General features: G+C 45.2%; 2 protein-coding genes across 3 annotated transcripts; both read left to right on the forward strand.

Moving 5' to 3' along the window:
• Positions 1-13,107: 13,107 nt before the first annotated feature.
• LOC134602095 (variant surface antigen F-like) lies at positions 13,108-13,488 on the forward strand. Its single transcript, XM_063446596.1, has one exon. It carries the CDS (start codon positions 13,108-13,110, stop codon positions 13,486-13,488), a length of 381 nt encoding a protein of 126 aa, XP_063302666.1.
• An 11,961-nt stretch (positions 13,489-25,449) lies between these two features.
• On the forward strand, positions 25,450-56,792 carry LOC134601576 (sodium/potassium-transporting ATPase subunit beta-2-like). Of its 2 annotated transcripts, XM_063446099.1 has the most exons (8): positions 25,450-25,593; positions 29,385-29,513; positions 29,765-29,866; positions 35,197-35,402; positions 35,554-35,625; positions 45,998-46,024; positions 52,777-52,884; positions 56,092-56,792. In XM_063446099.1, the coding sequence occupies exons 1-8, from the start codon at positions 25,482-25,484 to the stop codon at positions 56,251-56,253; spliced, it is 918 nt and encodes a 305-aa protein (XP_063302169.1). In that variant the 5' UTR covers positions 25,450-25,481; the 3' UTR covers positions 56,254-56,792. The 2 variants fall into 2 exon arrangements, with proteins under 2 accessions (XP_063302169.1, XP_063302170.1); XM_063446100.1 differs by lacking the exon at positions 45,998-46,024.
• Positions 56,793-72,089: the final 15,297 nt, after the last annotated feature.

The following is a 72,089-nucleotide window of genomic DNA, read 5'->3' on the forward strand; positions in this document are numbered from 1 at the left end:
AGCAGGCCATGGTGTATGATAATGTGTGTTCCAGTTTGGAGCAGGCCATGGTGTATGATAATTTGTGTTCCAGTTTGGAGCAGGCCATGGTGTATGATAATTTGTGTTCCAGTTTGGAGCAGGCCATGGTGTATGATAATTTGTGTTCCAGTTTGGAGCATGCCATGGTGTATGATAATTTGTGTTCCAGTTTGGAGCAGGCCATGGTGTTTGATAATTTGTGTTCCAGTTTGGAGCAGGCCATGGTGTATGATAATTTGTGTTCCAGTTTGGAGCAGGCCATGGTGTATGATAATTTGTGTTCCAGTTTGGAGCATGCCATGGTGTATGATAATTTGTGTTCCAGTTTGGAGCATGCCATGGTGTATGATAATTTGTGTTCCAGTTTGGAGCAGGCCATGGTGTATGATAATTTTTGTTCCAGTTTGAGGTGTGTGCTTATGCTGATAGGGATGTGAACAAAGTATGGAGTGAGAAATGGGTCTGTACATTGCGTGTGGCCATAGGGTATTGGACAGGAGGAGAGTTCTTCGCTGCTGGCTCTGAACTTTGGATCTGGGGGGTTCACCTGGCCAAGTCAGCATGGGAGTCAGGGTTGGCAACGTGATCCCAGGCCAAAAAAAAAATCCAATTCTTAATTATCGCAGAGCTCACAGAATCTTTGACCGTGAGTCCCTGCCTCCCCAACCCGCTTGGTGTTTTCTTCCATTGAACCACTCACACTCACAGCGACGAGTAGGCACTCCATGACAGCTTTTCTCATTATTTCACATTTACTTCATTTAAAAACAAAATCTATCACCTCTGAAACCTCGGTGAAAGGATTATTCTACTAAAAAAGTTTTTAAGCAAACTTTTTTGACGTTTGATTAACTATTTATTTTCCATAATCGGCTATCAATGAATAAAGCAGCCATTGTAATCCAACCTTTCCTGTGAACGTCAGTGGAGAGCTTGAGGCTTTAAGAGTGAGATTCACGTACATTTTTAGTAGTTTAGCAAGGAATGTCCCGTAGTTAGTCTATATGTCTCAATCTGCTCTCCTGCCACCCATTTACATCAAAGTAAGCGTGAATGTATCGTGTTAGGGTTATAAAAAAGGCTAATGCTATTTGAGGTTTTGCATACTTGTTATTTTTATGCAAAGTCTTCCTTTTGACATAGAATGCTAACTATATGATATGTTAATTTCTTTAATTGAACTATGACTCACATTGAAGAGAACCAGCTGAGCTGGAATCCAGGAATGTTCCAGAAGGCGTACGTTTGTACAGAGTTTGAACCTGTCCCTCCCCCCCTCCCCCACGATGTATATATATATATCACTTCTTGGAACGTTATGCAAACTAACTTTTACATACATTGCTATTACATATCAATTGCATTACACTAACAGGTGTATTAAATGACAATGACAGTTATGTAATGTATTTAGTTATATAATACGTATTTAACAATAAGCGCAATATCCTAGTACATTGCACTCTGCTCTTTACACATTCATTTACAGATACCTATTCATATACAGATACTCATTCATACACAGATATTCATTCATACACATAAACATCATGATTTATAAATAGTTATATACTCATTCATACACATGTAGTTAATGATTTATATATATATATATACAGACAGACACAGATATTGATAAACATACAAACAGTCTCTCACATTTATATGCACACACAGATTCATAGTCACACACTGATTTTTTTTTTTTTTGTTTTTTTACTACTATGAGGTCCAGCTACCATCGGGGGGGGGGGGAGGCAAGCTCGTTTGTGGGGTCCAGCATCTTATTGCTGCATCTCTCTGCTCTCATTAGAATGCAGCTGCTCACATAGTCACATAGCTGAAAAGAAATGTGTCCATCAAGTTCAGCCTTTGTCACGTTTGTTTTTGCTATTGATCTACCCACAAACAGCCATGAGCCATACATATGCCCCTCCCCCGTGTTTGCCTTGACGCGTAGGCCTCAGAATTTCAGCCAAGATGGTGCCCACAGTGAAGAGGTGCCAGAGCAAATGCTTCATGTGTCAAAAGACACAGAACATAATCTACAGCAGATCGTGGAATTAAAAGTCTGTCTGGCGCAAGAATTCACCAAATGCACAAAGGAAATTAAGGAGGAGGTGAGAGCTGTGGGCCATAGAACAGGTGGTTCAGAGTCATAAGCGTGGTTAAATCCTACAACCGTGGTAGACTGCGGTATCATCTGGGAGACTTGGAAGAGGCCTCTGAGGACGTATCAAGGCTGAGAAAGCCGGTGAGGGCCATTTACATGGCCTAGTATTGGAGATCCTCTGCCTGCTGTCCCATGAGGTGCCTGAGAATATCTGGGTTATATACCGCGCCCACAGGGCGGTCATGCAGGGGTGATGGAGAACAGCCCTGGGACATCATCTTAAGGTTGCATTATTATGGCACCAAGGAGGCGATCTTGCAAGGAACCGATCTCTGCAGGTCTTTCAGGATATCTGCCCAGCCACACTACAGAAGCAAAGAGCATTGAGGCCCTTGTAGAAATCTGTTGGGATTCCACTTGGTGAGGTTCGCCTTGGGTTACCCCTTCAAGATTTTAGCCCTCGAGAAGGGCAAGACTGTGGTCATTCAGCCCATGTCTGACCTTCACAGGTTTCTGCGTGCCGTGGATATTGATACGCTGATGGGATTCAGCCTGCCTACTTCTGCCTTCCCCAAGATCCAACACCTACCCTAGGAGTTAATGGCTGTAGAAGAAGCTTCTGGGACACTCCTGGAGAGTTGACTGATAAGTCTTCAAGCAGACTTGGCCCCTGTGTGGGCTGAAAGGGTTTTAGGCTATTGGGATTGCTTTCTCTGGTGATGGAGGGCCTGGTAGTTAGGGTGACCTATGTTTCCTACTAATGTGGTCTAGTTTCAGTGTAGACTGGGGACTAAAGTTCAAACCATAATTCAAGTAAACATAAAAGTTCTAATTATATAGAATAAAAAATGAACAAAACAAACAAAGTGACACTTAGGCAAAACAAAGAGAAAGAGGACAATAGATAAAAAAGCCATAAGAGAGACATATGTTAAGCCGTTCTAATACCTTTTACCTCCCTTTTTTTAGAGAATCACATTTTTGTTATTTATGCTGTGTACATTATGCTGTCTCCACTGTTGTATTTTGACACCATACAATAATGTGCACTCATGGGGTGCTAAAGGGGAGGCAATTTCTTCTCCCCCCAGACTTCTGCCTTCCTTATCTGGAGTGGAAGCTTAATGGTGGAGGGAATTCCTTCCCATTCTGGTCCTGGCAATGGGTGAGTCTAAACTGTTGGTTCAACTGTTGTACATACTTTTTTGTTTCGTTTATGACCCACTACTTGGGACCCACCGCGCAACCAAAAGAGCTACAGATGGCTTGTTTTACTGCATGGCCCTGCTTCTCTTGATGTGGCCTGTTGATTTTGGTCCCATACGCCCTCTGGCTCCTTATCATAGGTTATGCCTTATGGCAAAAGGGCTCAATAGTCCTAGAAAGTGCAGACTTTTGCTCAAAGAGACTGAGAGCAGATCTGGCCTTTGTTCAGGCGACTAATTACCCAAGATCCTCCAATATAAAGTTAACCAACCATATCTATGACAGAGCCTATATCTCTAGTTCCTTCCTAAACAAAATAGGGTGGTGATACTGGTTAAAAAGAGTTGTCCATTAATGATGTGGGAAGTCATGTCCATATTACATGTACCGTATTCAGGTAGGTCTGCCATTTAATAGATATGACTCCCAATTCCTGTATGAGCTGTTACCACTAGTGAAAGCCAGGGTTCACGGTTATCTCCTTTTGGGGGGATTTCAATAAGCGCATGTCCTGTGCAGGATAGGAGAGCCAAACCGGGGACTCTGAGATCTCATAACATGATCAGACAGGATAAACTCCTTTACAGGTTCATTCAGAAATACGGATCAACAGGTGCATGGAGGATCCAGCATCTTGATGTCCTAATAAATTCAAAATAGGATCAGCGCTAAAAATGCCACAACTTTGGGAGTATACAGTAAATAGGCAGCACACCTATACACAGGGGAGTACCCTCTAGACCCCTATAGGTAGTTAGAACAGACAAAAAGCAAAAGGAAAGGGTGTGCCTTTAATACAGAAGGTTATACATAAAATAAATAAAATAAATGCATAAAATAATTACAAATAAAGTCCAGGATAATAGTCCACAGTAAATAGGGGGAAATCCTGTAGAGCAGCAGTAGTTTGTCTCAGATGTATTTGTATTTTCAGTACGTCATATGGGAAGAAGAACAGAAAGAGAGGAGATCCAAAGGTACAGTAGGTATATATGGGTATATATAAAATAAAAAGGTGTGTAAGAATTACTCACAATTTCCAGAGCTAAAATCCAGCTCTTTATTTTATATATACCCTTATATACCTACTGTACCACTGGATCTCCTCTCTTTCTGTTCTTCTTGCCTACATCTGTGACGAACTACTGCTGCTCTACAGGATTTTCCCCTATTTACTGTGGACTATTATCCTGGACTTTATTTGTAATTATTTTATGCATTTATTTTATTTATTTTATGTATAACCTTCTGTATTAAAGGCGCACCCTTTCCTTTTGCTTTTTATCTTGATGTCCTAGATCAGGGATTCCCAACCCAGTCCTCAAGTACCCCCAACTAGTCCCATATTTAGGGATTGCCCTGTTGTGCCTGAAGTATTTTTTTCTTTCTTCTAAAAACACCTTAGACACAACTGGGTAATCCCTAAATATTGGACTGGTACTTGAGGACTTGGTTGGGAGCCACTTTCCTAGATAATACATTTTACTCAGCACCTCATGACACTTATTCACGGATAGACTTTTTGGTAAATTTTCAGGGTAAGTCTTATGTTATGCCTTTCCACATAAATGCCTAGGACGTGGCTCTGCTTAAATCCAAATAGGTGCTTAAAATTCTACATCAGTCATTTCAGTACTTGGGAATTCAACTACTGGCTGATCCCAACAAGTTGGGTCCCTTAAACGACAGCTCTTTAATGTACACAGTGAAGCTTGACTGAGATAGATGGAATTTATGCCTTTCTCATTAACAGGGTGAAGGTTACGTTTTCTTTGGTGTCTGTTCCCTCCCCTATGATACTGAGGCATGGTGGTTAGGGAGTTCGGTGGTTCAGAGAGAGCTAGAGTTCAGAGGTTTAGGAATTTGTTGAGGAGCTCAGAAATGGTGTCTTTCGAAGAACTGAGTCAAGTTCACCCACTTCGCCCAAAATAATTCTTCAGACACCCGCAACTCCGGGACTTTGCTTTAAACAGCAGAGCCCAGTCAGGCGGCTCTTCGAAAACTTATGTGAAGAGGGAATGGGGCAAAAGTGTTTGACCTCCCTAATATATAATACCACGTGTTCATACAATACAATCTGTTGGCCTCACCTATGTAAAACAATGGGAGAGTAATCAAGGGTAGTAGGATGGGGAGGTTTGGAAAGATATCTGGAAGCAAGGTCTGTGTGTGTGTGTAGGATTTCAGGAAAGGGCGGTCAAAACGATGAGATGGTACACCACACTGGTGACACTGAGCAAAATGGGTAAAATTACCATTGACTTGTGTTGGAGACTTTGTTGGGAAACGGGTACCTACAACCACATGTGGTGGGAATGGCAAGGTTGAAGCAGTTCTGGGAAGGTATTGGAGACATGTTGATCAGGGTATTTGGAAGACCATTTGACCGAGATCCCTGGCTAAGCCAGTGGTGGTGCTGCCGGCTCATTCACAGAAATTAGTCAATAAAATAACGTTGGCTGCTTGAAGAGCCCTGGTGGCAAAGTGGCTGTGTAACACAGCACCTAGCCTGACAGAAGTTTAACTCAGGATATGTGAAAACTATTTTATGGATATACATGACAAGTTCATAATGTTATAAGACTATTTGAAAAAGTGTGGGCCCTATGGGAGGAGCTGGGGATGTAGGGAGGGGCTGGGGTCATGACTTTTTGCTCCGGAGAAGCAGGTCCTGGGTCATGCCCAGTGTCCTTGTTATCTGCCAGGCCTACCTAACCTGGGCTGCTTTCATACGTAAGGGCAAATTTTATTTCAAGTTGTAGGGTCATATTGGTTCTTGTATGTTCTTTTTTTCTCTCTTTTGTTTTGGTTTGTTCTCTCATTATTGGTACCATCACGGCGGACGACTGAAAACAACTGCATAGCATGGGGTCCTCTGGTTCATTGTTTGTTTGTTTTTTCCAATCTGTATTTTATTGTGCATTCCATAACTTACAAGTGTTAATAATAATTTCACCAGAAAAATATATGTTAATACTGGAAGATTGTAATAACATAAAATGTTAAGGACATTGCACTTTTTTACTTACATAAGGGTATAAGAGTACAGCAGGAGCACAGTCCTATATGTTCAAACAAACAAAGATAATGCCATCCAATAAAGTAGAACTCTGGTGAATACCACTGGGCAATGCAATGGGCTACTGCAAATGGTCAATTAGGGCATTCTAGCATATAGAAACAATCAGTACATGCGGACATGGAGCTTAGCTTTGCTACAAGCTAGAAACATAGGATTAACCGATGCCCAAAGTTGGTAGACCCCAGCCGCCACCTGAAAAACACTACTCGTTGGACTACTCTTCCATACCTTGGCCCTGGTCATGTGCTCATTGGCACAATGCTTACAATATTCTCTGCACTCTCTGTAAACGCTAATCCAGGATTTGACATCTATCAGCTACTATCTGGAAAAACACACCAATATATGTCTCATGATCACTAAAGCTGTTGCCACCTCATAGCTATACTTACTGATCTGAGAGCTACCTTCCATGTTCTAAGCAGGTATTGGGACTTATCCACACCTACAGCAATGTGTCCATGACACATACCAGCTAGTGATTCCTTTATTCACCTTTCATATCAATACATAAGTGGGCCATGTACAACTCGGCATCAATCTGCAATGCCAAGTAACACGGTCATCATAGATCATCATTCCCACCCGTCACACAACGGGGTCTTCCTTCTTCTCTCCTGATGTACATGGTCAAAATGAAATAACTAGAAAATTAATTATTTGGGAACACAGATAAGAACCATTTGGCCCATCTAGTCTGCCCAATTTTCTAAATACTTTCATTAGTCCCTGGCCTTATCTTATAGTTAGGATAGCCTTATGCCTATCCCACGCATGCTTAAACTCCTTTACTGTGTTAACCTCTACCACTTCAGCTGGAAGGCTATTCCATGCATCCACTACCCTCTCAGTAAAGTAATACTTCCGGATATTATTTTTAAACCTTTGTCCCTCTAATTTAAGACTATGTCCTCTTGTTGTGGTAGTTTTTCTTCTTTTAAATATAGTCTCCTCCTTTACTGTGTTGATTCCCTTTATGTATTTAAATGTTTCTATCATATCCCCCCTGTCTCGTCTTTCCACCAAGCTATACATGTTAAGATCCTTTAACCTTTCCTGGTAAGTTTTATCCTGCAATCCATGAACCAGTTTAGTAGCCCTTCTCTGAACTCTCTCTAAGGTATCAATATCCTTCTGAAGATATGGTCTCCAGTACTGCGTACAGTACTCCAAGTGAGGTCTCACCAGTGTTCTGTAACACATACAAAGTATCACTCAGTAACACAGTGTATTGCACAATAACACAATGTATCACACAGTAACACAATATGCCACACAGCAACACAATGCATCAGATAGTAACACAATGTATCAGACAATAACACAATGTATCAGAAAGTAACACACAATGTATCACACAGTAACACAGTGTATGAGACAGTAACACAATGTATCAGACAGTAACACAATGTATCACACAGTAACACAATGTATCAGATAATAACACAATGTATCAGACAGTAACACAATGTATCACACAGTAACACAATGTATCAGACAGTAACTCAATGTATCAGACAGTAACACAATGTATCAGACAGTAACACAATGTATCAGACAGTAACACACAATGTATCAGACAATAACACAATGTATCAGACAGTAACACAATGTATCAGACAGTAACACAATGTATCAGACAGTAACACACAATGTATCAGACAATAACACAATGTATCAGACAGTAACACATGTTGTATATATTTTGCTCAGTGATAACAATCAGCCTCAGTTAGAAGCCAGAAGCCTTTACAAGAATGTCAAGAAGAAAATCAGATCTATCCAGTCAGTTCCTGATATAGCGGGATATCACAGGTTACACAATCACCGAGTGTCACTGAGCTGCAACTACACCCAAACGAACACTGATTCAAAACCCAAACCAAGCATGGGGTATATCGACAGTATTCCTACACCTAAACCAAGCATGGGGTATATCAACAGTATTCCTACACCTAAACCAAGCATGGGGTATATCAACAGTATTCCTACACCTAAACCAAGCATGGGGTATATTGACAGTATTCCTACACCTAAACCAAGCATGGGGTATATCAACAGTATTCCTACACCTAAACCAAGCATGGGGTATATCGACAGTATTCCTACACCTAAACCAAGCATGGGGTATATCAACAGTATTCCTACACCTAAACCAAGCATGGGGTATATCGACAGTATTCCTACACCTAAACCAAGCATGGGGTATATCAACAGTATTCCTACACCTAAACCAAGCATGGGGTATATCGACAGTATTCCTACACCCAAACCAAGCATGGGGTATATCGACAGTATTCCTACACCTAAACCAAGCATGGGGTAAGCTTGGTCGGTCCTCCTACTTCAAATTTGGGGCACTGCGCGTGCAATCGAATGTGCCACCAGATAGGAGTAGTGTGTTAAGTAGTACTATTCTTATCAGTTTAATCCCTGTCACGTCCCCTATCAGGGGACGTGTATATAAGGCATCGATTTTAGGAAGCGGGAGATGGAAAAAGATGCTTGGTCGGTCTTTCTACTTCAAATTTGGGGCACTGCCCGTGCAATCTAATGTGCCACCAGATAGGAGTAGTGTGTTAAGTAGTACTATTCTTATCAGTTTAATGCCTGTTACGTCCCCTATCAGGGGACGTGTATATAAGGCATCGATTTTAGGAAGCGGGTAATGGAAAAAGATGCTTGGTCGGTCCTCCTACTTCAAATTTGGGGCACTGCACGTGCAATCTAATGTGCCACCAGATAGGAGTGGGGTGTTAAGTAGTCCCCCTCATCAGGCCTTTTTTAGTCGAATGTATCGCCCACTGGCAGTCCCTTCGGGATCCATCCCTCATTCATCTTAATAAAGGTGAGGTAATCTAGACTTTTTTGACCTAGGCGACTTCTCTTCTCAGTGACAATACCTCCTGCTGCACTGAAGGTCCTTTCTGACAGGACACTTGAAGCGGGGCAGGCCAGAAGTTCTATCGCAAATTGGGATAGCTCAGGCCACAGGTCAAGCCTGCACACCCAGTAGTCAAGGGGTTCATCGCTCCTCAGAGTGTCGATATCTGCAGTTAAGGTGAGGTAGTCTGCTACCTGTCGGTCGAGTCATTCTCTGAGGGTGGACCCCGAAGGGCTGTGGCGATGCGTAGGACTTAAAAAGCTCTGCATGTCCTCCATCAACAACACGTCTGTAAAGCATCCTGTCCTTGCCGGCGTGGTCGTGGGAGGAGGAGGATTACTTTCACCTCTTCCCCTGTTAGATTCCCGTTGTGCTGTGACATCACACTTATACGCTGTGTAAAGCATACTTTTTAATTGATTTTGGAACTGCTGCATCCTTTCCGACTTGCAGTAATTCGGTAAAATTTCAGGCACTTTCTGCTTATACCGGGGTCTAGTAGCGTGGACACCCAGTACAGGTCGTTCTTCTTCAGCCTTTTTATACGAGGGTCCCTCAACAGGCACGACAGCATGAAAGACCCCATTTGCACAAGGTTGGATGCCGAGCTACTCATGTCCTGTTCCTCGTCCTCAGTGATCTCTCTGAAGATGTTCTTCCCCCCAGTCACGTACAACACCACGGGTACCAGATAGGTGACAACGAGCACCCTGGGATGCCTGTTGTGGTTGGTCTTCCTCCTCCTCCTCAAAGCCACATTCCTCCTCTGACTCCTCTCCCTCACAATCCTCTTCCAGCGTTGCCGCAGGTCCAGCAAGTGATGCTGATAAGGCTGTTTCTGGTGGTGATGGTGACCACAACTCTTCCTCTTCACGCTCATCTACGGCCTGATCCAGCACTCTTCGCAGGGCACGCTCCAGGAAGAAAACAAATGGTATGATGTCGCTGATGGTACCTTCGGTGCGAATGACTAGGTTTGTCACCTCCTCATGAGCCTACAGGCATTGCGCATGAGCGTCCAGTAACGTGGCAAAATAATTCCCAGCTCCGCAGAGGCTGTCCTAGCTCCCTGGTCATACAAATACTCGTTAGCGGCTTTTTCTTGTTGAAGCAGGCGGTCGAACATTAGGAGTGTTGAATTCCAACGTTTCGGGCTGTCGCAAATCAAGCGCCTCACTGGCATGTTGTTTTACCGCTGTATTTCGAAAAAGTGCGTGTAGGAACGCCTGAAATGGCCACACACCTTCCTGGCCTGCTTAAGGACGTCCTGTAAGCCTGGGTACTTATGCACAAAGCGTTGTACGATCAGATTACACACATGTGCCATGCACGGCACATGTGTCAACTTGCCCAAATGCAATGCCGCCAACAAATTTCTTCCGTTGTCACAAACCACTTTGCCGATCTCCAGTTGGTGTGGAGTCAGCCACTGATCCACCTGTGCGTTCAGGGCGGACAGAAGTGCTGGTCCGGTGTGACTCTCTGCTTTCAGGCAAGTCAACCCCAAGACGGCGTGACACTGCCGTATCCGGGATGTGGGACAGTACCTGGGGAGCTGGGGGGGGTGCCGTTGATGTGGAGCAAGACGCAGCAGCAGAAGAGGACTCAGCCGAGGAGGTTATGGAAGAGGATGGCGTAGGAGGAGTAGAGGAGGTGGCAGCAGGCCTGCCTGCAAGTCGTGGCGGTGTCACCAACTCCTCTGCAGAGCCACGCATTCCATGCTTGGCAGCCGTCTTCAGGTTTACCCAATGCGCAGTGTAGGTGATATACCTGCTCTGACCATGCTTTGCAGACCAGGTATCAGTGGTCAGATGGACCCTTGCCCCAACACTGTGTGGCAGACATGCCATTACTTCCTTTTGCACAATCGAGTACAGGTTGGGGATTGCCATTTGTGCAAAGAAATTTCGGCCGGGTACCTTCCACTGCGGTGTCCCAATAGCTACAAATTTTTGAACGCCTCAGACTCCACCAGCTTGTATGGTAAAAACTGGCGGGCTAAGCGTTCAGTCAAGCCAGCTGTCAGACGCCGGGCAAGGGTGTGACTTTGTGACATTGGCTTTTTACGCTCAAACATGTCCTTGACAGACACCTGACTGTGGGCAGATGAGCAGGAACTGCTCAAGGTGAGAGACGGAGGGGCGGATGGTTGAAAGGGGGCTAGGAGGACAGCAGTGGTTAACGTGGCTGAAGATGCTGGACCAGGAGGAGGATGGCGGCTTTGAGTTTGTGTGCTGCTTGTACTCATGTGTTGATCCCATAGGCGTTTGTGATGTGCGATCATGTGCCTTTGCAAAGCAGTTGTACCTAGGTGGGTGTTGGACTTCCCACGACTCAGTTTCTTTTGGCACAGGTTGCAAATGGCATCGCTGTTGTCAGAGGCAGACACACAAAAAAAATGGCACACTGCTGAGCTCTGCAATGACGGCATTCTGGTGGTGGCAACAGCATGCGTTGATTGGCGTGCTGTCTGGCTGACCCCGGGTGCCGATGCATGCTGTCTGACTGTGCCACTAGCTCCTTGCGACGACCTCCCCCTGATTCCAACTCGTCTCCTCCTCCTCCTCTCTGTCTCCCCATCTGAACTTTCCCCCTGTTCTTCTTCTCTTCTAGCGGGCACCCACGTGACATCCACGGACGCATCGTCATCATCAACCGCTTCGCTTGTATCTGACAACTCAGCAAAGGAAGCAGCAGCGGGTACAACATCATCATCATCACACCGTATGTGTGTAATGCTGCCTGACTGAGACATATCCCTGTTATCTACATCCTCTGGCAATAATGGTTGCGCATCACTCATTTCTTCCAACTGATGTGTAAATAACTCATTTAACAAAAGTGAAGCGGCTGTGGTGCTAGTGTTGGTAGTGGTGGCAGGCGGGCGAGTGGTAACTTGAGAGGTGCCCGAAGCTAAGCTGGAGGAGGATGGTGCGTCAAGGTTCCGAGCGGAGGTACATGGCCTCCAGAGGTACATGGCCTCTGAACACTGGGCATTATTCTAGGGCCAAAGGGAATCACAGCACCACGACCACGACGGCCCCTGCGGGGTGGCCTGCCTCTGCCTGTCATTTTTTTTTCGATTAGTGGTACTATGCGTGCAGGCTACTGTGACAACAGATATGAGTGGCACTGGTATGACACTGTGCCCTGGCAGGCCCTGAAACGCACACTCGTGAAGGAAACTGACTGCTACTATATTACAGTCCAAAAAGTTTAGTTTTTTTTAAATGCAAGCTATTGGGACACCAGATATGAGTGAGTGGTGGCACTGGGCAGGCCCTGAAATGCACACTCGTGAAGGAAACTGACTGCTATTATATTACAGTCCAAAAAGTTTAGTTTTTTTTTTAATGCAAGCTATTGGGACACCAGATATGAGTGAGTGGTGGCACTGGGCAGGCCCTGAAACGCACACTTGTGAAGGAAACTGACTGCTACTATATTACAGTCCAAAAAGTTTAGTTTTTTTTAAATGCAAGCTATTGGGACACCAGATATGAGTGAGTGGTGGCACTGGGCAGGCCCTGAAACGCACACTAGTGAAGGAAACTCACTGCTATTATATTACAGTCAAAAAAGTTGTTGTTTTTTTAAATGCAAGCTATTGTGACACCAGTGAGTGAGTGGTGGCACTGGGCAAGTGGGCACAGTATATGCTGTGAGCCTGACACACAGGCTGGCAGGCAGGCAACTGCAATTACATTACACAGAAAAACAAAAAGCAGACTGATGTTCTAGCCCTAAAAAGGGCTTTTTGTGGTGGGGTATATCAACAGTATTCCTACACCCAACCCAAGCATGTGGTATTCTGACAGTACTCCTACACCCAAACCAAGCATGGGGTATATCAACAGTATTCCTACACCCAAACCAAGCATGGGGTATTCTGACAGTACTCCTACACCCAAACCAAGCATAGGGTATATCAACAGTATTCCTACACGCAAACCAAGCATAGGGTATTCTGACAGTAATCATACACCCAAACCAAGCATGGGGTATTCTGACAGTACTCCTACACCCAAACCAAGCATGGGGTATATCAACAGTATTCCTACACCCAAACCAAGCATGGGGTATATCAACAGTATTCCTACACCCATACCAAGCATGGGGTATTCTGACAGTACTCCTACACCCAAACCAAGCATGGGGTATATCAACAGTGTGAAGAAATGACTATATTATTCGATATTTTGTTGCATAGTTCTTGTTTTTTTTGTGTACTTTTCATTCGGCAGATGGGACTGCCGAACCGAGACCACCCCTGGCTCACTTAACTTCAAAGCCGGCATCACTTTCACCCTCTATGTGTGCGGTCAGCGTTCGTACTGTCGAACGCCACGTGGCAGAGAAAACCGCGGCCATCTTTTTTTTCGCCAAACAAAGGCAGCGGGACTTGGTCGTCGAGTGTCTGGAACTAAAATCGGACACTCGACTTCCCAAACACCGGTCTCCATCATGCGAACGCTGGAACTAGTGATACCGATTAGCTAGGAGAGCGCTATTCGGTACAAATATGCACACGAATGAGGGGAACAATCGCTGCTAGGAGCCAGGGGAATTCATTCGGTACTTTTATGCATTTCTTCCCTTTTTCTGAAGTGACCGGCAAAACCACACGAACCTCTGGAACTATTTTGGGCAGTCCGCCCCCAGTGGACCGGTCACAAAGGACTTCCATACTTTTTGCGAACCCCTGAACCGATCCGGGTGAAATTTGGATATGTTGGTCACCCGGATCGGGGCTATCAGGGGATATAGTATTTGTGGGGATACCCCAGGTATAAAGGGGTGTTCCAGAAGTTGGGGAAAATGGTGAATTTTCAGCCTGGAGATAATTAGGTTGGCACTATATCAGACCTGATTATCTCCAGGACTAGGGGAGGGAACTGCCTGTTTGTATTAGGTGTGTTTTATATTTTTACTGTCCAGGATTGGATAAATATTACTCCTCCCTGTGGGATGTCCCCTTGCATGGGGACCTGCATAAAAAGCCATGTGTGTGAATAAACGTTAGTTCTGCTTGTATCCTGAATCTGGACTCTGACTGTTATTTTGGAATTCGTATGCTGTAACAAGGGAATTATCTTATGCAGCTGTTATATTCCGTAGGGATTTCGTTCCTGTGACTACCGAACCGGACTCTCGCTACCTTAGGCTCTGACCGTCCGGGAGGAAACTACCGAACTCGGTTTGGTTAAACTTGGTTTCCTTACAACTGGTGGCAAGCGGAGGGATTCGAATCCCGAATGGACATTGCAAACCAAGCAAGGGAATGAATGGCTCAGCAGTACCAGCTACTTAAAAGAACCACACTAAAGGATTTACTGGAAGCTCGAGGCAGAGTGGCAAGTAACAAGACAAAAGCCACGTTAATTGCAGAATTAATACAGAGCGATAATACCAGCAACACAGAAATGGATCAAGAGGAAGAAAATGCGATGCAAAAGGACATCCGATGGATGCTCAGTCTGTTGGGACCCAACCCAGCTACAGAGGCGGTTCTGCAGGTCATGGCACAAGCCAGACAAGCGCAAAAAGAGCGAGAGGACCGGGAGAGACCGTCACAGGGGGATTTACTACACTCCCCGGGAAGTACTGGGGAAATCCCAAAGAAGGTAAACTATGCAGCCTTTAAATCTTTCAATGACAATGAGATGGAAATTGACAGTTACTTGCAAGACTTTGAACGCCAATGTGCACTGGAGGGATTAGACTCCACGAAATGGGCTGCAGTCATTAGCAGTAAATTGTCAGGTAGAGCAGCCGAGGCGCTGCGAGCAGTACCTGAGGGGGACATACATAATTATGAAAAAATAAAAGACATTTTGTTGGCCAGATATGCTGTAACTCCGGAGGCATACCGGAAAAAGTTTAGAGATCTGAGAAAGACTGGGAGAGATTCCCATACGGAATGGGCGTTTCGGCTACAACGGGCGGCCCGCAATTGGATGAAGGGCTGCCAAGCAACCACCCTGGAGGATGCTTTGCAACTTATGTTACTGGAGCAATTTTTTAATCACGCTGCAGAGGACATAAAAGACTGGGTTAAAGATAGAAAACCAAAAACTGTGGAGGAAGCCGCCAGGTTAGCGGATGAGTATCAGGATAATAGGAGGAAGGAGCAAGGGGTGAGCAGACCACCTTTTAAGCCTAACTACCAGGCTCCAACAACCCCTACCCCTCCTAGACCCGCCATGAGTAACCCTTCACCGAACCCAGCAAACACACCACGTCCCCCTGCAGTGTGTCATTATTGCAAACAACCAGGGCATTACAAGAATCAGTGCCCTCGCTTAAACCGGGGAAGCTGGGAAAGGCAACCCCCACAACAACCCAGGGCAGCTGCTCATTGTGTGCAACAGGAAGGCACAACCGGTGTTCCTAACCAAGAAGAACAGTGGAGTGTATTGCACGAGGTCAACCCAGTTCAAGCTGGGGGTGACAACCGGGACCACCACCGCCAATGGATTACCGTAGATGGCGTGGGGGCCCGGGCTCTGAGAGACTCTGGGGCTACTTTGACTGTGGTGCAACCTCACACGATCAGAGCGCAAGCTCGCACCGGACGCACAGTCGCTGTGAGGGTGGCTGGGGGCGCTATTCACAAACTGCCCACCGCTAATATCCTTGTTGATTGGGGTTCCGGGTCCAAACAGCTGGAGGTGGGGATTATGCAAGAACTACCCGCCGAGGTTTTGTTGGGGAATGATGTAGGATGCTTGACCTCCCAACTGGCCCGAGACCCCCCTGCTGAGGCATACCCAGTTACCACCCGAGCTCAAGCCAGACTGGAAGCTCCGCTGCACTCTGAGGAAAACCAGGTAAGAGTCGAAATACCCCCCTTACCCGATCCTACCTTCCCTTTCTGGGATACCCCCCAGGGGTTTGAACAAGAGCAGCGTACCGACCCCACATTAGAGGGTTATAGGAAGGCAGCGGCCGTTACCCCAGCGAACAACCCGCACGAAAAGTTTGAGTGGTATAAGGGGTTACTGTATAGAGTGACCGAGGGGGTGGGACAGGGGGCCACCCAGGTCATCAAAAGACAATTAATTGTACCCCGTAAATTCCGGGCTGAGTTGTTAAAACTCAGTCATGACATTCCCCTAGCAGGACATTTAGGGGTTAAAAAGACAAGAGACAGGTTAACCCAAACCTTCTTCTGGCCCAGGGTCACCCAGGACCTCAAGTATTATTGCAGGACGTGCGACGTCTGCCAAAGGGTGGGAAAAAGGGGAGATCTTCGGAAGGCCAAACTTCACCCATTGCCCATTATAGAACAGCCCTTTCACCGAGTAGCGGTAGATTTAATAGGACCCCTCAGCCGACCCAGCCAGTCGGGCAAAAAGTTCATACTAACCGTGGTCGACTACGCCACTAGGTACCCGGAGGCAGTCGCCCTCACCAATATAGAGGCCGAGACCGTGGCCGAAGCCCTTATTCAGATTTTCACCCGAGTAGGTTTCCCACAAGAGATCCTATCCGATCGGGGAACTCAGTTCACGGCTACCCTGACACAACAATTGTGGCAGAGCTGTGGAGTGAAACCCCTGTTCAGCGCCCCGTACCATCCCCAGACTAACGGGCTCTGTGAACGTTTCAATGGCACTCTAAAACAGATGCTAAAAACCTTTACGGAGTCCCACAAGAACTGGGAAAAATTCCTCCCCCACCTTCTGTTTGCCTACCGTGAGGTGCCCCAGGCCTCCACTGGGTTTTCCCCCTTCGAACTCCTGTATGGGAGAAAAGTTCGGGGCCCACTGGAGCTCGTACGGGAGCACTGGGAGGGCAATACAGACGAGGGGGGAGTCCCTATCGTCCAGTATGTTCTGGAGTTCCGGGACCGTCTGCGGGCGCTCACCGCATTGGTTCGGGAGAACCTGCAGACGGCCCAGGAGGACCAGAGGAAATGGTACGATAGGGGAGCCCAAGACAGAGTACTAGAATTAGGGCAGAAGGTGTTAGCTTTGAGGCCAGTTAAAAAGGATAAGCTACAAGCCGCATGGCAGGGACCATTTAAGGTAGTAGAACGGGTTAGCGAGACCACCTACATCGTGAGCAAATGCTCAGATGAAAGGCTGACCAAAGCCTTCCATGTGAATATGCTCAAACCATACTTTGAGAGAACAGAGGATGTGGGCGCCGTGTGTGCGCCCGCCACAGAAGATAGTGAGGGACTACCCCTTCCCGATTTACTAGACACCGCTCCCTGTACTATTGACCAAGTAAGCTTGGGTCAAAATTTAAACCCCCTGGAGAAAGGTGAGGCCACGCAACTGCTGCAAAGATATCAAGAGATGTTTTCAGCCACCCCAGGCTATACCTCCGCTGCGGTACACCGCGTGGAAACCCAGGGAGAGACGCCACTGCGGCAACAACCATATCGGATCCCGGAAGCAGTGCGTGAGAGTATGCTCACCGAGTTAAGGGATATGTTACAGTTAGGGGTAATAGAACCCTCGCAAAGTCCTTGGGCCTCCCCGGTAGTCCTAGTACCGAAGCGCGACGGTACCACGCGCTTCTGTGTAGACTATCGGAGGCTTAACGATCGTACCATAACAGACGCCTACCCCATGCCCAGAATAGATGAGCTCTTAGACCGTATGGCGGGGGGGAACTACTTGACTACCCTGGACCTGTGCAAAGGTTATTGGCAGATCCCCTTGGAGCCTGCGGCCATCCCCAAGTCGGCATTCGTCACCCCTTTCGGGCTATACCAATTCAAGGTTATGCCCTTTGGGATGAGGAATGCCCCGGCTACCTTTCAGAGGATGGCCGATAGGCTCCTGGAGGGGTTTCAGGACTTCGCATGCGCGTATCTAGACGATATTGCCGTCTACAGCCGCACATGGGGAGACCATCTGGGCCATGTGTCCAGGGTACTCCAACGAATCCACCTCGCCGGGCTCACGTTAAAACCCGACAAATGTCACGTAGGTCTGGCCGAGGTACAGTATCTCGGCCACAGGGTGGGCTCCGGTAGACAGCGTCCAGAGCCAGCGAAGGTAGAGGCCATAGCGAACTGGCCCCAACCTAGGACCAAAACCCAGGTACTAGCTTTCTTAGGGACGGCCGGTTATTATAGAAAGTTTGTCCCAGAGTACAGCGCCCTGGCCAAACCCCTCACCGACCTTACCAAAAAGGCCCTCCCCAAACAGGTTTCCTGGACCCCAGAGTGCACGGACGCTTTCCAGAAGCTTAAAGCGGCATTGAGTGAGGCTCCTGTGTTGGCAGCACCTGACTACACTAAACAATTTCTTGTACACACAGATGCCTCCATGTTCGGACTGGGAGCCGTGCTAAGCCAAGTGGGCACAGACGGCATGGACCACCCGGTGGCATACCTCAGCCGTAAACTGTTACCCCGAGAGGTCAGCTATGCCACCGTAGAAAAAGAATGCTTGGCCCTCGTGTGGGCACTCAAGAAGCTACAGCCCTATTTGTATGGGCGGGCATTTACCCTTATGACGGACCACAACCCCCTGGTATGGCTTAACCGGGTAGCTGGAGACAATCCCAGGCTATTACGGTGGAGCCTAGCCCTTCAACCTTATAATTTTACTATGCAGTACCGGCCCGGAAAACAAAATGGTAATGCGGATGGCCTGTCACGCCAGACCGAACTGGACTCCTAAACCGCTACTTTTCTCGGACATCCCCAAGCCAACCCGACAGGGTCTAGGCGGGTATGCCGACCTATGGACTTATAGGGGAGCAGTGTGAAGAAATGACTATATTATTCGATATTTTGTTGCATAGTTCTTGTTTTTTTTGTGTACTTTTCATTCGGCAGATGGGACTGCCGAACCGAGACCACCCCTGGCTCACTTAACTTCAAAGCCGGCATCACTTTCACCCTCTATGTGTGCGGTCAGCGTTCGTACTGTCGAACGCCACGTGGCAGAGAAAACCGCGGCCATCTTTTTTTTCGCCAAACAAAGGCAGCGGGACTTGGTCGTCGAGTGTCTGGAACTAAAATCGGACACTCGACTTCCCAAACACCGGTCTCCATCATGCGAACGCTGGAACTAGTGATACCGATTAGCTAGGAGAGCGCTATTCGGTACAAATATGCACACGAATGAGGGGAACAATCGCTGCTAGGAGCCAGGGGAATTCATTCGGTACTTTTATGCATTTCTTCCCTTTTTCTGAAGTGACCGGCAAAACCACACGAACCTCTGGAACTATTTTGGGCAGTCCGCCCCCAGTGGACCGGTCACAAAGGACTTCCATACTTTTTGCGAACCCCTGAACCGATCCGGGTGAAATTTGGATATGTTGGTCACCCGGATCGGGGCTATCAGGGGATATAGTATTTGTGGGGATACCCCAGGTATAAAGGGGTGTTCCAGAAGTTGGGGAAAATGGTGAATTTTCAGCCTGGAGATAATTAGGTTGGCACTATATCAGACCTGATTATCTCCAGGACTAGGGGAGGGAACTGCCTGTTTGTATTAGGTGTGTTTTATATTTTTACTGTCCAGGATTGGATAAATATTACTCCTCCCTGTGGGATGTCCCCTTGCATGGGGACCTGCATAAAAAGCCATGTGTGTGAATAAACGTTAGTTCTGCTTGTATCCTGAATCTGGACTCTGACTGTTATTTTGGAATTCGTATGCTGTAACAAGGGAATTATCTTATGCAGCTGTTATATTCCGTAGGGATTTCGTTCCTGTGACTACCGAACCGGACTCTCGCTACCTTAGGCTCTGACCGTCCGGGAGGAAACTACCGAACTCGGTTTGGTTAAACTTGGTTTCCTTACAAACAGTATTCCTACATCCAAACCAAGCATGGGGTATATCAACAGTATTCCTACATCCAAACCAAGCATGGGGTATATCAACAGTATTCCTACACCCATACCAAGCATGGGGTATATCAACAGTATTCCTACACCCATACCAAGCATGGGGTATTCTGACAGTACTCCTACACTCAAACCAAGCATGGGGTATATCAACAGTATTCCTACACCCATACCAAGCATGGGGTATTCTGACAGTACTCCTACACTCAAACCAAGCATGGGGTATATCAACAGTATTCCTACACCCATACCAAGCATGGGGTATTCTGACAGTACTCCTACACTCAAACCAAGCATGGGGTATATCAACAGTATTCCTACACCCAAACCAAGCATGGGGTATATCAACAGTATTCCTACACCCATACCAAGCATGGGGTATATCAACAGTATTCCTACACCCATACCAAGCATGGGGTATTCTGACAGTACTCCTACACTCAAACCAAGCATGGGGTATATCAACAGTATTCCTACACCCATACCAAGCATGGGGTATTCTGACAGTACTCCTACACTCAAACCAAGCATGGGGTATATCAACAGTATTCCTACACCCATACCAAGCATGGGGTATTCTGACAGTACTCCTACACTCAAACCAAGCATTGGGTATATCAACAGTATTCCTACACCCATACCAAGCATGGGGTATTCTGACAGTATTCCTACACTCAAACCAAGCATGGGGTATATCCAGGGCCGGATTTAGATGAAAAGAGGCCCTAGGCTATTCCACTTATGAGGCCCTTTCACCTCCCATTTTTAAGTTTGTAAATTACATGAGAGACAATAAAATACATCATTACTGTGATATATATCAATATGTTAAATGAAACATGTTGTGATTGGAACTAACCTTTATAAAAAATGTGGCACGGATAATAAATAAAAAAAAAGTGGAGATGAGGAGAAGGCAACTGATTGTGAGAGGGAGGGGGTTGATGAGGAGATAGGGGGTGATTGTGAGAGGGGGTGATTGTGAGAGGGAGGGAGTGATGAGGAGAGGGAGGTGATTGTGAGAAGGAGGGGGTGATGAGGTGGGGGGTGATGAGGAGAGTGGGGGTGATTGTGAGAGGGGGGTGATTGTAAGAGGGAGGGGGTGATGAGGAGAGGGGGTGATTGTGAGTGGGGGGGTTGATGAGGAGGGGGGTGATGAGGAGAGGGGGGTGATTGTAAGAGGGAGGGGGCTGATGAGGAGAGGGGGGGGTGATTGTGAGAGGGGGGTGATGAGGAGAGGGGGGTGATTGTGAGAGGGGGTGATTGTAAGAGGGAGGGGGTGATGAGGAGAGGGGGGTGATTGTGAGTGGGGGGGTTGATGAGGAGGGGGGTGATGAGGAGAGGGGGGTGATTGTAAGAGGGAGGGGGGTGATGAGGAGAGGGGGGGTGATTGTGAGAGGGGGTGATGAGGAGAGGGGGGTGATTGTGAGAGGGAGGGGGGTGATGAGGAGAGGGGGGGTGACTAAAAAAATTACCTTAAATCCCTGGTGGTCCAGTGGGGGCTGCATGGTGGTCCGGTGGGGTCCCTGGTGGTCCGTTGGCCCTCATTTCCGATCTGCAGCTCCGCAGAGCTGCAGACCATGGATCTCGCGAGACCCAATCAGAGCGTTGCCGTGGTAACACTCAAACCAAGCATGGGGTATATCAACAGTATTCCTACACTCAAACCAAGCACAGGGTATATCGACAGTAATCCTACACTAAAACCAAGCATGGGGTATATCGACAGTATTCCTACACTCAAACCAAGCATGGGGTATATCAACAGTATTCCTACACCCAAACCAAGCATGGGGTATATCGACAGTAATCCTACACTCATACCAAGCATAGGGTATTTTGACAGTATTCCTACAGACGCATAGCAGGGGAGGAAGAGTCTCATAGCGCCCCCTGTCTGTGCCACCCTGTAGCGGACCCTGTAGGGACTGACTCATAGCGCCCCCTGTTGTATCACCCTGCATAGCATAACAGTCTGTGTCACTGTGTCACCCTGAAGATGGGGAGACAGACGCATAGAGCCCCCATCTGTATCACTGTGTAACGCTGCAGGAGGAGAAATAGGGGGAAGACGCTGTCTGAACCTACAAGAAAATTAGCAACTCATAATGAAAAACCATAAAAAGCATGCATACAGACACACTATCAGAAGCACTCACAGAGTGGAGGCTATCAAAGCGCTTTCAGGGTGCCACCCCTAGTCCATTAGGGGGGTAGAGTGTGGATCCACAGAATTTAGGAACCCGGACACCAGAAGAGAGCAGGAATCAGAGTGTAAAAATAAAAGTGTATTTATTAGTAAAAAAAAGCACTCGTCCAACACGTTCCGTTCAATCTAGTAGAACTTCTTCAGGGACCTCTTTAGTTAAAACATAAAAATACAAATGTGCAGTACAAAAAATTCCAGCTATAGCGCCCCCTGTCTGTGTCACTGTGTCACCCTGCGGGGGAGGGCAGACTCATAGCGCCCCCTGTCTGTGTCCCTGTGTCATCCTGCGGGGGAGGGACAGTCTCATAGCGCCCCCTGTCTGTGTCACCGTGTCACCCTGCGGGGGAGGGCAGACTCATAGCGCCCCCTGTCTGTGTCCCTGTGTCATCCTGCGGGGGAGGGACAGTCTCATAGCGCCCCCTGTCTGTGTCACTGTGTCACCCTGCGGGGGAGGGCAGACTCATAGCGCCCCCTGTCTGTGTCACCGTGTCACCCTGCGGGGGGAGGGACAGACTCATAGCGCCCCCTGTCTGTGTCACCGTGTCACCCTGCAGGGGGAGGGACAGACTCATAGCGCCCCCTGTCTGTGTCACTGTGTCACCCTGCGGGGGAGGGACAGTCTCATAGCGCCCCCTGTCTGTGTCACTGTGTCACCCTGCGGGGGATGGCAGACTCATAGCGCCCCCTGTCTGTGTCACCGTGTCACCCTGCAGGGGGAGGGACAGACTCATAGCGCCCCCTGTCTGTGTCACCGTGTCACCCTGCGGGGGATGGCAGACTCATAGCGCCCCCTGTCTGTGTCACCGTGTCACCCTGCGGGGGAGGGCAGACTCATAGCGCCCCCTGTCTGTGTCCCTGTGTCATCCTGCGGGGGAGGGACAGTCTCATAGCGCCCCCTGTCTGTGTCACTGTGTCACCCTGCGGGGGATGGCAGACTCATAGCGCCCCCTGTCTGTTTCACCGTGTCACCCTGCGGGGGGAGGGACAGACTCATAGCGCCCCCTGTCTGTGTCACCGTGTCACCCTGCGGGGGATGGCAGACTCATAGCGCCCCCTGTCTGTGTCGCTGTGTCACCCTGCGGGGGGAGGGACAAACTCATAGCGCCCCCTGTCTGTGTCCCTGTGTCACCCTGCGGGGGGAGGCACAGTCTCATAGCGCCCCCTGTCTGTGTCCCTGTGTCACCCTGCAGGGGGAGGGACAGATCCATAGTGCCCCATGTCTGTGTCACTGTGTCACCCTGCGGGAGGAGGGACAGTCTCATAGCGCCCCCTGTCTGTGTTACTGTGTCACCCTGAAGGGGGAGGGACTCATAGCGCCCCCTGTCTGTGTCACTGTGTCACCCTGCGGAGGGAGGGACAGTCTCATAGCGCCCCCTGTCTGTGTCACTGTGTCACCCTGCAGGGGGAGGGACAGACTCATAGCGCCCCCTGTCTGTGTCACTGTGTCACCCTGCGTGGGGGGAGGGACAGACTCATAGCGCCCTGTCATTGTGTCACCCTGCACGAGGGACAGACTCAAAGCGCCCCCCTGTCTGTGTCACTGTGTCACCCTGCAGGGGGAGGCACAGACTCATAGCGCCCCCTGTCTGTGTCACTGTGTCATCCTGCGGGGGGAGGGACAGATCCATAGTGCCCCCTGTCTGTGTCACTGTGTCACCCTGCGGGGGGAGGGACAGACTCATAGCACCCCCTGTCTGTGTCCCTGTGTCACCCTGCGGAGGGAGAGATCCATAGTGCCCCCTGTCTGTGTCACTGTGTCACCCTGCGGGGGGAGGGACAGACTCATAGCGCCCCCTGTCTGTGTCACCCTGTGGGGGGAGGGACAGATCCATAGTGTCCCCTGTCTGTGTCACTGTGTCACCCTGCGGGGTAGAGGGACAGTCTCATAGCGCCCCCTGTTTGTGTCACTGTGTCACCCTGTGGGGGGAGGGACAGATCCATAGTGCCCCCTGTCTGTGTCCCTGTGTCACCCTGTGGGGGGAGGGAGAGATCCATAGTGCCCCCTGTCTGTGTCCCTGTGTCACCCTGCGGGGGGAGGCACAGTCTCATAGCGCCCCCTGTCTGTGTCCCTGTGTCACCCTGCGGGGGGAGGGACAGATCCATAGTGCCCCCTGTCTGTGTCACTGTGTCACCCTGCGGGGGGAGGGACAGTCTCATAGCGCCCCCTGTATGTGTCACTGTGTCACCCTGCGGGGGGAGGGACAGTCTCATAGCGCCCCCTGTATGTGTCACTGTGTCACCCTGCGGGGGGAGGCACAGTCTCATAGCGCCCCCTGTCTGTGTCCCTGTGTCACCCTGCGGGGGGAGGGACAGATCCATAGTGCCCCCTGTCTGTGTCACTGTGTCACCCTGCGGGGGGAGGGACAGTCTCATAGCGCCCCCTGTATGTGTCACTGTGTCACCCTGCGGGGGGAGGGACATTCTCATAGCGCCCCCTGTCTGTGTCACTGTGTCATCCTGCGGGGGGAGGGACAGATCCATAGTGCCCCCTGTCTGTGTCACTGTGTCACCCTGCGGGGGGAGGGACAGACTCATAGCGCCCCCTGTCTGTGTCCCTGTGTCACCCTGCGGAGGGAGAGATCCATAGTGCCCCCTGTCTGTGTCCCTGTGTCACCCTGTGGGGGGAGGGACAGATCCATAGTGCCCCCTGTCTGTGTCCCTGTGTCACCCTGTGGGGGGAGGGACAGATCCATAGTGCCCCCTGTCTGTGTCACTGTGTCACCCTGCGGGGGGAGGGAGAGATCCATAGCGCCCCCTGTCTGTGTCCTGTGTCACCGTGTCACCCTGCGGGGGGAGGGAGAGATCCATAGTGCCCCCTGTCTGTGTGATTGCATCTTGCTCCCAGTGCGGTGACTTTCTGGGTGGCATCCCTCTCCTGCATTTATGCTTTATTCTATGAAATAATGCTGGCCCCTAGGTCAGAAGTTGGCTTTGTGTTATAGGGAGGATCCTGTAAGACAAGGTCTGTGTTGGCCTGAGGGTTAATCTTGCCCTGGAAGGGTTAGCTGTTATCTCATTTAGGATGGGTTTAGTGAGGAGGAGGAGGGGCAGGGAGAGCTCTATATATACAGACAGGTGCTGCCTGTTCTGCCAGTCTGTGTGAAGGAGCTCGACTTGGACCAGTAACAGGAAGATACCAGGATGGCAGCAATGAGCCAGAAACGGAGCTGCGGAGATGTAATGGCAGACCTCAAGGAGTTTATATGGAACCCAAGAACCAGGGAATTCATGGGGAGAACGGGGAGCAGCTGGGGTAAGTAATCAATTCAATGATGGGGCAGGAGAGAGAGGGAGCTGGGGTAAAAGAAGGGGATATCCGGCAGGAGAGAGAGGGAGCTGGGGTAAAAGAAGGGGGTATCCGGCAGGAGAGAGAGGGAGCTGGGATAAAAGAAGGGAGATATCCGGCAGGAGAGAGAGGGAGCTGGGATAAAAGAAGGGAGATATCCGGCAGGAGAGAGAGGGAGCTGGGATAAAAGAAGGGAGATATCCGGCAGGAGAGAGAGGGAGCTGGGGTAAAAGAAGGGAGATATCCGGCAGGAGAGAGAGGGAGCTGGGATAAAAGAAGGGAGATATCCGGCAGGAGAGAGAGGGAGCTGGGGTAAAAGAAGGGAGATATCCGGCAGGAGAGAGAGGGAGCTGGGATAAAAGAAGGGGGTATCCGGCAGGAGAGAGAGGGAGCTGGGGTAAAAGAAGGGAGATATCCGGCAGGAGAGAGAGGGAGCTGGGATAAAAGAAGGGAGATATCCGGCAGGAGAGAGAGGGAGCTGGGGTAAAAGAAGGGGGTATCCGGCAGGAGAGAGAGGGAGCTGGGGTAAAAGAAGGGGGTATCCGGCAGGAGAGAGAGGGAGCAGGGGTAAAAGAAGGGAGATATCCGGCAGGAGAGAGAGGGAGCTGGGGTAAAAGAAGGGGGTATCCGGCAGGAGAGAGAGGGAGCAGGGGTAAAAGAAGGGAGATATCCGGCAGGAGAGAGAGGGAGCTGGGGTAAAAGAAGGGGAGAGAGTTGGGGGGCTGGGGTAAAAGAAGGGGGTATGCGGCAGGAGAGAGAGTTAGGGGGCTGGGGTAAAAGAAGGGGGTATCCGGCAGGAGAGAGAGTTAGGGAGCTGGGGTAATAGAAGGGGGTATCCGGCAGGAAAGAGAGTTGGGTGGCTGGGGTAATAGAAGGGGGTATCCGTCAGGAGAGAGAGTTAGGGGGCTGGGGTAATTATAAGGGGGTATCCGGCAGGAGAGAGAGTTAGGGGGCTGGGGTAATAGAAGGGGGTATCCGGCAGGAGAGAGAGTTAGGGGGCTGGGGTAAAAGAAGGGGGTATGCGGCAGGAGAGAGAGTTAGGGGGCTGGGGTAAAAGAAGGGAGATATCTGGCAGGAGAGAGAGGGAGCTGGGGTAAAAGAAGGGGGTATCCGGTAGGAGAGAGAGTTGGGGGCTGGGGTAAAAGAAAGGGGTATGCGGCAGGAGAGAGAGTTAGGGGGCTGGGGTAAAAGAAGGGGGTATCTGGCAGGAGAGAGAGTTAGGGAGCTGGGGTAATAGAAGGGGGTATCCGGCAGGACAGAGAGTTAGGGGGCTGGGGTAAAAGAAGGGGGTATCCGGCAGGAGAGAGAGTTAGGGGGCTGGGGTAAAAGAAGGATAGTAATTCATTATAAACTTCTGAAATGAAAAGACGTTTGAAGTGTAATATATATCATACACTATATTTATTTTTTTATTTACGCTCGACGTTACTTTACCAGCTGGACGCGTACCTCGCACTAAGCGTATTACAGTAGAGTAAGATAATATCTGTTGGTTTAACCCGTGGGGTGGTTTTTCAAGCACTGCTTGTTTTACTACTAAATGAACGTAACCTCACAATATGGTGATGCTATTAAAATAAAAGGGATAATAGTTAAATTGGGTAGTATTGTTTGAATATAAATGATATTAAATGTATACTTCAAATTAGGGTGCTTTGTGTGTGCTTGTGTGTAAGTATAAATACAAGTAAATATAGATTTATATTCTATTGTTTTGTGTAAATTGTAAGTGTGTAGAGAATAAGGTGTTATAGGGTGTAAATTACAATATGTACGTACAGTTACAGGCAGCTATAGTGTGTGTGTATGTCTGTGTTAATTAGTGTGCAGATTAGGTTATAGTGTGTGTGTGTGTGTGTGTGTGTGTATGTGTGTACATTATATAGTTATTCTGTGTAAATTACAATGTGTGCACAGATTAATGTGTACAGATCAAAGCATTTAACCAGGGATGGTGCCTTTAGATTGTAGCCCCATAGGTGTGTTTGAGATGTGAATACAGTATTTCACTACATGCTCAGTTATATACAATCTCTCTTTTAGTAAATTCAACTATGCTGCCAGGTGTATAAAATCAGTCACAGGGCTACACAATATAATTTGTAATGCAGAGCTCAGTGACTTTCCTCATGTTTCCCAGTTATTTAGTTACATAGGCTGAAAAGGGACATGCGTCCATCAAGTTCAGCCCTTCTCACATCCAACCAGTTTGATGCACTTCCAATTTTATAACAAACTAGGAAAAAAAATCCTTCTTGTCCCCAGAATGGCAGTCAGATTAGTCCTTGGATCAAGCAGCTATTACCCCACAAATTAAAAATTATATCCCTGAATATAATGTTTTTGTAAGTATTTATCCAATTGCTGTTTAAACATCTGGACATATTCTGATAAAACCAACTCTTCAGGCAGAGAATATCACATACTGAAAAAACTTTTCTTTGCCTTATACTAAATCTCCTTTCTTCCAGTCTAAGTGCATGACCTCCTATCCTATGTATAGCCCTGTTTATGAATAGATTTCCAGATAATGGCCCCGAATATATTTGTATAATGTTATCATATTCCCTCTGAGGCATACTTTTTCTAAACTAAACAGGTTTAAATTTTTTATGGCTAAAATGCTCCATTCCTTTTATCCATTTTGTAGCTCGTCTCTGCACTTTTTTAAGTGCCATGATATCCTTCTTTAGAACAGGTGCCCAAAACTCCACAGCATATTCAAGGTGGGGTCTTACCAGTGATGATATTCTCATCCCGAGAGTTAATGCCCTTTCTCCAACCATTACGGCTTACTAACAAGCCATCTGTCAAACCTCTGCCATGCTGCTGCTGCCCGGGTCTAACATAACCCACGGTTTGTGAAAGATAAATATCAGTGAACATCAACCACACAAGCACGCAACAACCACGTATGCACCCAACAACCACGTATGCACACAACAACTATGCACGCATACAAGAACCATGCAAGCACACAATAACCACGTATGCACCCAACAACCACGCACGCATACAACAACCATGTACGCACACAACAACTACATACGCATACAACAAGCACACAACAACCATTCAAGCACAATAATCAAGTACACACAAAACAACCATGCAAGTAAGCTACAATGCAAGAACACAACAACTATGCATGCACACAACAACCACACAAGCACACAACAACCATAATGGTAACTGTAATGTTACCAGCCGGGAGTAATGTTTTTAAGTTGATTATTAAAGTTCTAACGATTTAGAAACAATGCATTTTTGGTGGAATTTGTACCTGTATCCTAGTGGTGACACGTTAAAGAAAGTCCCTTTTGAATTTTAGCAAAGGAAGGCCCTGAGCAAAAAAGAAGATCATTCCAGAAATGTATTTAAAAAAACAACGTGGAAGAACTTGTTTGGCTGCACAGAACCCTGACCTCAAGCCCTTCAATCTCCTTTGGATGGAAGTGAAAGGCAGAGCAAGGGCCAGGTCTTAACATCGGAGCTCAGGCTCACTAATGCTCTTAGTCAGACGCAGCAAATCCTACCAGGCAGCATCCTGCCGCCTTATTGAAATCCTTCCTAGAAACACAATATCATGAGTGGGGGCTCCAGGTTTTCATGTTTGACGTAGTCACTGGAATCATTCGTATCTTTACTTATATACCTATGAAAGTTATCAGGAATTATTCGACAAATGCTTTACGTTTCTGTCCTCTAAAAAATAATAAAGGGATGTATAAACAAAGTATTTCTGTTTCTGTCGACAGCACTAATTATAACCTTCTACCTGGTGTTTTACGCCTTCCTCACCGCTGTGTTTTGTCTCAGTATGTGGGTGATGTTACAGACACTCGACGACTATTTCCCAACGTATGCGGACCGTCTGGCTAACCCAGGTAAGACCTTCTCCCAGGGATAAAAAACATGCTGCTCTTCCAGAACACCAATCAAACTCTTTACAAAACGTCCTCCTATAGAAAATGTTTCTACTCAAATTGAGTAACAGGAGAACACTGAACCCCATTACCCAGGAGGAAATTCTGTGCACGTTACCCCACCATTGATAACTCTCCCCCATAGTATTTCAATTCTGATACGATGATCATAAACTCATTTTAATCTCCCCTCTTTTAATCATCAAAAATAGGTTTGATGATTCGTCCTAAAACAGAAGGTTTGCAGATTGTGTTCAGTAACGAATCATCGAGTTGGCAGCCATATGTTCAGGCATTGGATACAGTGCTGAATGGTGAATATTACTCTCCATTACCTTGAATTTCTGACCTGCTCTGTCTAGGATACCACTCTGGCCATAAAGTCAGGGTTTCTCTTCCTTTTCGATACCTCCTACACTGCTCCTTTACATACCTGCCCATTCGTTGCCAACATACCTCAGCCATTCCTTTCCTATATACTTCAGCCATTCCTTTCCTACATCCCTCGGTTATTCCTTGCCCACTTACCTCAGCTATTCCTAGCCTACTTACCTCAGCTATTCCTTTTCTACTTACCTCAGCCATGCCTTGCCTACTTACCTCAGCCATTCCTTTCCTACATACCTCAGCTGTTCCTTGCCTACATACCTCAGCCATTCCTTGCCTACTTACCTCAGTTATTCCTTTCCTACATCCCTCGGTTATTCCTTGCCCACTTACCTCAGCCATTCCTTGCCTACTTACCTCAGCTATTCCTTTTCTATATACCTCAGTTATTCCTTGCCTACTTACCTCAGCCATTCCTTGCCTACTTACCTCAGCTGTTCCTTGCCTACATACCTCAGCCATTCCTTGCCTACTTACCTCAGCTATTAATTTCCTACATACCTCAGCCATTCCTTGCCTACTTACCTCAGCTGTTCCTTTCCTACTTACCTCAGCCATTCCTTTCCTACTTACCTCAGCTATTCATTTCCTATATACCTCAGCCATTCCTTGCCTACTTACCTCAGTTATTCCTTTCCTACATCCCTCGGTTATTCCTTGCCCACTTACCTCAGCCATTCCTTGCCTACTTACCTCAGCTATTCTTTTTCTATTTACCTCAGTTATTCCTTGCCTACTTACCTCAGCCATTCCTTGCCTACTTACCTCAGCTATTCCTTGCCTACTTACCTCAGCCATTCCTTTCCTACATACCTCAGCTGTTCCTTGCCTACATACCTCAGCCATTCCTTGCCTACTTACCTCAGCTATTCATTTCCTACATACCTCAGCCATTCCTTGCCTACTTACCTCAGCTATTCCTTGCCTACTTACCCCAGCTATTCCTTGCCTACATACCTTGGTTATTCCTTGCCTACATACCTCAGCTATTCCTTTCCTACTTACCTCAGCCATTCCTTGCCTACTTACCTCAGCTATTCCTTGCCTACTTACCTCAGCTATTCCTTTTCTACATACCTCAGCCATTCCTTGCCTACTTACCTCAGCCATTCCTTGCCTACTTACCTCAGCTATTCCTTGCCTACATACCTCAGCTATTCCTTTCCTACTTACCTCAGCCATTCCTTGCCTACTTACCTCAGCTATTCCTTGCCTACTTACCTCAGCTATTCCTTTTCTACATACCTCAGCCATTCCTTGCCTACTTACCTCAGCCATTCCTTGCCTACTTACCTCAGCTATTCCTTGCCTACATACCTCAGTTATTCCTTTCCTACATACCTCAGCTGTTCCTTGCCTACATACCTCAGCCATTCCTTGCCTACTTACCTCAGCTATTCCTTTTCTACATACCTCAGCCATTCCTTGCCTACTTACCTCAGCCATTCCTTGCCTACTTACCTCAGCTATTCCTTGCCTACTTACCTCAGCCATTCCTTTCCTACATACCTCAGCTGTTCCTTGCCTACATACCTCAGCCATTCCTTGCCTACTTACCTCAGCTATTCATTTCCTATATACCTCAGCCATTCCTTGCCTACTTACCTCAGCTATTCCTTTCCTACATCCCTCGGTTATTCCTTGCCCACTTACCTCAGCCATTCCTTGCCTACTTACCTCAGCTATTCCTTTTCTATATACCTCAGTTATTCCTTGCCTACTTACCTCAGCCATTCCTTGCCTACTTACCTCAGCTATTCCTTGCCTACTTACCTCAGCCATTCCTTTCCTACTTACCTCAGCCATTCCTTTCCTACATACCTCAGCTGTTCCTTGCCTACATACCTCAGCCATTCCTTGCCTACTTACCTCAGCTATTCATTTCCTATATACCTCAGCCATTCCTTGCCTACTTACCTCAGCTATTCCTTCCCTACATCCCTCGGTTATTCCTTGCCCACTTACCTCAGCCATTCCTTGCCTACTTACCTCAGCTATTCCTTTTCTATATACCTCAGTTATTCCTTGCCTACTTACCTCAGCCATTCCTTGCCTACTTACCTCAGCTATTCCTTGCCTACTTACCTCAGCCATTCCTTTCCTACATACCTCAGCTGTTCCTTGCCTACATACCTCAGCCATTCCTTGCCTACTTACCTCAGCTATTCATTTCCTACATACCTCAGCCATTCCTTGCCTACTTACCTCAGCTATTCCTTGCCTACTTACCCCAGCAATTCCTTGCCTACATACCTTGGTTATTCCTTGCCTATATACCTCAGCTATTCCTTTCCTACTTACCTCAGCCATTCCTTGCCTACTTACCTCAGCTATTCCTTGCCTACTTACCTCAGCTATTCCTTTTCTACATACCTCAGCCATTCCTTGCCTACTTACCTCAGCCATTCCTTGCCTACTTACCTCAGCTATTCCTTGCCTACTTACCTCAGCTATTCCTTTTCTACATACCTCAGCCATTCCTTGCCTACTTACCTCAGCCATTCCTTGCCTACTTACCTCAGCTATTCCTTGCCTACTTACCTCAGCTATTCCTTTTCTACATACCTCAGCCATTCCTTGCCTACTTACCTCAGCCATTCCTTGCCTACTTACCTCAGCTATTCCTTGCCTACATACCTCAGTTATTCCTTTCCTACATACCTCAGCTGTTCCTTGCCTACATACCTCAGCCATTCCTTGCCTACTTACCTCAGCTATTCCTTTTCTACATACCTCAGCCATTCCTTGCCTACTTACCTCAGCCATTCCTTGCCTACTTACCTCAGCTATTCCTTGCCTACTTACCTCAGCCATTCCTTTCCTACATACCTCAGCTGTTCCTTGCCTACATACCTCAGCCATTCCTTGCCTACTTACCTCAGCTATTCATTTCCTATATACCTCAGCCATTCCTTGCCTACTTACCTCAGCTATTCCTTTCCTACATCCCTCGGTTATTCCTTGCCCACTTACCTCAGCCATTCCTTGCCTACTTACCTCAGCTATTCCTTTTCTATATACCTCAGTTATTCCTTGCCTACTTACCTCAGCCATTCCTTGCCTACTTACCTCAGCTATTCCTTGCCTACTTACCTCAGCCATTCCTTTCCTACTTACCTCAGCCATTCCTTTCCTACATACCTCAGCTGTTCCTTGCCTACATACCTCAGCCATTCCTTGCCTACTTACCTCAGCTATTCATTTCCTATATACCTCAGCCATTCCTTGCCTACTTACCTCAGCTATTCCTTCCCTACATCCCTCGGTTATTCCTTGCCCACTTACCTCAGCCATTCCTTGCCTACTTACCTCAGCTATTCCTTTTCTATATACCTCAGTTATTCCTTGCCTACTTACCTCAGCCATTCCTTGCCTACTTACCTCAGCTATTCCTTGCCTACTTACCTCAGCCATTCCTTTCCTACATACCTCAGCTGTTCCTTGCCTACATACCTCAGCCATTCCTTGCCTACTTACCTCAGCTATTCATTTCCTACATACCTCAGCCATTCCTTGCCTACTTACCTCAGCTATTCCTTGCCTACTTACCCCAGCAATTCCTTGCTTACATACCTTGGTTATTCCTTGCCTATATACCTCAGCTATTCCTTTCCTACTTACCTCAGCCATTCCTTGCCTACTTACCTCAGCTATTCCTTGCCTACTTACCTCAGCTATTCCTTTTCTACATACCTCAGCCATTCCTTGCCTACTTACCTCAGCCATTCCTTGCCTACTTACCTCAGCTATTCCTTGCCTACTTACCTCAGCTTTTCCTTTTCTACATACCTCAGCCATTCCTTGCCTACTTACCTCAGCCATTCCTTGCCTACTTACCTCAGCTATTCCTTGCATACATACCTCAGTTATTCTTTTCCTACATACCTCAGCTGTTCCTTGCCTACATACCTCAGCTATTCCTTGCCTACTTACCCCAGCTATTCCTTGCCTACATACCTTGGTTATTCCTTGCCTACATACCTAAGCTATTCCTTTCCTACTTACCTCAGCCATTCCTTGCCTACTTACCTCAGCTATTCCTTGCCTACTTACCTCAGCCATTCCTTTCCTACATACCTTAGCTATTCCTTTTCTACATACCTCAGCTATTCCTTGCCTAATTACCTCAGCCATTCCTTGCCTACTTACCTCAGCTATTCCTTGCCTACTTACCTCAGCCATTCCTTTCCTACATACCTCAGCTATTCCTTGCCTACATACCTCAGCCATTCCTTGCCTACATACCTCAGCCATTCCTTGCCTACATACCTCAGCCATTCCTTGCCTACATACCTCAGTTATTCCTTTCCTACATACCTCAGCCATTCCTTGCCTACTTACCTCAGCTATTCATTTTCTACATACATCAGCCATTCCTTGCCTACTTACCTCAGCCATTCCTTGCCTACATACCTCAGCCATTCTTTGCCTACATACCTCAGCTATTCCTTGCCTACATTCCTCAGTTATTCCTTTCCTACATTCCTCAGCCATTCCTTGCCTACATACATCAGCCATTCCTTGCCAACTTACCTCAGCCATTCCTTGCCTACATACCTCAGTTATTCCTTGCCTACATACCTCAGTTATTCCTTTCCTACATACCTCAGCCATTCCTTGCCTACTTACCTCAGCCATTCCTTGCCAACTTACCTCAGCCATTCCTTGCCTACATACCTCAGTTATTCCTTGCCTACATACCTCAGTTATTCCTTTCCTACATTCCTCAGCCATTCCTTGCCTACATACATCAGCCATTCCTTGCCAACTTACCTCAGCCATTCCTTGCCTACATACCTCAGCCATTCCTTGCCTACTTACCTCAGCCATTCCTTGCCAACTTACCTCAGCCATTCCTTGCCTACATACCTCAGTTATTCCTTGCCTACTTACCTCAGCCATTCCTTGCCTACATACATCAGCCATTCCTTGCCTACTTACCTCAGCCATTCCTTGCCTACATACCTCAGCTATTCCTTTCCTACATACCTCAGCCATTCCTTGCCTACTTACCTCAGTTATTCCTTGCCTACTTACCTCAGCCATTCCTTGCCTACTTACCTCAGCAATTCCTTTTCTACTTACCTCAGCCATTCCTTGCCTACTTACCTCAGCCATTCCTTTCCAATATAAATTCTTTATTTTGTGTGTTTGTGTCTCCATAACTGCTACCCACATTAAATGAACAATACTCAATGCTGTCATTCAGCTTATATGGTTTCTGCTTCTGGCCTAATATATGTCGTTCCGCTTGCAGACTATAATGACAGTGTACAGCTGCAGCGTGGCTTTACGTGCACCAACGGTACCTACAATATACAAGATGACAACGGAGATGTCAGGAACTTCCCCAAGAAAGCCTGCCCGTTTCTACGTAGCTCGCTGGGTGCATGTGATGGGCTGACAGACCCCACATATGGGTACAGCAAAGGAACACCCTGTGTCCTCATCAAAATGAACAGAGTAAGAGGAAGACTGAATGTCACTATGTGTCTGTGTCCTCTTCTGTGTGACAGTGTAACTTAACCTCTCTGCCAGGCTCTGTCCTGACCCACCAGGTACACCACCTGGATTTACAGAGAATTCCTGCTGACATCTCTTTATTTATCTGCAGGTTATAAAATTTCTCCCAGGCATCATCCCCAGCTTATCAAATACTACAATAACTGTAAACTGCTCTGCAACGGTAAGTGTCCCTCCATTATATCTATCTATGGATTTATATAGTGTATAAACAGAGCGAGCCCTCCTTCTATCTATCTATGGATTTATATAGTGTATAAACAGAGCGAGCCCTGCTTCTATCTATGGATTTATATAGTGTATAAACAGAGCGAGCCCTGCTTCTATCTATCTATGGATTTATATAGTGTATAAACAGAGCGAGTCCTGCTTCTATCTATGGATTTATATAGTGTATAAACAGAGCGAGCCCTGCTTCTATCTATCTATGGATTTATATAGTGTATAAACAGAGCGAGTCCTGCTTCTATCTATGGATTTATATAGTGTATAAACAGAGCGAGTCCTGCTTCTATCTATCTATGGATTTATATAGTGTATAAACAGAGCGAGCCCTCCTTCTATCTATCTATGGATTTATATAGTGTATAAACAGAGCGAGTCCTGCTTCTATCTATCTATGGATTTATATAGTGTATAAACAGAGCGAGCCCTGCTTCTATCTATGGCTTTATATAGTGTATAAACAGAGCGAGCCCTGCTTCTATCTATCTATGGATTTATATAGTGTATAAACAGAGCGAGCCCTGCTTCTATCTATGGATTTATATAGTGTATAAGCAGAGCGAGCCCTGCTTCTATCTATGGATTTATATAGTGTATAAACAGAGCGAGTCCTGCTTCTATCTCTGGATTTATATAGTGTATAAACAGAGCGAGTCCTGCTTCTATCTATGGATTTATATAGTGTATAAACAGAGCGAGTCCTGCTTCTATCCATCTATGGATTTATATAGTGTATAAACAGAGCGATCCCTGCTTCTATCTATCTATGGATTTATATAGTGTATAAACAGAGCGAGTCCTGCTTCTATCCATCTATGGATTTATATAGTGTATAAACAGAGCGAGCCCTGCTTCTATCTATCTATGGATTTATATAGTGTATAAACAGAGTGATCCCTGCTTCTATCTATCTATGGATTCATATAGTGTATAAACAGAGCGAGTCCTGCTTCTATCCATCTCTGGATTTATATAGTGTATAAGCAGAGCGAGTCCTGCTTCTATCCATCTATGGATTTATATAGTGTATAAACAGAGCGAGCCCTGCTTCTATCTATCTATGGATTTATATAGTGTATAAACAGAGCGAGTCCTGCTTCTATCTATCTATGGATTTATATAGTGTATAAACAAAGCGAGCCCTGCTTCTATCTATGGATTTATATAGTGTATAAACAGAGCGAGCCCTGCTTCTATCTATGGATTTATATAGTGTATAAACAGAGCGAGTCCTGCTTCTATCCATCTATGGATTTATATAGTGTATAAACAGAGCGAGCCCTGCTGCTATCTATCTATGGATTTATATAGTGTATGAATAGAGCGAGTCCTGCTTCTATCCATCTATGGATTTATATAGTGTATAAACAGAGCGAGCCCTGCTTCTATCTATCTATGGATTTATATAGTGTATAAACAGAGCGAGTCCTGCTTCTATCTATCTATGGATTTATATAGTGTATAAACAGAGTGAGCCCTGCTTCTATCTATCTATGGATTTATATAGTGTATAAACAGAGTGAGCCCTGCTTCTATCTATCTATGGATTTATATAGTGTATAAACAGAGTGAACCCTGCTTCTATCTATCTATGGATTTATATAGTGTATAAACAGAGCGAGTCCTGCTTCTATCTATCTATGGATTTATATAGTGTATAAACAGAGCGAGCCCTGCTTCTATCTATGGATTTATATAGTGTATAAACAGAGCGAGCCCTGCTTCTCTATCTATGGATTTATATAGTGTATAAACAGAGCGAGTCCTGCTTCTATCTATGGATTTATTTAGTGTATAAACAGAGCGAGTCCTGCTTCTATCTATCTATGGATTTATATAGTGTATACACAGAGCGAGCCCTGCTTTTATCTATGGATTTATATAGTGTATAAACAGAGCGAGTCCTGCTTCTATCTATCTATGGATTTATATAGTGTATAAACAGAGCGAGCCCTGCTTCTATCTATGGATTTATATAGTGTATAAACAGAGCGAGCCCTGCTTCTATCTATCTATGGATTTATATAGTGTATAAACAGAGCGAGCCCTGCTTCTATCTATGGATTTATATAGTGTATAAACAGAGCGAGCCCTGCTTCTATCTATCTATAGATTTATATAGTGTATAAACAGAGCGAGCCCTGCTTCTATCTATCTATAGATTTATATAGTGTATAAACAGAGCGAGTCCTGCTTCTATCTCTGGATTTATATAGTGTATAAACAGAGCGAGTCCTGCTTCTATCTATGGATTTATATAGTGTATAAACAGAGCGAGTCCTGCTTCTATCTATCTATGGATTTATATAGTGTATAAACAGAGCGAGTCCTGCTTCTATCTATCTATGGATTTATATAGTGTATAAACAGAGCGAGCCCTGCTTCTATCTATCTATGGATTTATATAGTGTATACACAGAGCGAGCCCTGCTTCTATCTATCTATGGATTTATATAGTGTATAAACAGAGCGAGCCCTGCTTCTATCCATCTATGGATTTATATAGTGTATAAACAGAGCGAGCCCTGCTTCTATCTATCTATGGATTTATATAGTGTATAAACAGAGCGAGCCCTGCTTCTATCTATCTATGGATTTATATAGTGTATAAACAGAGCGAGCCCTGCTTCTATCTATCTATGGATTTATATAGTGTATAAACAGAGCGAGTCCTGCTTCTATCTATCTATGGATTTATATAGTGTATAAACAGAGTGAGCCCTGCTTCTATCTATGGATTTATATAGTGTATAAACAGAGCGAGCCCTGCTTCTATCTATGGATTTATATAGTGTATAAACAGAGCGAGCCCTGCTTCTATCTATGGATTTATATAGTGTATAAACAGAGCGAGTCCTGCTTCTATCTATGGATTTATATAGTGTATAAACAGAGCGAGCCCTGCTTCTATCTATGGATTTATATAGTGTATAAACAGAGCGAGCCCTGCTTCTATCTATCTATGGACAGTGGCGTACATACCAGGGTCGCAGGGGTCGCGGCTGCGACCGGGCCCGGCCCACCAGGGGGCCCGGCCGCCCCTGCGACCCAGGTATGTACCCACAGGGCCAGCCTTTTCTGCTGGGGGGCTCAGGAGCCGGCCACCTCCGGGCCCCCCGAGGTTGGCCCTGCTGTCACCCGGCTGGCGGGCGCGCGAGGGAGCACTGTCCCCTGGGTGCTCCCTCTTCAGCTCCCTCGCGCACCGCACTGAAACCGGAGCCGGAAGATGACGTCATCTTCCGGCTCCGGTATCAGTACGCGGCGCGCGAGGGAGCTGAAGAGGGAGCACCCAGGGGACAGTACTCCCTCGCGCGCCCGCCAGCCGGGTGACCAGCAACACCACTGGACCCCAGGGAATCCCCCCAGCTCTCACACAGGTAAGGAGGCTGGGGGGATTAAATTAAAAAACAAACAACAAAAAAACGTGTGAGTGTGTTAGTGTGAGTGAGTGTGTGAGTGAGTGTGTGAGTGAGTGTGTTAGTGAGTGTGTTAGTGAGTGTGTTAGTGAGTGTGTGAGTGAGTGTGTGAGTGAGTGTGTTAGTGAGTGTGTGTGTGTGTTAGTGTTAGTGAGTGTGTTAGTGAGAGTGGTAGTGAGTGAGTGTGTTAGTGAGTGTTAGTGAGTGTGTTAATGTGAGTGTGTTAGTGTTAGTGAGTGTGTTAGTGTTAGTGAGTGTTAGTGAGTGTGTTAGTGTGTGTTAGTGAGAGAGTGTGTTAGTGAGAGAGTGTGTTAGTGTGAGTGTGTTAGTGTGAGTGTGTTAGTGTTAGTGTGAGTGTGTTAGTGTGAGTGTGTTAGTGTGAGTGTGTTAGTGTTAGTGTGAGTGTGTTAGTGTGAGTGTGTTAGTGTGAGTGTGTTAGTGTGATTGTGTTAGTGATTGTGTTAGTGATTGTGTTAGTGAGTGTGTTAGTGAGTGTGTTAGTGAGTGTGTTAGTGAGTGTGTTAGTGTTAGTGAGTGTGTTAGTGTGTGTTAGTGAGTGTGTTAGTGTTAGTTTGTGTGTGTTAGTGAGTGAGTGTGTTAGTGAGTGAGTGTGTGTGAGTGAGTGTGTGTGAGTGAGTGAGTGTGAGTTAGTGAGTGTGAGTTAGTGAGTGTGAGTTAGTGAGTGTGAGTTAGTGAGTGTGAGTTAGTGAGTGTGTGTTAGTGAGTGTGTGTTAGTGAGTGTGTGTTAGTGAGTGTGTGTTAGTGAGTGTGTGTTAGTGAGTGTGTGTTAGTGAGTGTGTTAGTGTGAGTGATTGTGTTAGTTTTAGAGTGTGTTAGTGTGTGTGTCTGTTACTGAGTATGTTTGTGTGCGTCTGTCACTGAGTGTGTGTCTGTCAGTAAATGTGTGCGTCTGTTCATGAGAGTGTGTGTGTGTGTGTCTAAAGCACTTACCTTTCTCCAGCGCCGGGCTCCCTTGGCGCTGGGGATCTCTCCGTCCCGATCCGCCTCTCAGCTCCGAATGCACATGCGTGGCAAGAGCCACGCGCGCATTCAAACCGCCCATATAGGAAAGCATTACTCAATGCTTTCCTATGGACGTTCAGCGTCTTCTCACTGTGATTTTCACAGTGAGAATCGCAGAAAATCCTCTAGCGGCTATCAATGAGACAGCCACTAGAGATGGATTAACCCTCAGTGAAACATAGCAGTTTCTCTGAAACTGCTGTTTTCAGCTGCAGGGTTAAAACTAGAGAGACCTGGCACCCAGACCACTTCATTGAGCTGATTTGATCTGGGTGTCTGTAGTGGTCCTTTAAGTGTATGTGTTTATGCATGCACTGGCGTACATACCGCGGTCGCACGGGTCGCAGCCCTGCGACCATGTGCCCGCCCGCCATGTGTTGCGGCCCCAGCCCGCGCAGAGTAAGCGGGGGGGGGGCCCACAGATCAGTTTTCGCACCGGGGCCCCATGGGTTGTGTGTACGCCACTGTCTATGGATTTATATAGTGTATAAACAGAGTGAGCCCTGCTTCCATCTATCTATGGATTTATATAGTGTATAAACAGAGCGAGCCCTGCTTCTATCTATGGATTTATATAGTGTATAAACAGAGCGAGTCCTGCTTCTATCTATGGATTTATATAGTGTATAAACAGAGTGAGCCCTGCTACTATCTATCTATGGATTTATATAGTGTATAAACAGAGCGAGCCCTGCTTCTATCTATGGATTTATATAGTGTATAAACAGAGCGAGCCCTGCTTCTATCTATGGATTTATATAGTGTATAAACAGAGTGAGCCCTGCTACTATCTATCTATGGATTTATATAGTGTATAAACAGAGCGAGCCCTGCTTCTATCTATGGATTTATATAGTGTATAAACAGAGCGAGCCCTGCTTCTATCTATGGATTTATATAGTGTATAAACAGAGTGAGCCCTGCTACTATCTATCTATGGATTTATATAGTGTATAAACAGAGCGAGTCCTGCTTCTATCTATCTATGGATTTATATAGTGTATAAACAGAACGAGCCCTGCTTCTATCTATCTATGGATTTATATAGTGTATAAACAGAGCGAGTCCTGCTTCTATCTATCTATGGATTTATATAGTGTATAAACAGAGTGAGCCCTGCTTCTATCTATCTATGGATTTATATAGTGTATAAACAGAGTGAGCCCTGCTTCTATCTATCTATGGATTTATATAGTGTATAAACAGAGCGAGTCCTGCTTCTATCCATCTATGGATTTATATAGTGTATAAACACAGCGAGCCCTGCTTCTATCTATGTATGGATTTATATAGTGTATAAACAGAGCGATCCCTGCTTCTATCTATCTATGGATTTATATAGTGTATAAACAGAGCGAGTCCTGCTTCTATCTATCTATGGATTTATATAGTGTATAAACAGAGCGAGCCCTGCTTCTATCTATGGATTTATATAGTGTATAAACAGAGCGAGCCCTGCTTCTCTATCTATGGATTTATATAGTGTATAAACAGAGCGAGCCCTGCTTCTATCTATGGATTTATATAGTGTATAAACAGAGCGAGTCCTGCTTCTATCTATCTATGGATTTATATAGTGTATAAACAGAGCGAGCCCTGCTTCTATCTATGGATTTATATAGTGTATAAACAGAGCGAGCCCTGCTTCTATCTATCTATGGATTTATATAGTGTATAAACAGAGCGAGCCCTGCTTCTATCTATGGATTTATATAGTGTATAAACAGAGCGAGCCCTGCTTCTATCTATCTATGGATTTATATAGTGTATAAACAGAGCGAGTCCTGCTTCTATCTCTGGATTTATATAGTGTATAAACAGAGCGAGTCCTGCTTCTATCTATGGATTTATATAGTGTATAAACAGAGCGAGTCCTGCTTCTATCTATCTATGGATTTATATAGTGTATAAACAGAGCGAGTCCTGCTTCTATCTATCTATGGATTTATATAGTGTATAAACAGAGCGAGCCCTGCTTCTATCTATCTATGGATTTATATAGTGTATACACAGAGCGAGCCCTGCTTCTATCTATCTATGGATTTATATAGTGTATAAACAGAGCGAGCCCTGCTTCTATCCATCTATGGATTTATATAGTGTATAAACAGAGCGAGCCCTGCTTCTATCCATCTATGGATTTATATAGTGTATAAACAGAGCGAGCCCTGCTTCTATCTATCTATGGATTTATATAGTGTATAAACAGAGCGAGCCCTGCTTCTATCTATCTATGGATTTATATAGTGTATAAACAGAGCGAGCCCTGCTTCTATCTATCTATGGATTTATATAGTGTATAAACAGAGCGAGCCCTGCTTCTATCTATCTATGGATTTATATAGTGTATACACAGAGCGAGCCCTGCTTCTATCTATCTATGGATTTATATAGTGTATAAACAGAGCGAGCCCTGCTTCTATCCATCTATGGATTTATATAGTGTATAAACAGAGCGAGCCCTGCTTCTATCTATCTATGGATTTATATAGTGTATAAACAGAGCGAGCCCTGCTTCTATCTATCTATGGATTTATATAGTGTATAAACAGAGCGAGCCCTGCTTCTATCTATCTATGGATTTATATAGTGTATAAACAGAGCGAGTCCTGCTTCTATCTATCTATGGATTTATATAGTGTATAAACAGAGTGAGTCCTGCTTCTATCTATCTATGGATTTAAATAGTGTATAAACAGAGCGAGCCCTGCTTCTATCTATCTATGGATTTATATAGTGTATACACAGAGCGAGCCCTGCTTCTATCTATCTATGGATTTATATAGTGTATAAACAGAGCGAGCCCTGCTTCTATCCATCTATGGATTTATATAGTGTATAAACAGAGCGAGCCCTGCTTCTATCTATCTATGGATTTATATAGTGTATAAACAGAGCGAGCCCTGCTTCTATCTATCTATGGATTTATATAGTGTATAAACAGAGCGAGCCCTGCTTCTATCTATCTATGGATTTATATAGTGTATAAACAGAGCGAGTCCTGCTTCTATCTATCTATGGATTTATATAGTGTATAAACAGAGTGAGTCCTGCTTCTATCTATCTATGGATTTATATAGTGTATAAACAGAGCGAGCCGTGCTTCTATCTATCTATGGATTTATATAGTGTATAAACAGAGCGAGTCCTGCTTCTATCCATCTATGGATTTATATAGTGTATAAACACAGCGAGTCCTGCTTCTATCTATGTATGGATTTATATAGTGTATAAACAGAGCGAGCCCTGCTTCTATCTATGGATTTATATAGTGTATAAACAGAGCGAGTCCTGCTTCTATCTATGTATGGATTTATATAGTGTATAAACAGAGCGAGCCCTGCTTCTATCTATGGATTTATATAGTGTATAAACAGAGCGAGCCCTGCTTCTATCTATCAATGGATTTATATAGTGTATAAACAGAGCGAGTCCTGCTTCTATCTATGGATTTATATAGGGTATACACAGAGCGAGTCCTGCTTCTATCTATCTATGGATTTATATAGTGTATAAACAGAGCGAGCCCTGCTTCTATCCATCTATGGATTTATATAGTGTATAAACAGAGCGAGCCCTGCTTCTATCTATCTATGGATTTATATAGTGTATAAACAGAGCGAGCCCTGCTTCTATCTATGGATTTATATAGTGTATAAACAGAGCGAGCCCTGCTTCTATCTATCTATGGATTTATATAGTGTATAAACAGAGCGAGCCCTGCTTCTATCTATCTATGGATTTATATAGTGTATAAACAGAGCGAGCCCTGCTTCTATCTATCTATGGATTTATATAGTGTATAAACAGAGCGAGCCCTGCTTCTATCTATGGATTTATATAGTGTATAAACAGAGCGAGCCCTGCTTCTATCGATCTATGGATTTATAGTGTATAAACAGAGCGAGCCCTGCTTCTATCTATCTATGGATTTATATAGTGTATAAACAGAGCGAGCCCTGCTTCTATCTATGGATTTATATAGTGTATAAACAGAGCGAACCTTGCTTCTATCTATCTATGGATTTATATAGTGTATAAACAGAGCGAGCCCTGCTTCTATCTATCTATGGATTTATATAGTGTATAAACAGAGCGAGCCCTGCTTCTATCTATGGATTTATATAGTGTATAAACAGAGCGAGTCCTATTTCTATCTATCTATGGATTTATATAGTGTATAAACAGAGCGATCCCTGCTTCTATCTATGGATTTATATAGTGTATAAACAGAGCGAGCCCTGCTTCTATCTATGGATTTATATAGTTAATAAACAGAGCGAGCCCTGCTTCTATCTATCTATGGATTTATATAGTGTATAAACAGAGCGAGCCCTGCTTCTATCTATCTATGGATTTATATAGTGTATAAACAGAGCGAGCCCTGCTTCTATCTATCTATGGATTTATATAGTGTATAAACAGAGCGAGCCCTGCTTCTATCTATGGATTTATATAGTGTATAAACAGAGCGAGCCCTGCTTCTATCTATCTATGGATTTATATAGTGTATAAACAGAGCGAGCCCTGCTTCTATCTATGGATTTATATAGTGTATAAACAGAGCGAGTCCTGCTTCTATCTATCTATGGATTTATATAGTGTATAAACAGAGCGAGCCCTGCTTCTATCTATCTATGGATTTATATAGTGTATAAACAGAGCGAGCCCTGCTTCTATCTATGGATTTATATAGTGTATAAACAGAGCGAGCCCTGCTTCTATCCATCTATGGATTTATATAGTGTATAAACAGAGCGAGCCCTGCTTCTATCTATCTATGGATTTATATAGTGTATAAACAGAGCGAGCCCTGCTTCTATCTATCTATGGATTTATATAGTGTATAAACAGAGCGAGACCTGCTTCTATCTATGGATTTATATAGTGTATAAACAGAGCGAGCCCTGCTTCTATCTATGGATTTATATAGTGTATAAACAGAGCGAGTCCTGCTTCTATCTATGGATTTATATAGTGTATAAACAGAGCGAGCCCTGCTTCTATCCATCTATGGATTTATATAGTGTATAAACAGAGCGAGCCCTGCTTCTATCTATGGATTTATATAGTGTATAAACAGAGCGAGCCCTGCTTCTATCTATGGATTTATATAGTGTATAAACAGAGCGAGCCCTGCTTCTATCTATGGATTTATATAGTGTATAAACAGAGCGAGCCCTGCTTCTATCTATGGATTTATATCGTGTATAAACAGAGCGAGTCCTGCTTCTATCTATCTATGGATTTATATAGTGTATAAACAGAGCGAGCCCTGCTTCTATCTATCTATGGATTTATATAGTGTATAAACAGAGCGAGTCCTGCTTCTATCTATCTATGGATTTATATAGTGTATAAACAGAGCGAGTCCTGCTTCTATCTATCTATGGATTTATATAGTGTATAAACAGAGCGAGCCCTGCTTCTATCTATCTATGGATTTATATAGTGTATAAACAGAGCGAGTCCTGCTTCTATCTATCTATGGATTTATATAGTGTATAAACAGAGCGAGTCCTGCTTCTATCCATCTATGGATTTATATAGTGTATAAACAGAGCGAGCCCTGCTTCTATCTATCTATGGATTTATATAGTGTATAAACAGAGCGAGCCCTGCTTCTATCTATGGATTTATATAGTGTATAAACAGAGCGAGCCCTGCTTCTATCCATCTATGGATTTATATAGTGTATAAACAGAGCGAGCCCTGCTTCTATCTATGGATTTATATAGTGTATAAACAGAGCGAGCCCTGCTTCTATCTATCTATGGATTTATATAGTGTATAAACAGAGCGAGTCCTGCTTCTATGCTGTAGCCTAGACAGGCTCATGTTTTTCGTCTCTTTTTATTTTAATGTCTTCAGAAGTCGAAATCAGCTGTGAATGTTTCGGTAAGATGCAGAATATGTCGATTATTCATGTATTTTTGATAGATTTACCTTCCAGCAAACATTAATCCCCAATAGAGGAAACCTGTGTCTTGCCTAAGTTCCCCCATTAAATATTTCCACATTTTGTGGTGTTTAATTAAGTTCTATATTTAATTGTCAGCTTTCATCTAGTTATATTTCATTTTAAAACATTAAAAATAAATTAAACGTATTCGTCCCACCGATGTAAAACCGCAAAATTGCTAATAAATCCACTTCTGTGTGATTATAAATACTGCGGTTGATAATCCTAACAGGATTATATAATAATAAACAGGAAGCATGGTGAGACCAAGTCCCAGACAATATGGTGGAAAATCATCAGATATAAAGAAAATGGATCCCAGAGCAATAAAACTCTGAGTATCGAGAGATACGGAAGGAGAAACAACAGAAATGTCTCCGTGCCACGATCGCTCAACCTGAGAGAAGGAACTCATTCCTGTTAAAAACTAATCTACTCCTGCTTGAATTTTTACAAAAAGCACAAGGTGAAAAAAATCTGACTTGATATAAACGTATTTCTGCTAAGACTAAAACTAACAACCTGGAGATAGCAATGAATCAGTGAGAATGGGCAACAAGCTGCTGTAAATGTCTCCATCATTGAATTCATCAACTGTCTCAGCGGCCAATACTGAGCAAAGATCACAAAATGCCAAAAAGTGGGACACTTATACAAGACACACTGAGTCTCAAATATTAATATACTATAGTCCTGTAACGATAACGATGTAGACATTCCCATAAACATAAAATATACAGATATTCCTATAAATGGACCCTATATGTAGACATTCCTATAAATGGAACCTATGTAGATATTCCTATAAATGGACCCTATGTAGATATTCCTATAAATGGACCCTATGTAGATATTCCTATAAATGGACCCTATGTAGATATTCCTATAAATGGACCCTATGTAGATATTCCTATAAATGGACCCTCTGTAGACATTCCTATAAATGGACCCTATGTAGATATTCCTATAAATGGACCCTATGTAGATATTCCTATAAATGGACCCTCTGTAGACATTCCTATAAATGGACCCTCTGTAGATATTCCTTTAAATGGACCCTCTGTAGATATTCCTATAAATGGACCCTATGTAGATATTCCTATAAATGGAACCTACGTAGATATTCTTATAAATGGACCCTATGTAGATATTCCTATAAATGGAACCTATGTAGATATTCCTATAAATGGACCCTATGTAGATATTCCTATAAATGGACCCTATATGTAGATATTCCTATAGATGGAACCTATGTAGACATTCCTATAAATGGACCCTATGTAGATATTCCTATAAATGGACCCTCTGTAGATATTCCTATAAACGGACCCTATGTAGATATTCCTATAAATAGACCCTATGTAGATATTCCTATAAATGGACCCTATGTAGATATTCCTATAAATGGACCCTATGTAGATATTCCTATCAATGGAACCTATGTAAATATTCCTATAAATGGACCCTATGTAGATATTCCTATAAATGGACCCTATGTAGATATTCCTATAAATGGACCCTATATGTAGATATTCCTATAGATGGAACCTATGTAGACATTCCTATAAATGGACCCTATGTAGATATTCCTATAAATAGACCCTATGTAGATATTCCTATAAATGGACCCTATGTAGATATTCCTATAAATGGACCCTATGTAGATATTCCTATAAATGGACCCTATGTAGATATTCCTATAAATGGAACCTATGTAGATATTCCTATAAATGGACCCTATGTAGATATTCCTATAAATGGACCCTCTGTAGACATTCCTATAAATGCAACCTATGTAGACATTCCTATAAATGGAACCTCTGTAGATATTCCTATAAATGGAACCTATTTAGATATTCCTATAAATGGACCCTATGTAGATATTCCTATAAATGGACCCTCTGTAGATATTCCTATAAATGGACCCTATGTAGATATTCCTATAAATGGAACCTATGTAGATATTCCTATAAATGGACCCTATGTAGATATTCCTATAAATGGAACCTATGTAGATATTCCTATAAATGGAACCTCTGTAGATATTCCTATAATTGGACCCTCTGTAGATATTCCTATAAATGGAACCTATGTAGATATTCCTATAAATGGACCCTATGTAGATATTCCTATAAATGGACCCTATGTAGATATTCCTATAAATGGAACCTATGTAGATATTCCTATAAATGGAAACTATGTAGATATTCCTATAAATGGAAACTATGTAGATATTCCTATAAATGGAACCTATGTAGATATTCCTATAAATGGACCCTATGTAAATATTCCTATAAATGGACCCTATGTAGATATTCCTATGAATGGAACATATATAGATATTCCTATAAATGGACCCTATGTAGATATTCCTATAAATGGACCCTATGTAGATATTCCTATAAATGGAACCTATGTAGATATTCCTATAAATGGACCCTATGTAGATATTCCTATAAATGGACCCTATGTAGATATTCTTATAAATGGACCCTCTGTAGATATTCCTATAGATGGACCCTCTGTAGATATGCCTATAAATGGACCCTATGTAGTTATTCCTATAAATGGACCCTATGTAGATATTCCTATAAATGGAACCTATGTAGATATTCCTATAAATGGACCCTATGTAGATATTCCTATAAATGGACCCTATGTAGATATTCCTATAAATGGACCCTATGTAGATATTCCTATAAATGGAACCTATGTAGATATTCCTATAAATGGACCCTATGTAGATATTCCTATAAATGGACCCTATGTAGATATTCCTATAAATGGACCCTACGTAGATATTCCTATTAATGGACCCTATGTAGACATTCCTATAAATGGACCCTCTGTAGATATTCCTATAAATGGAACCTATGTAGATATTCCTATAAATGGACCCTATGTAGATATTCCTATAAATGGACCCTATGTAGATATTCCTATAAATGGACCCTATGTAGATATTCCTATAAATGGAACCTATGTAGATATTCCTATAAATGGACCCTATGTAGATATTCCTATTAATGGACCCTATGTAGATATTCCTATTAATGGAACCTATGTAGATATTCCTATAAATGGACCCTATGTAGATATTCCTATAAATGGACCCTATGTAGATATTCCTATAAATGGAACCTATGTAGATATTCCTATAAATGGACCCTCTGTAGATATTCCTATAAATAGACCCTATGTAGATATTCCTATAAATGGACCCTATGTAGATATTCCTATAAATGGACCCTATGTAGATATTCCTATAAATGGACCCTCTGTAGATATTCCTATAAATGGACCCTATGTAGATATTCTTATAAATGGACCCTATGTAGATATTCCTATAAATGGACCCTATGTAGATATTCCTATAAATGGACCCTCTGTAGATATTCCTATAAATGGACCCTATGTAGATATTCCTATAAATGGACCCTATGTAGATATTCCTATAAATGGACCCTATGTAGATATTCCTATAAATGGACCCTCTGTAGATATTCCTATAAATGGACCCTATGTAGATATTCCTATAAATGGACCCTCTGTAGATATTCCTATAAATGGACCCTATGTAGATATTCCTATAAATGGACCCTATGTAGATATTCCTATAAATGGACCCTATGTAGATATTCTTATAAATGGACCCTATGTAGATATTCCTATAAATGGACCCTCTGTAGATATTCCTATAAATGGACCCTATGTAGATATTCCTATAAATGGACCCTATGTAGATATTCCTATAAATGGAACCTATGTAGATATTCCTATAAATGGACCCTATGTAGATATTCCTATAAATGGAACCTATGTAGATATTCCTATAAATGGAACCTATGTAGATATTCCTATAAATGGACCCTATGTAGATATTCCTATAAATGGAACCTATGTAGATATTCCTATAAATGGACCCTATGTAGATATTCCTATAAATGGACCCTATGTAGATATTCCTATAAATGGACCCTATGTAGATATTCCTATAAATGGAACCTATGTAGATATTCCTATAAATGGACCCTATGTAGATATTCCTATAAATGGACCCTATGTAGATATTCCTATAAATGGAACCTATGTAGATTTTCCTTGTTATTATTATATAGTTTTATAAAATTCTATTTATTTTTTATTTTTGTGTTTTGTACAAGTTTTAGAAAATACAAAAATAAAGTAATTCTAGTAGAAGAAATATGAGCATTTATCCCTCACATACCCCATGTATACCCTATATATACCCCATGTATACCCTATATATACCCCATGTATACCCTATATATACCCCATGTATACCCTATATATACCCCATGTATACCCTATATATACCCCATGTATACCCTATATATACCCCATGTATACACTATATATACCCCATGTATACCCTATATATACCCCATGTATACCCTATATATACCCCATGTATACACTATATATACCCCATGTATACCCTATATATACCCCATGTATACACTATATATACCCCATGTATACCCTATATATACCCCATGTATACCCTATATATACCCCATGTATACCCTATATATACCCCATGTATACCCTATATATACCCCATGTCTACACTATATATACCCCATGTATACACTATATATACCCCATGTATACCCTATATATACCCCATGTATACCCTATATATACCCCATGTATACACTATATATACCCCATGTATACACTATATATACCCCATGTATACCCTATATATACCCCATGTATACCCTATATATACCCCATGTATACACTATATATACCCCATGTATACACTATATATACCCCATGTATACCCTATATATACCCCATGTATACACTATATATACCCCATGTATACACTATATATACCCCTTATATACCCCATGTATACCCTATATATACCCCATGTATACCCTATATATACCCCATGTATACCCTATATATACCCCATGTATACCCTATATATACCCCATGTCTACACTATATATACCCCATGTCTACACTATATATACCCCATGTATACCCTATATATACCCCATGTATACCCTATATATACCCCATGTATACCCTATATATACCCAATGTATACACTATATATACCCCATGTATACCCTATATATACCCCATGTATACACTATATATACCCCATGTATACACTATATATACCCCTTATATACCCCATGTATACCCTATATATACCCCATGTATACCCTATATATACCCCATGTATACACTATATATACCCCATGTATACACTATATATACCCCTTATATACACTATATATACCCCTTATATACCCCATGTATACACTATATATACCCCATGTATACCCTATATATACCCCATGTATACACTATATATACCCCATGTATACACTATATATACCCAATGTATACACTATATATACCCCTTATATACCCCATGTATACACTATATATACCCCATGTATACACTATATATACCCCATGTATACACTATATATACCCCATGCATACCCTATATATACCCCATGTATACCCTATATATACCCCATGTATACCCTATATATACCCCATGTATACACTATATATACCCCATGTATACACTATATATACCCCATGTATACCCTATATATATCCCTTATATACCCCGTGTATACACTATATATACCCCATGTATAACCTATATATACCCCATGTACACACTATATATACCCCATGTATACACTATATATATCCCTTATATACCTCATGAATACACTATATATACCCCATGTATACCCTATATATACCCCATGTATACACTATATATACCCCATGTATACACTATATATACCCCTTATATACCCCATGTATACACTATATATACCCCATGTATACACTATAGACCCCATGTATACACTATATATACCCCTTATCTACCCCATGTATACACTATATATACCAAAGTATACACTATATACCCCTTATATACACCATATATACACTATATATACCCCATGTATACACTATATATACCCCATGTATACACTATATATACCCCATGTATACACTATATATACCCAATGTATACACTATATATACCCCATGTATACACTATATATACCCCATGTATACACTATATATATACCCCTAATATACCCCATGTATACACTATATATACCCAATGTATACACTATATATACCCCATGTATACACTATATATACCCCATGTATACCCTATATATACCCCATGTATACACTATATATACCCCATGTATACCCTATATATACCCCATGTATACACTATGTATACCCAATGTATACACTATATATACCCCATGTATACACTATATATACCCCATGTATACCCTATATATACCCAATGTATACACTATATATACCCCATGTATACACTAAATATACCCCATGTATACCCTATATATACCCAATGTATACACTATATATACCCCATGTATACCCTATATATACCCAATGTATACACTATATATACCCCATGTATACACTATATATACCCAATGTATACACTATATATACCCCATGTATACACTATATACCCCATGTAGACACTATATATACCCCATGTATACACTATATATACCCCATGTATACACTATATATATCCTTTATACACCTCATGTATATGCCAGGAATGTTGTAGAATTTGACGTGGTTTGTAATAATTAACGTTATGTGTAATTGTTCCTTTCAGACCGCCGCCAATAATGGGCCTTTGGGGAATATGACTTATTACCCGGGTAACAAAGCCTTTGGGAGCATTGATCTGAAGTATTTCCCTTACTATGGCGACAGGGCACAGGTAACAAATGTTATTCCCATTATCCCCAGATAACATTATTCCCATTATCCCCCAGATAACATTATTCCCATTATCCCCCAGATAACATTATTCCCATTATCCCCAGATAACATTATTCCCATTATCCCCAGATAACATTATTCACATTATCCCCCAGATAACATTACTCCCATTATCCCCCAGATAACATTATCCCCATTATCCCCCAGATAACATTATTCCCATTATTCCCCAAATAACATTATTCCCATTATCCCCCAGATAACATTACTCCCTTTATCCCCCAGATAACATTACTCCCATTATCCCCCAGATAACATTATTCCCATTATCCCCAGATAACATTACTCCCTTTATCCCCCAGATAACATTACTCCCATTATCCCCCAGATAACATTATTCCCATTATCCCCCAGATAACATTACTCCCATTATCCTCCAGATAACATTATTCCCATTATCCCCAGATAACATTATTCCCATTATCCCCCAGATAACATTATTCCCATTATCCCCCAGATAACATTATTCCCATTATCCCCAGATAACATTATTCCCATTATCCCCCAGATAACATTATTCCCATTATCCCCCAGATAACATTATTCCCATTATCCCCCAGATAACATTACTCCCATTATCCCCCAGATAACATTACTCCCATTATCCCCAGATAACATTATTCCCATTATCCCCCAGATAACATTATTCACATTATCCCCAGATAACATTATTCCCATTATCCCCAGATAACATTATTCCCATTATCCCCCAGATAACATTACTCCCATTATCCCCAGATAACATTATTCCCATTATCCCCCAGATAACATTACTTCCATTATCCCCAGATAACATTATTCCCATTATCCCCAGATAACATTATTCCCATTATCCCCCAGATAACATTATTCCCATTATCCCCCGATAACATTATTCCCATTATCCCCCAGATTACATTATTCACATTATCCCCAGATAACATTATTCCCATTATCCCCAGATAACATTATTCCCATTATCCCCAGATAACATTATTCCCATTATCCCCCAGATAACATTATTCCCATTATCCCCCAGATAACATTACTCCCATTATCCCCCAGATAACATTATTCCCATTATCCCCCAGATAACATTATTCCCATTATCCCCAGATAACATTACTCCCATTATCCCCCAGATAACATAATTCCCATTATCCCCCAGATAACATTATCCCCTTTATCCCCCAGATAACATTACTTCCATTATCCCCCAGATAACATTACTCCCATTATTCCCAGATAACATTATTCCCATTATCCCCAGATAACATTATTCCCATTAACCCCCAGATAACATTATTCCCATTATCCCCAGATAACATTATTCCCATTAACCCCCAGATAACATTATTCACATTATCCCCCAGATAACATTATTCCCATTATCCCCCAGATAACATTACTCCCATTATCCCCAGATAACATTATTCCCATTATCCCCCAGATAACATTATTCCCATTATCCCCCAGATAACATTATTCACATTATCCCCCAGATAACATTATTCCCATTATCCCCCAGATAACATTACTCCCATTATCCCCAGATAACATTATTCCCATTATCCCCCAGATAACATTATTCCCATTATCCCCCAGATAACATTATTCCCATTATCCCCCAGATAACATTATTCCCATTATCCCCCAGATAACATTATTCCCATTATCCCCAGATAACATTATTCCCATTATCCCCCAGATAACATTATTCCCATTATCCCCAGATAACATTATTCCCATTATCCCCCAGATAACATTACTCCCATTATCCCCAGATAACATTATTCCCATTATCCCCCAGATAACATTATTCCCATTATCCCCCAGATAACATTATTCCCATTATCCCCCAGATAACATTATTCCCATTATCCCCCAGATAACATTATTCCCATTATCCCCAGATAACATTATTCCCATTATCCCCAGATAACATTATTCCCATTATCCCCCAGATAACATTATTCCCATTATCCCCAGATAACATTATTCCCATTAACCCCCAGATAACATTATTCCCATTATCCCCCAGATAACATTATTCCCATTATCCCCCAGATAACATTACTCCCATTATCCCCAGATAACATTATTCCCATTATCCCCCAGATAACATTATTCCCATTCTCCCCCAGATAACATTATTCCCATTATCCCCCAGATAACATTATTCCCATTATCCCCAGATAACATTATTCCCATTATCCCCCAGATAACATTATTCCCATTATCCCCCAGATAACATTACTCCCATTATCCTCCAGATAACATTATTCCCATTATCCCCAGATAACATTATTCCCATTATCCCCCAGATAACATTACTCCCATTATCCCCAGATAACATTATTCCCATTATCCCCCAGATAACATTATTCCCATTATCCCCCAGATAACATTACTCCCATTATCCCCCAGATAACATTATTCCCATTATCCCCCAGATAACATTATTCCCATTCTCCCCCAGATAACATTATTCCCATTATCCCCCAGATAACATTATTCCCATTATCCCCAGATAACATTATTCCCTTTATCCCCCAGATAACATTACTCCCATTATCCCCCAGATAACATTATTCCCATTATCCCCAGATAACATTATTCCCATTATCCCCCAGATAACATTATTCCCATTATCCCCCAGATAACATTACTCCCATTATCCTCCAGATAACATTATTCCCATTATCCCCAGATAACATTATTCCCATTATCCCCCAGATAACATTACTCCCATTATCCTCCAGATAACATTATTCCCATTATCCCCAGATAACATTATTCCCATTATCCTCCAGATAACATTATTCCCATTATCCTCCAGATAACATTATTCCCATTATCCCCCAGATAACATTACTCCCATTATCCCCAGATAACATTATTCCCATTATCCCCCAGATAACATTATTCCCATTATCCCCAGATAACATTATTCCCATTATCCCCTTGTGACATCATTCCCATTATCCAGAGATGATATCATTCCCATTATCCGCAGATGATATAATTCCCATTATCCATTTGCCTCCCTGTCCCCATTGATCACGCAAGTGATAATATATGAAAGCCACCATGCCACCCCATTCTCGCCACATACTGTACGTCCCATTTTACTGAAAATAAACGTTCTGTTATTATGTTTTTAAAGGGAAACTACTCCCAGCCACTGGTAGCGGTCCAGTTTCTCAACCCTACTCCAAATACGGCCTTCTCCGTGCAGTGTCAAGTTAACTCGGCTAACATCAACAGCAATGATGATCGAGACAAGTTCGCTGGACGCGTCATCTTCAATCTCCGATTCAATAAATGATAGTGACCACAAGCAACGCTCCCAACCTCTCAAAAAAACATGTTTCAATGGATTCTTAGGAATTTAATTCCAAATTCAGCTATGTTTTGGAGTTTAGTTATGGAAATCGTGGATCCCTATTGAGAGCTTAGTTTTGCTGCCAGCAATGTGGAACTTGCAATATTTATTTTTTCCTCCTGGAATTCAGGGCAAGATGGGACCACACACATAATTATTTTTATGTAAATATGATTTCTTTATTCGAAAGTTCTGCCTCAGATGTTGACTTTTAAGTGTTTTCCATTTATCCACACTGGGGACAGAAGCTCACTGCCCATTTTTACCAATTTCTACATTTTCTAATTGCCCAAATGGCACAAAGCAGCCTTTTACCTTAAAACAAATCCCATTCATTGTATTAATTTAACACTGAAATATTCTGAATGCGGTAATGGTACACATAATGTATGTCACAAATATCTGTATATAAAACATTCCGGCGTTCCTGTATGTGTATATATCATACTTTCATTCTTGTTTAACTTTTTTACAATTATATACCCTTAAAGATACATATACGTACAATAATAATAAAATATGACATTAAAATTAGTCAGTGTACGGTTATTTTGTTCCAAGAGAAGATGACACAATATACAAAATATAAACCTGAGGGCACACACTCATACACTCATTCATATACATACACACAGGGCCGCCCGGGCCCCACGTGTAGCGGCGGAACTGCCGCCGGTGCAGTTGCACCGGGGCCCGCACGCTGATGGAGCCCATCGTGTGGCCCACGCACTTAGGGCCGCCCTATGGGCCCCATATCTCTAGGGGCCCGGTCAGCGCTGTGGCCGTGGTGTAGCACGACCAGGCCTCTTTAAAAAAAAAAAAAAATGCAGCCGCAGCGCAAGTGCTCAATTCCTCCCAGCTCACTCCGTGCGGGAGAAGCCCGCACCTGGCAATGAAGAGGGAGAGCCAGCCGACTCCCAGTCCCATTAGCCCCAGCCAGCCACTCTCCTGCAAAGACAAAGTAAGAAACAGGAGGGTGACTGGAAAATGAGCTGTGTGTGTGTGTGTATGTCTGTCCGTATGCATGTCATTATGTATGTATGGATGTCAGTGTCTGTATGAATGTATGTATGTCTGTATGTATGTATGTCTGTATGCATGTCATTATGTGTGTATGAATGTCAGTGTATGTATGTCTGCATGTCATTATGAATGTGTGTATGTATGTCTGTCTGTCTGTATGAATGTATGTATGCCAGTATGAATGTATGTCTGCATGTCATTATGAATGTGTGTATGTATGGATGTCAGTGTCTGTATGAATGTGTGTCTGTATGAATGTATGTATGTATGTATGTTTATCTGTATGCATGTCATTATGTGTGTATGAATGTCTGCATGTCATTATGAATGTATGTCTATCTGTCTGTCTGAACGTATGTATGCCAGTATGAATGTCTGTCTGTCATTATGAATGTGTCTGTGTCTGTATGTCCTCATGCATGTGTGTCTGTATGTCCTTATGCATGTGTGTCTGTATGTATGTTAGTATGTGTCTGCCACTATGTACGCCTGTGTGTCTGTATATGTGTGTATGTCTCAGTATGTGTGTGTCAGTATGTATGGCTATATGCGTATCAGTATGTGTGTCTGTTAGTATGTCTGTTAGTATGCCCCAAAATTTCTGGTGGCGGCCCTGCTTACACACACACACAAATATATATATATATATATATATATACATATATATATATATATATATATATATACACACACACATGCATGCATACAATTCATTTTCAGCACTTTTAGAGTGTAGTGGTGTTATGGAGACAGGTTTAGGCACTGTGGGTAGTGGTGTTATGGAGACAGGCACTGAGGGTAGTGGTGTTATGGAGACCTGCACTGAGGGTAGTGGTGTTATGGAGACCGGCACTGAGGGTAGTGGTGTTATGGAGACCGGCACTGAGGGTAGTGGTGTTGTGGAGACAGGCTCAGGCACTGAGGGTAGGGGTGTTGTGGAGACAGGCTCAGGCACTGAGGGTAGGGGTGTTGTGGAGACAGGCTCAGGCACTGAGGGTAGGGGTGTTGTGGAGACAGGCTCAGGCACTGAGGGTAGGAGTGTTGTGGAGACAGGCTCAGGCACTGAGGATAGGGGTGTTGTGGAGACAGGCTCAGGCACTGAGGGTAGTGGTGTTGTGGAGACAGGCTCAGGCACTGAGGGAAGTGGTGTTGTGGAGACATGTATATACGTAGCGGGGAATGTGGTGCGACTAAGAGTAAGGAGACTACCCCAATTCTCCCCCCAATAATGACAAACAACGAATATTGGATGAAACAGGCCACAGCATTTATTATACTTACAACTGTAGGACTCATCCGAACTTTATTCTTATTCTTTAATTTAAATATAAATAAACACATAAATATATATATATACATACCATAATTAACATACAAATTACACTTATTGCCCTACAGCCTCCAATTTAAAAAAACGTCCTTGCCAACAAAATTAACCAGGTGCCTATGCACCAAAAATTTACCCACTGGTGTCTCGCCTCACCCCTCGTCCAAACCAAAAATTCCCATCATCTTAAATGCTCTACCACCAGCCGGCTTTTTGCTTGGTGGGCACGTCCTATTCGGTAACTTAAAAGTTTACCTTACAGAGCAGGGGAGGTTGAGACCCACCATGTCCATCTCCTGACATTCCATCTGCTCCCCAACCCTGTTGGCAAGTTCACACTCCCCGCCACAAACCCCACTGTTTTAAACCTAAAATCAGCGGGGAGCCCCACCAAAACCAACCAGGCCTGTTCCACCACTTCCTGCATGGCAAGACGAAAAAAGGTCTTGCCCAACCTTCATCACCAAGAAACACAGTAGCTGCCACATGCGCGAAAACACCCTGTGGCAAACCAAAATCCCCTCACCCTCGAACACCTCGAAAGGCCCTCCAATTTTGCTTCATACGACAGCGTACCATGCACTGATTATGGGCCTGCTGCCAAAAGATACGGAAAATGACCTCCGACTAATCGAGGTTATTTATTGATTTTTTTTTTTTAGAACTGCTTTTGTTATAACATACGACAAGTCCCGTATAACACATCCAGAACTTATCATAATAATCTCTATAATTATAATCTCTCTTCTTTTCTGAAACCAAAACGTTAAACATAAATAACCCTAACTTAACATATATAACTTAACACACAGGGTCATACAGTCAACCCAACACCACGCATCACGAAACAACGAAAACAAGCTCCAATACCCTCTTAGGAGCAGACGCCAAACACCACCTTGGTATCGTCCCAAGCTCAATGCCCGCCAGGTGGATAACCCGAACATTAGGGACAGGTGGGACAGCTGAACCTGCTCCGGGAGGAGCTGAACACATTTCATACCTCCGGCACCAAACCAACGAACCTCCGCTTCAGAAGGCGCACAACCCAATAGCTCACCTCCCGGACAGACACCCGCATCCCACCTGGGAGAATAACCAGGAAAAGGACATCCAGATATTATCTGTTTTCCAAGTGCACCCTGTGAATTTTTACTTGTACCCAAGGAACTGGTACTCATTTATCTACCTCAAAGGAATGAATGGATGAGCCACCGCCGCTGAGAATTGAACCCGAACCCCCCCAAGGATTAAACAAATTCCCCGAAACCAGCATTACTTCACCTAGACATCTCACCATACCCCCTCCCCGTTCTTTGCGCCACGTGCGCTGACATACCCATCCTAAAAGCCTCCAAGGCAGCGCTAAATCGAAAGGAATGCCACAAGATTCCTTGCTGACAATCCCCAGAACCATCAGACTGGAGCAAAAGACCCAAAGAATTGGGAAAGAAAAGATCCCATCTGCATAACCCAAAAGAGGGCTCATGCATTCTGGGCGCAGCTCACAGTTCTGCACAAAGGAAAAGTGCCACAGCCGTACTGCCATACCCTTCCCGAAAAAACATCCAACCTGGATTGTCAAATACTTATAGTGATATGATCCGCAGGGCGCCGAATGGTGGCAAACAATACCCCACCACCACATGGCCTACTAGGAATCACCAATACCCCAACATGCACGACCCCCAGGAGCATAGCGTCCAGGTGACCGTGGAAACCGATCCATGGACTCATTCTGTCACTCTGCCAGACTGAGCGACCAGATGTCCGCCGGGCAAGGCGTCCCCTCCAGATCCACCTGCGAGGCAATTGCCCCTGAAGCAAGCGAACCACCGGAGGGAAGGAGGCTGTCAGCCGAGTAATGGCCAGAACAACCCCCAAATTGTCGCAGTGAAACACTACCCTTAGATCCTGAAAATGTGACCCCCAGATCTCCCACACCACCAAAATGGGGATAAGCGCCAAAAAGGCCAGATTCGTTGTGAGCCCAGAGACATGCCAACTGTCCGGCCACACGGGAGCACACTAACTAGAATGGCCCCAAACCCCACCGCATCAGCCGCGGCCGTAAATAGGTGGAGGTCGGCATTAGAAACCTCCGGCCTTTGCCAGCAGGATGCAGCTAAGAAGGAGTCCCAAACCGCCAAAATCTCCCGCAGCGGTCGAGTGAACCGAATGAAAATGGCGAGGCCCAGAGACCCCGGCTGTCGCCGTAGCCAGACGCCGGTTAAAGACCCGCTCCACGGGCATGATCCGACAGGCAAAATTCTCGCGCTGCCCCATGGCCAAGGCCCCCTCGCGACACCAGCCTTGAATCTTATCCAAAGGCAAGCAGCAGTCCCCCGCCAAAGAGTCAATCTCAATGCCCAGAAAGCTGAGACAAGTGACCGGGCCCACTGTCTTGCCGTGTGCCAACGGGACCCCAAACTTATTGAACACTTCACCCAGAACCTGTCGCAGCAGCGCACAGGCTGGCGAATCGGCAGGACCCACACAAATGAAATCATCGAGGTAGTGTAGCAAGGAGTCTATCCCAGCCTCCTTCCTCACTACCCAGTCCAAGAAAGTGCTGAAGCATGCAAAGTAACAACAGGCAGTAGACGGAAGGCCGAATCCACATCAGCCACATCAGTAGATACTCGGCAGAGTTCCCAAGAGATGTCGTCATTCACCAACCCCCCCCCGGGGGTACGATAAATGGTGAATCAAATGGTATTTGTCCAAAACCAATGCTCAACCCATCCAGTAGAATGCCAGCCGCCCGACGATTCCTATAAATTGGTGAGCCAAGGGCGCATTGCGCTTATGACCACTGGCGCCATCGCCCTCTGACCCCAAATCCCCTATCTCGCCAACTTTACCCCGTTTGAAGCAGTGGGAGGCGGGATGGGCTCCCCCACAAGTGGAACATTCGTGCTTGAAACGGCAAGATGCCCCCCATTTGTAATGACTGTCGTTGAATTTCAACAACAGCTCGGCCTCTGATGCGCAGACGGTGAGTAAGGACGATGCGCCCCCCCGAGAAAGGACGAGAACACACTGTGGCAAACCTAGCCACTTCTGGACTATATTTAATAAAGGTTGTCCGTAGGCTGAATGTGTACTGTGTATCTTGATTGTGTATGTATTATATTATGGCCGTTCGCATGCTGGCAGCCGTACGCTACCAGCATGCAAACCTTTCGTTTGACGAAACGCGGCTATCCGGGCCGTTCGCCAAACGAATACGGACTCCCCAGGTAGACCACACACTCACAGTCGTGTGGCACTAATTAACCGATTGCAACAATGTTGCAATCGGTAATTGAAGGCTCTCCTAGGTGGCCGTCGTTCGGCTACCGACCATGCAGCGGTCGGCCATCTTGGATCCTTTGTCTCTGCAGCGGTGTTCGGTCGTCGAGAGCCTGGAACTGAAAACGGCTACTCAATGATCCGAACACCGCTGGACTTCCAGAGCGTTCGGGAGTTCCGCGTTCACCACATTCTGTTCCCCATCGATGTTCGGTAGTTTCAAACCGAACTCGATGGTTAAGTGTATTTTGTGCGGCGTTCGGGTAGTTTAGCTGGGATCTGAGCGGTATTCTCACTAAATGTGCCCGCAGACCCCAGCTATCTACCGAATGTTCGTTCGTATGAAAGCGAGTAATATTATGCGAAATATGGATTTCTATGTGAATTGTCAGTTTTGCTGCACGAGGGGATAATCCACTTAATCGTCCATGTGGCGAAACCAACTTCGCCACTGTGAACTGGAGAAGCCTGGTTGCCCGCCTGCTGCCTTTGGACTATGGACCAGACTTTATGGGAATGTGACCCAGATAGCTATACCATGGAGCCTATTCATATAATGAAAGACTATGGGAAAGACTTTAGCTCCATGGCAATTGTACTGTGTGAATAGGATCTGCGCGCTATTCTGTAGTTTTGTGCGCTCAGATCCCAGCTATCTGGGGATATGTGAAATGTCTGTGTGTTATGGTTAAAAAGTAACTTTCTGTATTTTAAAGTGTTTTATGTCTTTCTGTAACCATGTGGTTAATGGAGTCTGTCTCTGTGCTGGAGATAATTAGATTACTTCTCCAGCACAGAGAAGGCTCTGTAAAAAACAGTCTGAGCTGGGAAGCTAGGGGTTTTAAAAGATACTTTACTAACTTTTGAACCCCTGGTCTGATCCATGCAATTTTTTAATATGTTGTTCCCCTGAATGGATTGATTGTGGATATGTATTTTTATGTGAATGTGATGTATGGTTTTAGAGTTAGGAAAGTTGTGTAAAAGTATATTTTAAACTGTATGCATAATGGGATTATGTGTCACACTAAGGGGAGGGGATGTGTGGGAGGTAACATCTATGTCATTGGTTCTTTTATGCCTCCCCCTGGGTGTGGCCTGTATGTGTGAGTTGGAAATAAAAGCCAGGCTGGATGAGCCAGTCCTCAGTTCCTGTTTAACCCTCAAAATGAAGTGTCGTCTCGTTCTTGGGGGGAATTGGATTGTAAGTTGACTCCCAGACTGTGTTTCGTCCGGTTATTGGGAGGATTGGGGAACTTGTCTTACTTTTCAGCGCTGACTGTGGATGTACCTGTGTAACCAGCGGATATCGGGGATTTTACTATTGCCCTCCGTTACAATTGGTGGCAAGCGGCGGGATCGTTCCTTCAACCAGAGGGACAGCTACAGACAACACCATTCCTGGATTACAAAGTGAGGGCAACGCCAGTACCCGTACAGTGCCCCTATCTACAAGGAACCAACTGCAGCAGAGCAAGCATGGCACCCAGCTACACTCAGGAGGAGTTTGACAGAGAGGTTGCCATGCGGCTGGCGTACTTTGGACCCAACCCAGAGGAGAAATATGTACAGTTCGTAAGGAGCCAGGCAGACGAGTACCTGCGATTCATGGCAGATCCAGCCAAGGGTATCGGTCGCCCTATCCGGCGGCAGAGTGCATTTCGGGGACTCAAAGGTGTGTCCCAGGGAGCAGAAGGTGCAGTCCTTCCTCCCCAGCGGCAGTGTGTACCCCAGGGAGCTGATAGTGTCGTCCGTCCTCCCCAGCGGCAGTGTGTGTCCCAGGGAGCAGAAGGTACCGTCCTTCCTCCCCAGCGGCAGTGTGTACCCCAGGGAGCTGATGGTGTCGTCCGTCCTCCCCAGCGGCAGTGTGTAACCCAGGGAGCAGAAGGTGCCCTCCTTCCTCCCCAGCGGCAGTGTGTACCCCAGGGAGCAGAAGGTGCCGTCCTTCCTCCCCAGCGGCAGTGTGTACCCCAGGGAGCTGATGGTGTCGTCCGTCCTCCCCAGCGGCAGTGTGTGTCCCAGGGAGCAGAAGGTGCCGTCCTTCCTCCCCAGCGGCAGTGTGTAACCCAGGGAGCTGATGGTGTCGTCCATCCTCCCCAGCGGCAGTGTGTAACCCAGGGAGCAGAAGGTGCCGTCCTTCCTCCCCGGCGGCAGTGTGTACCCCAGGGAGCTGATGGTGTCGTCCATCCTCCCCAGCGGCAGTGTGTAACCCAGGGAGCCGAAGGTGCCGTCCTTCCTCCCCAGCGGCAGTGTGAACCCCAGGGAGCTGATGGTGCAGTCCTTCCTCCCCAGCGGCAGTGTGTACCCCAGGGAGCTGATGGTGTCGTCCATCCTCCCCAGCGGCAGTGTGTAACCCAGGGAGCAGAAGGTGCCGACCTTCCTCCCCAGCGGCAGTGTGTCCTGCAGGGAGCAGAGACAGTCAGTCTCGCACCCCAGCAGCAGGACAAGAGAATGAAAGGGGAGACAGCTGATCTCCCTTTCCACCAGCAGAGAGAGTGGCCGGGAGAGGAGCCTGCTAACCCCCCTCCCCAGTGGCAGTTTACCGTCCAGAGAGAGGAGCTTGTTACACCCTCTCTCCAGCGGCAGCCTAACCCACCAAGGGGAGATGTGGAGCCCCGCAACTGTGCAGATGGGACCGTAGTCTCTGCACTTACAGCACCAGGGGTAGGGACGGTCGGTCCTGTCCACCAGCCACAGAGCGATATATCCAAAGGGGAGACAGTCGGTCTCCAGCAACCAGGCTCCAACCAGACAACTCTCGTGGTAGTGCTGGCAACAGGACAGAGTACCGCTGGTCTCTGCCCCCTCAGCAACCCACCAAGGCAGCCTACCAGTCCCCCACACAGCCGTGGTGCGGCACCTGAACCTGGACAAGATTCTCCCTCACCCAGGTGTAGTAACTGTTTATTGTGGGTGGGCTGCTCTGCGGTTTCTGTTTTGTGGGTGGGTTGCTGGACTAACCAGGGCACTGACCGGCAGGAGGTCAGGTACCCTGTTAGTCTAATTGGTAAAGGGGAGAATTGTGGCGAAACCAACTTCGCCACTGTGAACTGGAGAAGCCTGGTTGCCCGCCTGCTGCCTTTGGACTATGGACCAGACTTTATGGGAATGTGATACCCCAGATAGCTATACCATGGAGCCTATTCATATAATGAAAGACTATGGGAAAGACTTTAGCTCCATGGCAATTGTACTGTGTGAATAGGATCTGCGCGCTATTCTGTAGTTTTGTGCGCTCAGATCCCAGCTATCTGGGGATATGTGAAATGTCTGTGTGTTATGGTTAAAAAGTAACTTTCTGTATTTTAAAGTGTTTTATGTCTTTCTGTAACCATGTGGTTAATGGAGTCTGTCTCTGTGCTGGAGATAATTAGATTACTTCTCCAGCACAGAGAAGGCTCTGTAAAAAACAGTCTGAGCTGGGAAGCTATGGGTTTTAAAAGATACTTTACTAACTTTTGAACCCCTGGTCTGATCCATGCCATTTTTTAATATGTTGTTCCCCTGAATGGATTGATTGTGGATATGTATTTTTATGTGAATGTGATGTATGGTTTTAGAGTTAGGAAAATTGTGTAAAAGTATATTTTAAACTGTATGCATAATGGGATTATGTGTCACACTAAGGGGAGGGGATGTGTGGGAGGTAACATCTATGTCATTGGTTCTTTTATGCCTCCCCCTGGGTGTGGCCTGTATGTGTGAGTTGGAAATAAAAGCCAGGCTGGATGAGCCAGTCCTCAGTTCCTGTTTAACCCTCAAAATGAAGTGTCGTCTCGTTCTTGGGGGGAATTGGATTGTAAGCTGACTGCCAGGAGTGTAAGCGGATTGTATGCTTTTCTTGTTCAGCTGTTCCAGTTCGGAGTGTTATCTTGTATCCAGTTCGGGAGTTTGGTGTTCTGCAGTAGCTGTGCCTGTCTCTCAAAAAGGGGATTGTCGCCTAAACTGGGTTTTATCCCCTTTTGAGCGAAACGGTCCGTTACAGTCCATTTTAGTGGGAGGATCCCTCTCGTGCACCAATGCCTGTTGGGATAATTATACTGCCTGATGGGAGAAATCCCCTGTAACATCTGTAAGGAAACCCCTTGCAAGGGGAACTGCATAAATATGGAAGTCTGTGAATAAAGCAAGTTAGTTGACTCCCAAACTGTGTTTCGTCCGGTTATTGGGAGGATTGGGGATATTGCCGTGCTTTCTAACTCTGACTGTGGATTACCTATGATATCAACGGAGATCGTGGACTATACTACTGCATTCCGTTACAATTGGTGGCAAGCGACGGGATCCGAACCTTACAGCCGAAAAGCAGTGTTCGTGTAAACTGAAACTACCGAACAAGGAAAGCAAGGGCAATTCGTATGGAGATTGATTATACCGTACTGAAACGGCAGACTTTAAAGGAGCTACTGGAAGCCAGGGGTAAGATAGCCAGCAACAAATCCAAAGCTGTGCTGATCGCTGAACTGATGGAGGGAGACGGAGCTCGCAGCGTTACACCTCCACCAGCCATGGAAGAGACCCCATACCAGAGAGAGCTGAGAACCAGGATGGCGTTTCTGCCACAGCCAGTACCCATGGAGATAATGACCGTGCTGATGTCAGATGTCCATGATTATCTGATGGCAAACTGCACACCAGAGACACCGCCTAGGGCAGAGTCTGTTACTGCCTCCATATACGGACAGGTAAAACCCAAAGTCCCACATCACGCATTTAAAGTATTTTGTGAAGAAAAAGATGAGATTGACGGGTATTTACAAGATTTCGAGAGGCTGTGTGACTTGCACGACTTGGAACCCGCAGTATGGGTACCCCTACTGGCAGGCAAATTATCGGGTAGGGCGGCCGAAGCCTACCGCGCTGTGCCCCGAGAGGACAGCAAAGATTACCCAAAAGTAAAAAGGGCCATCTTGGAGAGGTATGCCATTACCCCAGAGGCGTACCGGCGCAAGTTCAGGGGCTTGCGCAAACCTGAGAAAGATTCCCATGCAGAGTGGGCGCACAAGCTGGATCAAGCATCACAAGGCTGGGTACAAGCCAGCAACGCTACCAATATGGAAGAATTGCGGCAGTTAATGCTGCTGGAGCAATTCTTTAATGGCTTGTCCCCAGAAGCACAAGAATGGGTGAGAGATCGAAAACCACTCACCCTAACCGAAGCGGCTAGACTAGCGGATCAACATTTTGATGCCAGGAGGCATCACGGACTCCAAAGTAAGACTTTTCCTCGACTTACCAGGCCACCCAGTAACTTTTCTCCTACCGGCCCCACAGTAACCCTGTCCAGGCCCGCACCAAATAATCCACCACCCCCCTCTCGATACAATGGGCGGGATAACATTCAATGTCACACCTGCAAACAATGGGGACATATTTCCCGAGAGTGCACGCAAAACCGGAGCAGACAAGCGTGGAACCAGGTGCGACAAAATTTGACACCAAGGGCTGCTGCGCATCACTATCAAGTAGCACCGGCCACCCAGGAAATGCTGAGCGCCCAGACCGAGGAGCCTCTAGGAGTACTCCACGAGGTGATGTCGGTCCGAGCCACCGACAACCGGCAGCATCATCATCAGCTAGTGACCCTGGAAGGGAAGGAGGTACAAGGGCTCCGAGATTCGGGGGCCACTCTAACTTTGGTTGCACCGCATTTAGTCCCAGGTTCAACTCACACTGGCGGATCAGTGGCAGTACGGGTGGCAGGGGGAGCAGTATACCGGCTACCCACTGCCAAGGTACATTTGGATTGGGGAACTGTGGAAGTGGGGCTTATGCAAAATTTACCCGCAGATGTTGTACTGGGGAATGACTTGGGCCAGATGACTTCTGCTTTTATACCCCAGGCTCCGTACCAGGAAGCCCATCCAGTGACTACACGGCAGCAGGCTCGCACCACGGCTCCACCGATACACTCTGAGGCTCAGGTAAGAGACCATGAACCCCACACGACTCACATGTCCTGGGATACCCCGACTACCTTTGCGGCAGAAGTAAAGACAGACCCCACCCTACAAGTATATAGGGACCGGGTACACACTGACCAGGCAGGGCTAGAGGGGGAGCGGTACACGTGGGAGAAAGGGTTATTATACCGCGTCGCGGCGAGGGAAGTGGGAGGGTCCGTCACCCTGACAACCAAACAGTTAGTGGTACCACAGAAGTATAGGCAGGAGCTACTTAGGATCGCTCATGATATTCCCTTGTCCGGACACCTAGGGATGACCCGTACCAGATATCGCCTAACGCATGCTTTCTTCTGGCCCGGAATTTCTAAGGACGTGCGACAGTATTGCACCTCCTGTGACGTCTGCCAGCGAGTAGGTAAACGAGGGGACCGCCACAAAGCCAAGCTATGTCCCCTACCCATTATTGCAGAGCCCTTCAGCAGGGTAGCCGTAGACATAGTGGGGCCCCTGCCAAAGCCCAGCCCCTCTGGCAAAAAGTATATCCTAACTATAGTGGACTACGCCACCAGGTACCCAGAGGCTGTAGCCCTCACTAACATTCATGCTGAAACCGTAGCTGAGGCCTTAATGAAGGTATTCTCCAGGGTAGGGTTTCCCCAAGAAATAATATCTGACCGGGGCACCCAATTCACTGCCGAGGTCACCCAACATATGTGGAAAGTATGTGGCATTAAGCCAATAGTCAATTCCGCCTACCACCCCCAGTCCAATGGACTATGCGAGAGGTTCAACGGTACGCTGAAGCAGATGCTTCGTACGTTTGGGGAAACCCACAAGGACTGGGAGAGGTTCCTACCTCACCTGCTCTTTGCATATAGAGAGGTCCCCCAGGAATCGACAGGATTCTCCCCGTTTGAGTTGCTGTTTGGGAGGAGGGTGCGGGGACCCTTGAACTTGATTAGGGAACACTGGGAGGGAGAGAGTAATACAGATGGAACCCCTATCGTATCATACGTACTGGAGTTCCGGGACCGTCTGGAGGCGCTGACCCAGACTGTGCGCACCAACCTCCAGGCGGCCCAGCAACGCCAGCGGCGCTGGTACGATAGAGGAGCCAGAGACCGCAGCTTTCAGGTGGGGCAGAAGGTTTTGATTTTAAAACCCGTCCGCACAGACAAGCTGCAGGCCATCTGGCAAGGCCCATATCAGGTGGTAGAGCAGAGATGCGACACCACCTATGTGATTGGCCCCTGCTCGTGGAGCATGTTCACGCATGCTCCACGTGAACATGCTCAAACCCTACCATGAGAGGATAGAGGATGTGACGGCGATCTGCGCCTCAGCCTCAGAAGATCAGGAGAATCTGCCCCTACCTGACTTACAAGAACCGGAAGAGCCGATAGAGACCTCCCGGGGGGTTCAGCTGGGGGAGCGGCTAAGCCCTCAAGAGCGTGCACAGGTACAAGCGCTGATTGTAGCTAAAGGGGCTACCTTCTCCAATTTACCTGGGTACACTGCGCTGGCCACCCACCGAGTTGAAACCCCGGGACAGCTACCTATGCGACAGGCTCCATATCGGGTCCCTGAGTCAGTCCGGACCCATATGAAGGCAGAATTAGACGAGATGTTACAGCTAGGGGTTATCAAACCCTCAGATAGCCCCTGGGCATCAACCCGGTTCTGTGTCGACTACCGGAGGCTAAACGACAAAACGGTGTCTGATGCCTACCCGATGCCCCAGATAGACGAGCTGTTAGATAAGATGGCACGGGGCCAGTATCTCACTACCATTGATTTGTGTAAGGGATACTGGCAAATTCCCCTAGCCGATGACGCCATCCCCAAGTCGGCGTTTGTCACTCCGTTTGGCCTGTATCAGTTCAAGGTCATGCCCTTCGGAATGAAAAACGCTCCGGCTACCTTTCAGCGGATGGTAGATCGGCTACTGGACGGCTTTCAGGAGTATGCCTGTGCCTACTTAGATGACATAGCCATATTTAGCCAGACCTGGGAAGAACACCTACGCCATATAGGGGCTATTTTAGACCGTATTGGGGAGGCAGGGTTAACCTTAAAGCCCAGTAAGTGCCACATAGGGATGGCTGAAGTGCAGTATCTGGGGCACCGAGTGGGGTGTGGGCAGCAGAGACCCGAGCCAGCCAAAATTGAGGCCGTGTCAAAGTGGCCTACCCCAAGGACCAAAACTCAGGTGCTAGCTTTCCTAGGGACTGCAGGGTATTATAGGAAATTTGTACCCGACTACAGCGCCCTGGCCAAACCCCTGACGGACCTGACCAGAAAGAACCTTCCCCGACAGGTTGTCTGGGCCCCAGAGTGTGAGCAGGCATTCCAACAACTCAAGACTGCTCTGACTAATGCTCCTGTATTAACTGCTCCTGATCCAACTAAAAGATTTCTTGTCCACACAGACGCTTCCATGTTTGGATTGGAGGCAGTGCTGAGCCAAGTGGGAGCAGATGGCGGAGAGCATCCCGTAGCTTACTTGAGCCGAAAGTTGTTGCCCCGTGAAGTGAGCTACGCCGCCATTGAGAAAGAATGCCTGGCCGTGGTGTGGGCCCTTAAAAAGCTACAGCCGTATTTGTATGGACAACCTTTTTCCTTACTCACAGATCACAACCCGTTGGTGTGGCTGAACCGTGTGGCTGGGGACAATGCCAGGCTGCTGCGCTGGAGTTTGGCGCTGCAGCCCTTCGACTTCACCATCCATTACCGCCCAGGGAAACAAAACGGTAACGCCGACGGGTTATCCAGACAAACTGAACTCGAAAAGTGATCTGTGAGTACTCTCCCGGACATCCCCAAGCCGATCCGTTGGGATCAGACTGTGTATGCCGGCTTGGTTCTGGGGGAGCATTGTGGCAAACCTAGCCACTTCTGGACTATATTTAATAAAGGTTGTCCGTAGGCTGAATGTGTACTGTGTATCTTGATTGTATATGTATTATATTATGGCCGTTCACATGCTGGCAGCCGTACGCTACCAGCATGCAAACCTTTCGTTTGACCAAACGCGGCTATCCGGGCCATTCGCCAAACGAATACGGGCTCCCCAGGTAGACCACACACTCACAGTCGTGTGGCACTAATTAACCGATTGCAACAATGTTGCAATCGGTAATTGAAGGCTCTCCTAGGTGGCCGTCGTTCGGCTACCGACCATGCGGCGGTCGGCCATCTTGGATCCTTTGTCTCTGCAGTGGTGTTCGGTCGTCGAGAGCCTGGAACTGAAAACGGCTACTCAATGATCCGAACACCGCTGGACTTCCAGAGCGTTCGGGAGTTCCGCGTTCACCACATTCTGTTCCCCATCGATGTTCGGTAGTTTCAAACCGAACTCGATGGTTAAGTGTATTTTGTGCGGCGTTCGGTTAGTTTAGCTGGGATCTGAGCGGTATTCTCACTAAATGTGCCTGCAGACCCCAGCTATCTACCGAACGGTCGTTCGTATGAAAGCGAGTAATATTATGCGAAATATGGATTTCTATGTGAATTGCCAGTTTTGCTGCACGAGGGGATAATCCACTTAATCGTCCATTTTAGTGGGAGGATCCCTCTCGTGCAGCAATGCCTGTTGGGATAATTATACTGCCTGATGGGAGAAATCCCCTGTAACATCTGTAAGGAAACCCCTTGCAAGGGGAACTGCATAAATATGGAAGTCTGTGAATAAAGCAAGTTAGTTGACTCCCAAACTGTGTTTCGTCCGGTTATTGGGAGGATTGGGGATATTGCCGTGCTTTCTAACTCTGACTGTGGATTACCTATGATATCAACGGAGATTGTGGACTATACTACTGCATTCCGTTACACACAGCCTGCTGGGGGCCGGGCAGGTCACAGTGGAGAGCCAGAGGCCAATGTCAATCTGTTCCCACGAAATTGAGGGGCGCACTGCCAACTGTTGACAGAACTGCTCGTCATATTTTCACCACCCCAGACTGCCATAGATACGACAAGCGTTCCAAATGGTATCCTGGTAGCAGAACAATGCGGAGCTCTTCTGCGGAGCCCTTTCCCCAATTACACTGGCCAGGATTGCAAACGTGCAAATCCAATTTGCGCAAGTCTTAGGGATCTTCCGGTACTGGTATTTCTCCTTGTCTTTTTTGGGGTTCTTACCCGTCCTTTTCCATTAAAGGAGGAGCCTCCTCCATGGGAAGGAGGGAAAAATCTCAACAAAGTGTCCCCTCCAAATTTTTTCACGAACC

This window comes from Pelobates fuscus, chromosome 3 (genome assembly GCF_036172605.1).
Source record: "Pelobates fuscus isolate aPelFus1 chromosome 3, aPelFus1.pri, whole genome shotgun sequence".
Classification (NCBI taxonomy): Eukaryota; Metazoa; Chordata; class Amphibia; order Anura; family Pelobatidae; genus Pelobates; species Pelobates fuscus.

Coding starts and splice junctions, on each gene's coding strand:
- LOC134602095 (XM_063446596.1), top strand. CDS start 13,108: ATGTGGTATTCTGACAGTACTCCTACACCCAAACCAAGCATGGGGTAT.
- LOC134601576 (XM_063446099.1), top strand. CDS start 25,482: ATGGCAGCAATGAGCCAGAAACGGAGCTGCGGAGATGTAATGGCAGAC. Junction 35,626..45,997: donor CTGTAAACTGCTCTGCAACG/GTAAGTGTCCCT, acceptor TAATGTCTTCAG/AAGTCGAAATCAGCTGTGAA. Junction 46,025..52,776: donor AATCAGCTGTGAATGTTTCG/GTAAGATGCAGA, acceptor TGTTCCTTTCAG/ACCGCCGCCAATAATGGGCC.